The sequence below is a fragment of the Adiantum capillus-veneris genome, chromosome 25 (genome assembly GCF_014529385.1).
Source record: "Adiantum capillus-veneris isolate H3 chromosome 25, ASM1452938v2, whole genome shotgun sequence".
Classification (NCBI taxonomy): Eukaryota; Viridiplantae; Streptophyta; class Polypodiopsida; order Polypodiales; family Pteridaceae; genus Adiantum; species Adiantum capillus-veneris.
Genome location: NC_140955.1, coordinates 141,093,832 through 141,165,920, shown reverse-complemented (window position 1 = coordinate 141,165,920; position 72,089 = coordinate 141,093,832). Strand labels below are relative to the sequence as shown.

General features: G+C 44.1%; 1 protein-coding gene across 1 annotated transcript; it reads left to right on the top strand.

The window, feature by feature from the left end:
- Positions 1-13,623: 13,623 nt before the first annotated feature.
- Positions 13,624-65,085, top strand: LOC147425765 (threonine dehydratase 1 biosynthetic, chloroplastic-like). The gene is made up of 9 exons (XM_086500192.1): positions 13,624-14,329; positions 14,412-14,591; positions 14,701-14,970; positions 62,351-62,557; positions 62,629-62,877; positions 62,947-63,020; positions 63,986-64,103; positions 64,221-64,355; positions 64,645-65,085. Exons 1-9 carry the CDS (start codon positions 13,817-13,819, stop codon positions 64,783-64,785), a joined length of 1,887 nt encoding a protein of 628 aa, XP_086356318.1. The 5' UTR covers positions 13,624-13,816; the 3' UTR covers positions 64,786-65,085.
- Positions 65,086-72,089: the final 7,004 nt, after the last annotated feature.

Here is a 72,089-nt window from a genome sequence, read left to right as displayed (position 1 = left end):
CGAGCTTCCTATCCACAATGTTGCCTCATGGAGTGCATTAATTGTAGGATATGTCCAACCGGGTTAGGTCAAGAAGCTCTAGGCTATTTTGAGCGGATACAAAGAGAGGACATCTCTCCAAATGCAATCACATACACTTGCACCTTGAAAGCATGTGGCATTACACAAGATGCTGATATGGGCAAAAGAATCTACTATGATATTGTTATTCAGGGGTTGTTGAAAGAAAACGTTGTGCTTGACCCTTGATCAACATTTACACCAGATGTTGTGTACCTCATAAAGCAAAAAAATGCTTCGGGAGCATCTTGTTCGGGATGTCGTCTCTTGGAATGTATTGGTTGCAAGATATGCCCACTTGCGTAGAGCCAAGAAGCTTTGAGCTATTTTTGGTGGATGGGAAGTGAGGGTGTCTCTCTAGATGTAATCACATATGCTTGCATCCTGAAGGCAAGGGTCAACTGAGGTCAGCAGATGGCTGTTTTTTAGCAGATGGAGAGAGAGGGCATGTCTCCAAATGCAATCACGTACACTTGCACCTTGAAGGCATGTGGCATTACACAAGATGCTGATATTGACAAAAGAATTCATGATAATATTGTTAGCCAGGGGAAAAAGTCGTGCTTGGCACTACCTTGGTCGACATGTATGCCAAATGTGATACACCAACATGTTAGTCACTATGTGTGTCAAGTGCCATGCGGTCCTTGACGAGCTTCCTGTCTGCAATGTTGCCTCATGGAGTGCATTGATTGCATGATATGTCCAACATGATTAGGATTAGGAAGCTCTAGGTTGTTTTGAGAAAATGCAGAGAGAGGGCATCTCTCCGAATGCAATCACGTGCACTTACACCTTGAAGGCATGTGGCATTACACAAGATGCAGATGTAGGCAAAAGAATTCATGATGATATTGTTATTCAGGGTTTGTTGAAAGAAAACATCGTGGCTGGCACCCTCGTCACTATATGGCACGACCATATGGCTTAGAGGGGATCTAGGGCCCAAATTTGAGGGGGTGAGGTGGCTTTGATCTCAAACGTTGGATCATGCGCTGAACTGGGGGTGAACTATGGGTGCACTAGGGGTGGGTAAACTAGAATGTGATCATGTTCCATGACAACACGGACAACGACACACGCTAACATGATGGTAGGGCATTTGTGTGACAACCAAGAGGTCTTGGGTTTGACCCACAACCCGCGATGCGAGTGAACTCGGGTTGAACTATGCGGTGAACTATGGGTGAACTAGGGGTGGGTAAACTAGAATGTGATCATGTGCCATGCCAACACGGACAACGACACACGCCAACATGATGGTAGGGCATTCGTGTGACAACTAAGAGGTCTTGGGTTTGACCCACAACCCGCGAGGCGAGTGAAGTCGGGTTGAACTAGGGGTGAACTCGGGACGCCATTTTTGCCCCGAGCTCACCCCCCTAGTTCACCGCGTGATGGGATGGCTGAGATAAAAGCCACTCGGCTTGCCCAAATTTGGACCCTTGATCCCTCCTGGCGGGACCTCGCGTGATGGTAGGGCATTCGTGTGACAACCGAGAGGTCAGGTTCGACCCACAACCCGCGAGGCGAGTGAACTCGGGTTGAACTAGAGGTGAACTCGGGGCGCCATTTTTGCCCCGAGTTCACCCCCTAGTTCAGTGTGTGATGGGACGGCTGAGATCAAATAAATTCAGTTCGCCCAAATTTGGACCCTCGATCCCTCCTGGCTGGACCCGTGTGAGATAGTGACGAGGGGGTGCCTCTGCCTTGGTCGACATGTATGTCAAATGTGTCAATGATTATATAAGAGTTATGTTAGCATAGGCTATTCTAACATGAGGTTCTATGTGTCCCCTTGGATAGGCCATTGGTAATCAAGGCTCGGGACAAGATAGGTTCGCTTTATCCAAAGCTTGTTCAAAATGAAAAATGGCTGGCTCCAATTTGGGCAAGAAGGTTCTCAAGCCGGTTCAAATTATGGATTTTTTAGTTATAATATGAGATTTTTAGTGTGATTATCCCTCTCAAATTTAGAGTTAGCCTGCTCATATGGGTGTGAAAAGGCTCCAAAGCTAGGTCCACAAAAAATGTTTCCCAAGCCCTGTTGGTAATTCCCACATTGTGACTTACCTCAACATCATGAGCTTCTGTGAGGGAGCCATCACATACCTAGCTAGGTATGCGGTGCCTCTCGAGCAGAAGCTCATGATGTTATTCATCTATTTACTCTATTACGGAGTCCCGAATTCAGGGAATGCACATGGTTCGATTTGCGCCATCGGCACTTCCCTCGATGTGTTCTCTGAAGAGCCTCTCACTGTTTCTGAGGAATTAGGAGCTCTTGCCCGCCTGCACGGTAGTTCACGTACGGGGAGAGAGAGAGAGAGAGAGGGTGCCTGAATCAAAACACACACACACTATATATATATATATATATATATATATATATATATATATATATATATATATATATATAGCCTACGGACTGCGTAGGTAACATCTGCAATCCAGGCTCTTGGGCGATTGGTGACAGTGATCCTGTTCTTTTCTCTGCATATCTTTATAGAGGATGAGACGCGATCGCCATTGCTATGGTCTCTCTCTCTCTCTCTCTCTCTCTCTCTCTCTCTCACACACACACACACACACACACACACACACACACACACACACACACACGTGCAGACAAGTAAAAGTATGACCTATGGTGCCCGCACTGCCCGGCTTGTTCAATTTAATGCAGAACAATGTAGAATTTGAAGAGCAGAGAGAGAGAGAGAGAGAGAGAGAGAGAGAGAGAGAGCTTATCAACTGCGACTGAGACTGCGTCAAAGATATGGAGACCTATATGTAGAGACACATGGAGAAGAGAGGCTTAGAGAGCTATGAGAGAGCTTATCAACTTGCAACTCTCCAAGAGAACCTCTCTCTCCACATCCATAGGGCTCCCAGCTTTCTCTTTCTCTTAGGCATGCACTGACATTTTTGATTGCTTCGTTTCACGAACGAGTTCTGAGCTACGTGCAAGCAATTGCCAATAGCTTTTCTCAACTGGGAATTTTGTTACCTTTACTATGTGGTTATCGCTTCCATCTGCGTTAGTCTCTACGAGGCCTCTCTCTCTCTCTCTCTCTCTCTCTCTCTCTCTCTCTCTCTCTATAGCCACATGCCAAGGACTTTCATCAGACCCTGTTGGGCATATGGGAGCTACGGGCAAAGATAGAAAAATACATTTTTCCCTAACCGGTGAAAATAAGGGCACACTTGAAATTCTTCCGCTTTTAAAGTCAAAATTTGAATCTTTGGTCTTTAATTACACAAAAATTTATGTAAATTTATGGGTTTTCTTGTAACCTCAAAATATAGCCGAGATTTTACAATTGCAGCCAGTTAAAATACATTGGACCTTGGTTTTTTTCTAACACTGGCCACAAAAAGTGCCAAAGTGGGTCGGAACTTGAAAATTGAAGCCGATTCAAGGGTTCCATGTATCAAGCAGAAGTATTGCATGCATCCAACATGCTACAGACAATGCTCAGTGTAGACTACCATAGATGCCAGTGGCCATTCACTTAGGAAGTCCAATCGCCAGAGACATCACAACCGGCCTACCAATGCCCAAGATGGCAACTTGAAATGGCAAAAGAGAGAGAGAGAGAGAGAGAGAGAGAGAGAGCTTTTAGGCTCTACCAAATGTGTAAGTATCCCATTTAGTGGGGTAGTGCTACTTCCTTGCAAGTTGATGGAGCCTAGAGGTAGCCGCCACAAGGAGTTGCATTTTAATTTATTGACCCTTGGCACTTTAGCTCATCAGGAACCCACAAATGATAATCAAGGGCTTTCACTTGTATCTCTTCTTCTTCTTCTTCTTCTTATTTTGTGTGTGTGTGTGTGTGTGTGTGTGCAACCCACCAATATGTCACGGGAAAACAGCTCCTTATGTCAGCAACTCGAAGAAAAGCAAGTTTGATAGTGGGGATGCACAGAGTGAGAGGTAAGAGGATGGTTGTCAAATCAAGGTTGACTATGTTGGTGCACCAGCTGAGAGAATAGGTGATGCATGCGAGTTGCGCCTTCTATGGTGCTTCTCCTTCTCCTTGCTTTGCTCGCACATGGCGCTGATGTCTACCTCTCCCATCCTTTGCATCCCCCACCTCTCTCTCCCTCTTTCGCTGCTAGGGTAGGGCATTTTCACCAATGATAGTCTTGCTTTTCTAATCAAAGAGCGTGTGAGGAAAATCCTATAAAATTTTCCAATTTTAGCCACTGAATCCTGTTTTTTTGCGAGCACTAGGCCACAACCTGTCTATACTACTCTATTATGGAGGGCCAAATTCAGGTAGCTCCACGTGTCTAGAAATGGATACTAGCCCATGGTGAGCATGGAGGGGGGCCCAGAATCTTAGAGGGGGACGAGATGAGAACAAGCAGAAGGAGAGGCGAACAAGCAAAGGCAGTGGAAGATACATGCGCGTGCGTGAGAGAGAGAGAGAGAGAGAGAGAGAGAGAGAGAGAGAGAGAGAGAGAGAGAGCGTTGGGCTAAGTTCAGTGCAGGGCCGAGTGGAGTGCACATGAGAGTGAGAGAGAGGGCATGTGTGTGTGTGGGGGCGTGAAGACTTTGTTTGACAGTCTAGACTGTACCTAGATGGGTGAGCCCTTGGCCACCTATCCATTGTGCACCCAAAAGACAATAGTGTTTGGGAAATTTTCCGAGAGGAAAGCAATGTCCGACAAGTAGTGTTCAAGAAAAACCATTTTTCCAAACATACAAAATTTCTTTTCTTGAATTTGCCAAGAGGATTTTTTTTTTTTTGGTCTAGATTCACAGATGTGGCAACCTTGGTGGATAGCAAGGTTTGCCAAAAGAAAAGATTAAAAAATCAGGTTATTTTTTCAATTGCACCACAAGAGGTTGTGTGCTCTTGTGACGCTGTTAGCGACGGAAATACACTGGGTTTTTATAACCCCCGGCATCGCTAAAACCGTCGCTACGAGAGCGTCGCTATATGCATCGCTATGAGCGTCGCTATATAGCGACGCTCATAGCGACGCATATAGCGACGTTTACACAGAAGACTATAGCGACGCTCATAGCGACGCTACAGAGCCATAAATAGCGACGCCCGAGAGATTTTTTTTTTGGTGGCAGGGCATTGAATGCCCTGCCACCCATCAACCATATTGTACTTGATTCACTTTTCAAAAAAAGTGCAAAGGTAGATAATAGACCCAAAATAGTCACCCACAAGACGCATTGTTTGCAAAATTGACAATTGTACACATCATAGGCAAAATGAATTGATTGGCAAATGTAATAATGACAATTGTACAACATCATAGGCATAAAGAATTGATTGGCAAAAGGAACTGCGGTGACAAATGTAATAATATACATGGTTCAAAAAGACGTATAAAATCCGTCTCATGATACATAAGCTATGAGAAACCCTAAACTAATGCTATCTAGCTACGGCTAAACTGACGTCGTCTAGTCAGACGTCTCATCGCGTCCAAGCGGCGTATCTGTCGGATTCTGCAAAAAAAGACAATAAGATAGCTTTCAGTAAGTATAAACATATAACGACATTTATAAAACAATACAAAAAATAAAAAAGAGTAAACCCTAATACTAACCATGCCGCCGCGAGAACTAAGAATGTCCATCAGGGCGTTTAAGCCCTTCCTGCCTGGGTACTCATGCTCGTACGGTGTGGGATCACGTCCTGTCATCGACCACTGTCAAAACATACAAAGATTTCATTATGTTAGAACTAAAAAACTCATAAACCCTAAACTATCGAACATGCATAAAGAGCAATGTGAAAACACTTACAAAATCGGCCTCAAATGATGCCCATCCACCGCTCCCCAAGTGGTGCGAGCTCCCTGCCTCTACTCGCGCTCTGGCTGCATCCTTTTGTTGCTTCCACTTATCGGGATTCTCGCGTGCTGCTTTCTTCGCATTCTTCCAATCTTCTTTGGCCAGCCAATCTGGCCTGTTCCACCCATTCTTGATTGCTTTTTGCACTTCGGAACGCTTATGTTTGCAGTATTCGCGCATTCGAATCTTCATCAGGTCTTCATTGAAGCGCCGATCCCGTGTTGGAACGGGAAACTCATCATGAAGTATGCTGATGACTCTGTTTTTTAAATCACTTGGTACTTCACTCCATTTGTTTAGTATGTAGTGTCTAAACAGCTGAGAGCAAAGACCACGCATGCGCGAGATCACCTTCTTGCCGTCATCATCCATGATGATGCCGCCGTTGATGTCGACGGAGTAAGGCAAGCCCTCTGGCCGGTGACGCGTGAACCTGGGTGTCCCGGCAGGGGTCTCTAGCGGCGTGTCGATGGGGGTACGGACGTCAGGTGTCTCCACCGGCGTCTGGGCCCCGAAGCGAGGAGTGTCGAGTGGGGTGGCTCCTGGCGGAGTAGGTAGAGGTGTGTAGCTTCTAGGAACAGTCAGCCGTGCAAAACCTGGCGTAGATGGCGATGCTGTGGCTGGTGTGGGGGCGGGCAAAGAAGGGGAGGGTAAAGAGCCTCGTCGAACACGAGGCGGTGTGGAGGCATCGGTGGCGGAATCCCCACAACAACCGCCACCGCCACCACTAGAGCGCCGGTGTCTAGACGAGTGTGAAGCTCGTCTCGTCGACGCCAAAGCTTCAGAGCGCGCTGAATGCTCCGAAAGAGAGGGAGATGCGGATGGAGTAGGAACGCGCGATGATGCGCCAGAGCGATGACAGAGCGTCTCTTAGGTCAGTCCATTTCTTAGTAGAATCCACCTCAAGAAAACCAGACTCTCCTCTACGCACAGTAGCGTTGCGACCCTCCATGATTATCTTGAACCATTGCACGTCGAACAAGTCGACAAAAAATCCTCTGTAATCGATCCTCAAAATCTCTTGCAGCGTGCCGAAGTAAGTGAGTTCCGCCACCACAGGATCTGCATCAGAGGAACGTCGTCGACTAGACTGTTCAAATTTTGCCATGATTCCACAATCTTGAGTAAAACGCTTTTTGTCGATTCGTTCCACCCTAAAATGTCGACCTTTACACCATGCTGCTGTGTATGACTTATACTACAACGAACAAAGATTATGAGTGGCCGTTCAAACGTTTATAAATAAAGTCACTTGCTAGTCGTACATTGCAAACTTACCTTGGTCGCGCAACCCCGAGAGTACTCCCACTCTTCTTCAGTCACTTCGTCACCGCATTGTTGTGCGCTTTTCAATTGGTTGTGCAACCATCTTAAGCTCATGAAGGTTGGTAGGCTCTCCAGAACCGCTGGATAGTGCATCGGTGGTCGTCTTCCCCGTCTCCACTCGATTCGTGCCCTTTGTCGCTCTTGCTTTGCATCCTCATATTGTGAAATCCACTTTTGCATCACTGGATTGTGAAGCATGCAAAATCGGTTGATTTTAGCCTCTAGATCTTCCGTCATCTTCTTCTCAACACCGAGATTGCACATGACAATCCCAGATATGCGCTCATCATCTATGGTTCGCCATAGCGTGTCCCGGGATTTATCAAATCCGTCTAGCCACTCTCCAATGTACACTAGGGACTCTGATACCAACCAACCTTCTGCCATGCTACCCTCCGGACGTGCCTTTTGACGCACATATCCCTTAAGCGTTTTCATGAAACGCTCTAAGAAGAACATCCATCTGGAATGAACTGTGCCAGCTATTTCCACCTCATCAACTATGTGAACAAGAAGATGCACCTGAATGGTTAGCATTGTAGTAGGAAAATGTTTCTCAAACATGCACACAAGCTCCGCAGCATTTAGTTTGGCGAATGGTATGGAGTCTACGTTGATCTTCTTTTGTGAGATCCATTGCACCAGCTTTGCAAGTTTGTAGATTGTGTTACGGATGTCGAGAGACAAACATCTCTCAATGGCAACCGGTAAAATAAACTGTAAAGTATGTGTAGCAATGATATTAAAGTCCACATTTTATGCAATGATATTAAAGTCCACTATGAACGTACCTGACACATTTTATGCCAATCGTGTGACTTCAAACAGGTAAGCTTTCCTTCTTTAATAAAACACGTTCGGAGCGAGTGCATTACGCCAGTGGGGGTCTGCAAAGATCGAATGGTCTCTTTTACTTTGCGTTCTTGGGCTCCTGTGAAAATCCATGGTGCTTTAGGGAGTTTTATCGATCCATCAGACGCTGTTTGCGGCCAATATTGCTCCATACGATCCACGTTTCTAAGGTCAACTCTGGCTCCCAAAGTATCTTTCTTGCCGGTCAAATGGTCCCATAGTAGATTACCCGCATTCTTGAATATGTGCATTGGATCGAGCAAGTGATTGATCATGAGTCGGGGCCAGTATGGTAACTCGTACCATAGAGATAGTCTCTTCATCCCTGGAGGCAATCCGTCATCGCACATCTCCTTCTGCTCTAACCATGCTTGTGCAGACATCCTTGGTGGCTCTCTTCCCAAAAAGCCGTCGCGTAACACATGATTCTCTGGAAGATACGCTTGATGACCTTCGTAGATTTGCTTCTTCAGTGAGGGTGCCCTACGTGCATTCAGTCTAGGTCCACATGTGACACATGCTCTGTATCCGCTTGTTTGAAGCCCTGCATGTATACACATGATAATAGATCAACTATGGGAAAAAACAAGATTTACAGTGTCTGAGTGAGGAGTGTCAATAGATCACCTGAGCATTCTGTTAGCCCGGGATAGTCATGCATGGTCCACATTAGAATGTCTCTGATCAAAGCATTCCGTCGTCTTGTGTGTCGGCTCATATCCACCACCTCTATGCCAATCCACAATTGTTGTAGCTCTTCCAATAGTGGACGAAGATACACATCCATATTCCCCACTTTATATCGCCCTGGCACAATCAAGCTTAGCCATAGGTGCCCTTTCTTCGTAGTCAACCACGGGGGAATGTTGTAGATGATGATGACAACGGGCCATACACTGTAAGATGTTGATCTTTGACCAAATGGATTTACGCCATCCATAGCCAGGCCTAAGCGCAAATTTCGAGCTTCCCTGGCAAAATCCGACCATGTTCCATCTATATGTTTCCACGCTACGCAATCTGCAGGAATTCGTAGCACACCATCCGAAGATTTATTCTCCTCATGCCATGATGCTAGGGCGGCCATGGACTTACATTCGAAGAAATGCTTGATGCGAGGAAGCAGAGGGAAATGTCGCAAAACCTTTTGTGGAATTTTTGTCCCGTGGAGATCTACTCGATATCTTTCGGAATCACATTTCGGACACTTCTCCATGTCTATGTATTCCCCTCTGAAAAGAATGCAGTCATTAGGACAAGCGTGGATAGAATTGTAATCCATCCCCAAGTTTCGCAAAATCTTTCTTGCTTCATCTCGGGAATCTGGCATCACATTGTCAGCTGGTAGTATGTGCTCTTTCAGCAATCTACACAACATAAAAATATGATACAGTCGTGTAAAAATCTATCAGATCATTATACATTTAGAGTTCTATTAAAGTAAACTAATTGTAATAGATCACCTGAAAAGCGCTGTGACGCTAGTGTCACTCCATCCAAACTTTGCCTGCATGTTGAGAAGAACCAGGAGTGCTTTCAATCTAGACATACGTGCTCCATTATACAATGGCGTATCGGCTTCACTTTTCATATCATCATAGATAAGCCTTTCTGAATCCATGATCGTCTCGATCATTTCATCAATCTCGGGCTCAAACATTGCCTCGTTGGGAATGTGCTCTGCATGATCATCCCCCGAGCTGTCAGAGGCTACATCTTGTGGCCTCACATATGCTGCTTGACCAAAGCGCCTGCGAACACGTCTATTGGGTTGCAAGATTGCTGCTTGTTGGCCAGCGTCAGAGTCCGACGAGTTATAATTGGCAACAAATCGATCTATAATAGATGGATCGAACTCGCCAAATTCGCGAACGTGCTGCAAAGAAACACGTCTTGTCCGTCGCACATCATGCTTGCATTGATTACAAGGACATAAGACCCTCGTTGAGAGATAGGTGTTTCGGTTGGACGGTCCCACATCCTCGTCACTACTCATAATGAGGATAAAAAACTTATAACCTGGACAACAAATTTAATATTCTATTGGCATTCTTCGTCTTCTCTCTCTCTCTCTCTCTCTCTCTCTCTCTCTCTCTTTACCTCACATTCTCTAGTCATGTCCAATCCCCGCACACCTCGGTCTAGAGGTGCACGGAGATCAGAACCACCGGGTTATAATCTCGTCTTTATTGGTCAATACCTATATTTGTGGGTACAAGAAATCTACACACCCACGTCTACATGATACTGCATGTAGTGGACAAAACCCCTTTGCCTCTTCTCTAGCTGTAGCACTTCACTTCATCTTAACATCTTTTCACAGTAGATCTTTTCACTGTTCGTCTAACTCTAAACCCTAAACCGTAAGTAATTCTTGCGTGGACTCGATCTAACGTAAATAAGCGTAAATCTAAATAAACGTAAATCTAACTAAAAATAAAGCTAAATCTAATTTAACGTAAGTCTAATGACTAGAGGTTGTCTAGATGGTCATTGTGTCGGGGATGTAGTGACTCTTGCCGCCCTGAAGATCCACCTTCTTCCCTATCTTCTGAAGACATTTCACCAGTACTTTTGGATCGACGGAGCCCACCATGAGTGAAGGCAGCAATACCCTATATTCCATTGAGGGCTTTCTTCACCCGCTTCATGCAGGCATCGCAGTCTATGGAGACCTAAATCTAATCTAATATAACGTAAATCTAAATCTAACTTAAATAAACGTAAATCTAGTTAAAAATAAACCTAAATCTAATTTAATGTAAGTCTACATATAACCTAATCTTTAACGTCTTTTAAGATAGTTTCCTACGACGTTATAACTCTCTTCTTCTTGTGTGTGTGCGCGTGTGTGGATGTGTGTGCCAATAAAAAGAGATAAATGGTATAACCTTTCTATCACCCATGCCAAGTATGATAGATTGATTATGCCATTTCCCTCTTGAATAATAGGTCTTGAGTTCAACTCCTCGTCGGCTAGATCTTTAGGTCTTTTAATTTTAATTAGTTTCTTACGACGTTAAATTAGTTTCTCTCTCTTTCTCTCTCAATGTGTGTGCGTTTTTTTGGATCGTATGCATGTTTTCTCTCTCTTTTCCTCTCTCAATGTGCGCGTTTTTTGTTTATGCATGTTCTCTCTCTCTTTTCCTCTCTCAATGCGTGCGTTTTTTGTTTATGCATGCTCTCTCTCTCTTTTTCTCTCTCAATGTGTGTGTGCATTCTTTGTTTATGTATGTGTGTGTGCGTTTTTGTTTTTGTTTGTACTCTCTCTCTCTCTCTCTCTCTCTCTCTCTCTCTCTCAAAAACACTATGTGTGTGTGTATGTGTGTGTGTGAGAGAGAGAGAGAGAGGGAGAGAGAAAGAGGGGAAGGGAACATGAGAATGAGGAGAGGAAGGAGCATACCTGGCTCTCCTTCCTCTCCTCGTGTGTGTGTGTGTGTGTGTGTGTGTGTGGAGAAGAAAAAGAGAGAGAGAGAGAGAGAGAGAGAGAGAGAGAGGGAGAGCGTTACCTGCTCCTTGCTTGAGGGCGCCGAAAAACTCAGATCTGAGATCTGAGTTTTTGGGCGCGCTCGGTTATTTTTTTACCCCAGCCGGCGTCGCTAATATGAAGAGCCTCTTGTAGTGTTGTTTACACTTCTCCTTTTGCGCTTGCCCTCAGTCAACATTTTTTGGAATTGAAAACGACACGGTATTAAGCCGAGACACATTTTTCCTGAACACTGGCCACAAGACCACGCCTTTGCTTTTCATCCACTCCAAGCACAATGACCGGCATTGCAGGCTGCCGCTACCCACATCATTCATTTAGTGTTCTCTTTCCACGTTAGATGGCAAGCCATCAAGCTTGACAGACAACCGTCAAGCTTTAACTATATTTTATTCTAGGAAAAATTACCAAAATAAATATGCAATTTGTGGAAATCCTCAAAATACCCCTCAAATTTCAAAATTCCCAATTTACCCCTCATATTTGACCAAAATTTCCCAAAATGCCCTTCATTATCTTCGATCAAAATTCCCAAAATGAGCCGGGTCGGGGGATAGGAGATGCCACGGAAATTGGTGATCAGAAGACCGCTCTGCAGGAGTTGAATAGCCGGGGAAAAGCTGAAGCGACATCCTGAATAAGCATGGCTAGAGAGAGATCACAGGTTGAGAGAGAGAGAGAGAGAGAGAGAGAGAGAGAGAGAGAGAGAGAGAGAGAGAGAGAGAGAGAGATGGATCCTCTGGGGTTTCTTGGTTCCATAGACCCCGCAAATTGTGTGAGGGAGGTTGTTTAGACTACAACCCACTCCAAGTTTGAAATTTGAAGAGATGTTGTATGCAGAAAGGAACCTCTCTCTCTCTCTCTCTCTGATCTCGCTTCTTGAGAGTTCTCCTTCTAATTATCTCGCTCTTTCTTATAAGCTGCTGCACACTGCACACCGTGGTGAAGTGACATACATTGTAAGTCTTCCCTAGAGCGTAGAGGACTCAAGAGTAGTCTCTGGTGATACCAATGGAGGAGAACCGGATTTCTCTCACTTCCTCTACTTGATAGCTAGACCCAGTTGCATGAAGGTCACCTATTTCATTGTAAGTCTCCTCTTTGAGGAAACTAAAAGGACATTAACACTTAAAGTTTAACAGACTGAAACAGATGGTAGCCACAATGATCGATGATAAGAGTCCGAGCACCTAGGTGTGATAAAACTTGAAAGGTGTAGTGAGAGAAAGTAATGGTGATGTCCAATATTGAAGCTAACAGAGCACCAATGTATGACACCTCGTGCAAGAGAGAGAGAGAGAGAGAGAGAGAGAGAGAGAGAGAGAGAGAGAGAGAGGTAGAGAGGTATATTGTATTTTCCCAATGTTGGCAAGTAAGGGAAATGATGAACCTCCCTCTCTCTCTCTCTCACACACACACACACACACACACACACACACGCATGCTCATGTTCAAGGACACGATTGAACTGCAAAGATGACGAGTGCATATTGGAAACCACTCCACGAGGAATGAGCAATGCTATAAGAGTGTTTGGAGTTCTGTTCATTTTTTATATTGCCAATTTGCTATAGTTTTGATAATTTGATAGCTTCAACGTTAGTGAGAAAAGTGCAACTCATGACAACTATCATGTTAACTTTGGAAGATGTAGACTTTTTGCCACAGAGAGAGAGAGAGAGAGAGAGAGAGAGAGAGAGAGAGAGAGAGTGTACAGAAGAAAGTGTCAAAGTTAGGAAGCTTTGGGATGTTTTGAGCGGATACAGAGAGAGGACATCTCTCCAAATGCAATCACATACACTTGCACCTTGAAGGCATGTGGGATTACACAAGATGCCGATATGGGCAAAATAATTCATGATGATATTGTTATTTAGGGGTTGTTGAAAGACATTCCCTTGGTCGACATGTATGCCAAATGTGGTGATGGTTATATAAAAGTTATGTTAACATGGGTCTGTTAACATGGATAGTTAGTCTCATGACCAGATCAGTGAGTTTGAGAAAAAGTATACCATTCGCCATTCAAAACCATTGGTAAGAGCGAGCGAGATCTACGGCGGGTCGCGCTAGCTCGTTGTATGAAAAACACTGCAAAAGACTCCGTTTTCCTACGTGAGAAAATTTCTAAATCTTCTATATAAGAAGGAGCTAGACCCGTCGTAGGCAGCAGATCGCGAGAGCTCGTGACAAGAAATGTGGAGACGTTGTCCGCTGCGGAAGGACTCTACGTTTCTGTCATGATTGTAGCTTCGTGAAGAATACCAATGGCTGCTGCTACTGTTACTCCGAGCGTCGACGCCAGGGCGCTTGTTAGAGGAAGCGACTCGAAGGATTCCCATGTGTCGGCCAAGTTTCTTCATTCTTCAGTCTATGAGGGACTCTCCTTTTCCTGCCGATCTTCTTCTTCGTCAGGACGCTTGAGGATCATGTGTGCTGCTGACTTTGCAGCAGTTGAAACGTCTAGCTCATCTACTTCTTCTCTCGAGAGAAGATTTAATGGAGTTCCCCTGAACGGACAGCATTCGCAAGCCAGTGAGACCACCATGCGAAGAGTTTCCCCAGGGTCGTTGCAATATGAGCCTGGTTTTTTGGGGAGAAACCCTCATGCAGCACCCATAGCCTCAACTAGATTCGGCACGTCTGCCTTGTCCTATCTCACCTCCATCCTTTCCTCCAAGGTTTACGATGTTGCCATCGAATCCCCATTGGAGTTAGCCCCAAATCTCAGCGAGCGCACTGGTTCAAATATATACCTCAAGAGGGAGGATTTACAATCGGTTTGACATTAATCTCCAATTTTAGAATTGTCTTGGATGGTCTGTGCATCATATGTGAATCACGCCTACGTGCTTGTCATAGGTCTTTTCTTTCAAGTTGCGTGGTGCCTACAATATGATGGCGAACCTCTCTCAAGAACAGCTAAAGCAGGGAGTCATTTGCTCTTCCGCTGGAAATCATGCTCAGGGAGTTGCCCTGTCAGCCCGTAAGTTGAACTGCAATGCAGTCATTGCAATGCCTGTCACAACACCAGAGATTAAGGTAGCAATCTGTGGCGATCACATAAAATCCTTTGTGCAGAAATTGCTTACCAGCCCAAGTGGTCGCCTGGTAAAGCAGTTACACTAATATTGTGTTTCTACAATTACAGTGGCGGTCTGTTGAAAGGTTAGGTGCAACTGTAGTTTTGTATGGTGACTCCTATGATGAAACCCAAGCATATGCAAAGGAGAGATGCCTTGAAGAGGGCAGAATATTTGTTCCTCCTTTTGATCATCCTGATGTAATAGCAGGACAGGGGACTATTGGGATGGAGTTGGTCAGGCAATTCTCAAGACCTTTACATGCTGTGTTCGTTCCAGTGGGTGGCGGGGGCCTTATTGCTGGCATTGCAGCTTATTTGAAGCAAGTTCGACCAGAGGTACGTCTATTCACCCTGAAATTTTGTAGCTTGCATTGTGAGTTTACCCAGTGATGATTGATTGGTATAGTAAACAATTGTTACATGGTGCATTTCCTCCTGTGTGCCAATTTTTGATTGGCTAGCCAGTTCATTGTACTTTTATGATCAAACACTTTTGCCTTTTGAAGTAAGCTAAACAAGTTCCTTTAATCAGCTGTGTATCTTACATGTCATGAATTTAAGCCAATAGTTTATTGCAGTTGTCATGAGCATGACGCTTTGGGCACAATGGCTCGCGTAATCAGGACGGTATGTGCATATTCAGGGCATTCGACAATGGGCATTTCCTGACATTGCTGAATGCTGTGGTAGAGGGTCCGTAGAAGGTTATGTTGCGTGAAGATGAACTGCTGTCCCATTTTAAAACCATCCGAAGAACATGTTAAACATCTTAGAAATACCAGCATCTCCAAACTGCCCTACCCTATGGCTTTAAGAAACTTCTATGATGAGGCACCTCCTCGGGCTGATGTGGGAAGGTCTACGAGGGCTACATCTAACCGCTACTTGGCTGAAAATGGGGTTCTATGGGACTGCTAAAGATGCTCGAGGTGGAAAAAGAAGAAACTCTCGGCATGTGTGTGCACTGTTTATCTTGGAGAATTAACTTTGTCCCCTATACTCTACTCATAACCTTAGGTGTCTTGTTGACCTTCTCATGCAAGTGATCTTGACTTCCTTATGGCTTATGCCCTCTTAGACAGAGCGATGAAGACGGGAGTGCGCTCGATGCGCGATGTAGTAAGGGTGGGAGTGACTAATAAGTCCGGGGTCGGGACACAAAGATTTCTTGGTAAAGTAAACTTTAGAAGCGCCACCTTGCTGCGTCTGCTCTTTGGTAGGATCGGTATGCTTTCAGGAAAGCACATGCTTGAAGCTTTGATACCACTGTCACGGGGACGGGCACCACATGCCAATGGAAAAGAGCAGACTAAACAACTTTAAGCTCTTCAAATAACAATTGAACAGAGCGAAATGCATGACATGAGATGGGAGTGGGGGACTTTTCAACCCAAGAGAGCACTAGCCCCAAACCTTGGTGCCTCTTTCGATATTTCTTTATATTGCTTCAACTGAGTACAACGCCGATACTCCATCCTCTGCACCTTCACACAGAAGCACGCCAAAGAATGAGCCCTTGGCTCTATATTTAAAGGCACCTACTCTTGGGTACTGACGACGTGAGTAGGAATGTCATAGCTGTTATCCAAGCTATGCATGATAAAGGTGATAATCTTATTTTTCTTGTTTGGACAAGCAGCGAAGTTGAGATCACATATTGTCAAGTTTGGTTCTTTGCTCTTCGTAGGTTTGTAGTAGTATTCATTTTTCGATTTTGTATTTAGCTTACCTGAGGACTTAAGAATGTGTTCCGTTAGAAGTTGTTGTGTGAAGTTTGATTTTTAGGATTAAGTTTTTAAGATGTCTCATCCTTTTTTGCTTAAAGTTGAGTACCTGTTTTAAGCCAAGTAAGTTGCGTCAACTTATTTTACACATACCTTTTCTAAAAACATTTTTAAGTTAATAATGTTTTGTTTAAATAGTTTTGTTTCATAGCAAACAAAGTGATTTAGTTTGTTCTGTTTGTTTGTTTTTGCTCTTTTTGGTTCCTTGCTTTTATAGTTTTATGAGTGCTTTATTCCCTCTTATAATTCGTGAGTTCAGACTATTCTGAACTTATGAAGGTATATTTTTCAGTCATCTTGCGGACATGCAAATCTTTTTGATTTTCGTCCGAGTGGTGACCAACTGTTGAGCTTTATGAAGATATATTGGGAGGGTGTGCATACCTCAACAGCTACCGATCGTATACTCATGTATCGATGTGATTTTATGTGTGTATTACTTTTATTTCTTGTTTTAAATAAACTTTTTTTAATAAAATAATAACAATAATAAGAAATGGGTCTTTTTGTAATTTTGGTTGTATCTTGATTTATTGTGTAGAGCTTCTTTTCGTCTTGATTTTTGGTATGTTTGAGTGTCATGTCTTTTATTTTTTAATTTGTCTTGATTTATGTATTTGTTGTTTTTTGCGTTTGATTGTGTGTATGTGGGTTTGGTTATTGTTGTGAGAAAGTTATAAATCTAACTTTGTAGATTGCATGTTTTTAATAAATAATTCTTTTCTCTTAAAACTCTTAAAAAATAAAAATAACATCTTAATTTGGTCCCTTGGATCAAGGGTTTCTTTTGTGGTTTCATGAAATATCTCTTGTGAGAGGAGAGGTTGAGTAGTGTTCTAGCAAGGGAGCACGGGCACTCGATTGCACGCTATTGTCGATGATCTTTTGAGTGTAGCAAGCAGCCTTATTTAAGGACCTCACTGCTTGGCAGCAGCCCTACTATACAAATGAGGGGTGTGGCTAGCATCAATCTAGCCTTAGGATCTTTAGCCTTGAGACGGGCGTTGATCTGAAACACTGACCTTACTATAAAAATGAAAAACACTTTTACTTCTTCTTCAGCTTCAACGAGCAATGTTGATGACTCTCAGGTACGTCTTTTCGAACCTTCTTTCTTTTCAGTAGCTAGAAGTAGTCATAATCTGTATCAAGAAAGATTTAAGTTTTTAGCTAAGTTTAATTTGAAGAATTTGCATGTTTTTGGTGATGGTCCTATTCGTTGGGCTTCTTTTAAGAATGTCTTAGTTAGTACTCATTACACAAGTTCTTCCATAAAAGCCCTCAATCGTTTGAGGCGTTTTAAGGAAAAAACATCTTGTGGTAGATCGTCCTCTAAGTCCGGTTCATACCTCTCAAGTTATTTATGTTATTTATAGTATTCACGAAAATTCTATGATGTATGTTGGCCAAACCTTTCGAACAGCTTTTGTCCGTTTTCAGGAACATGTAAGAGAAGCCAGAAAAGTTCAAAGTAAGAGCACCGTACGTGAAAGTGTGAAACCCTTATATGCGGCAATAGCAAAACATGGCTTTGAGTCTTTCCGTTGTTTTCCCATTGAGCACATAGAGGGTAATTTTAGAAACTCTAAAGAGTTCTATAAATCAGCATGGCCTCGAGAGTTGTTTTGGATGAGAACTTTGCATACTTTTTTCCCTAAAGGTTTCAACTTGGAAGGAAAGTCTTCTTTACGTAAAAATAAGACAATTTACCATAAGAAACCTATGCTTTGGCGAAGGCATCCGAAACCCGAGTTAGTTCTCTCTTCAAGTCAGTTTAAAAGAACTTGGATTCCTAAAGGTTCTTCTTCAGATCCGCCTTCTATCCCTGAAATCAATCTAGTTGTCTTGCACAACACTATTTCTAGTAGAGTACAAGGTCTCCCTAGGGCTTCAATCTCTAGAATTGAGAGTGATGACCCTTCAAACCATAGAATTTTTGCCTATAGAGATTTCAAACGGAGATTGATTTACCTATCTAGAGCCATGGAATTGGGTTCTTTTTCTTATAAATTATTTGAAAGGTATAATATAAGGATCCTATTTAAGCTCTTGTATACCCTTGAGAACTACTCTTATGAAGATTTGGAGTTAAGAGAGTCTCATAGTACTCAACTTCGAGTACTGTTAGACAAATTTCTGAAGTCCAAATGTCCTAGTATGAAAAATCCCTTGGTTGGAAAGAAAGATTTGTTGATAACTCCCCTGACTTAGACAAGATTGGATTAAGCTCTATTTTGAGATCTCAAGAAGCTTTGGATGCTTTCCCTCCTTGTGAGAGAAAGGTATGGAACCATCCTGTCGTAGCTTTCAAATATGTGAAAACTTTAGGACAAAAAGCTTTCAACTATAGTGACATAGGACGTAATCTTAAAAAGCAACAAAGGCTAGCAATCTCAAGTATTGATTGCCCTTGTAGTAAAATTGCCTTTTCTTCTTACGTAAATGGAGCTTTGGGTCATGTAGTTACTGTCGATTGTTCTATCCTTCCTTCGGATTCCTTGAAAGACCTTTTCTCAAGAGGTACTAAATATAGGCTCCCTTCCTCAAACGACTCTTGCCTTCTCAAAGTCATAGAAAAAGGAATTTCTAGTTTCGTAGTAAAGTTTGAGGAGTCTTTAGGAGTTCAAGGTATTTTTACCCATTGGAAGTCTGCAGTCCTCAAGAAAGCTTCTTTGAAATTAGCATCTTGCTCTCGGAATGTTTCTTTAGGAAGGAATAGCTTATCTTCTTCTGATCGTGATGCTCTTAGGAAATTTCATCGTGATTTTGTAATCTCTTATGTAGATAAGTGCCCTAATAACTTCGTTGTTACGTGCAAAAAGTTCTATTTAGAATGCTTGTTAGGTGAAGTAAACTCTCAGACTTACATTGATTGTGATCTTTCAATGCAAGAGGTTATCTTGAAACATCAAGACTTTTGTAAGTCTTTTGGTTTCAAGTGTCAGCCTAAATTACCTTTTTTATATACCGTTTGGAAGTTCCACAAGAACCCTATAAAGCTTAGATTTATAGCTGCTTCTTGTAACACCTCTTTGACCGAGGTTTCCAAATGGCTTAGTTATTGTTTCAAAGCCATTTTACCTAGCGTAAATGAATCGTGGAAAAATATGCTAAAGGAAGTAGACGTACCTACCGATTCAAGTTGGATTTTAAATGATTCAGTAGGTGTGATTCCTGTTTTAAAGTTTTTGAACTCTTCAAGAAGCCTTAAGGAGAAATCTTCTCCTTTATGTCTCCAAACTTTTGACTTTACAACGCTATACACGAAGCTAAATTTGGAGGACCTTAAATTTAGAGTCAAGTCTCTTATTTCAAAAGTTTTTGCGTACAAGCTTGAGAAGGATAGGTACAAGGCATTGCTAGTAGAAAAGTCAGCCTTAAACTTTGACTTCTTATGGCTGAAAAGTAAGAATGTAGATGTAGACAAAGCAAGAAAGAGATTTACCAGGATTGTAGATGACATTGACATCTTATCTTGGTTAGATTTTCTTTTGGACAATTTATATATAACCATCGGCGACTCTCTTTTCAAGCAAACAATTGGTATCCCTATGGGCACCAATTGTGCTGTTTTTCTTGCTAATTTCTATCTTTTTACTTATGAGTTTGATTTTATGGAGCGTCTTGTCCTCGCTAACACTTGCCCAATATTTTTGCACAAGTTATGCAATGTAAGACGCTTTGTAGATGATCTTTTTGTCCCCGACGTTCCTTCTTTTCAAGATTTTATGTACTTGAATTCGAGTTTTGTATGCGGAGGAATTTATCCCAAGGAGTTTTGTGAACTTAACTGTACCACAAATAGTGATTGTTGTGCCTTTTTAGACCTGAAGATTTTTCAGACTCCCTTGGGATTAGAAGTAGATATCTATGATAAGCGCCTTGAACCAGAATATGCCAACCTAAAAATCATCCGTATACCTCACATTTCTTCGAACATTTCTCTTTTAGTTAAGTATGGTGTCATTTGCTCTCAACTATTTAGATTTTCTCGTCTTTGTTCTAGTAAATCTACTTTTGTTGTTCAATCTTGCCATCTTATTTCTTTACTAGTTGAAAAAGGATACTCATTCAAAAGAATCATGAAAAATGTTCGTTCATTTTTGCAGTTTATTTTTAATGTTTCTTCCTTTGGACTGTTCAAGATAATTAGTAGTAAATTCAATAGAAGTGGGGAGCTAAAAAGCCCACTTATTGTTTGACTTAATAACACCTTATGTTGTTGTTTTGATCTTTAGCGCTTCTAGTATTTTTACTATAGCTTGACAAATTGCTAGCCTTTATCATAGCTGAGTATGCCCATCACCTCCGAAGGGTGATAGAAACTCAGCTCGTTGGTTTTGTAGAGTACGTTCAAAGCATGAATGACCTCTATATAAACCTGCACCTACTCTTGGGCACTGACGACGTGAATAGGGATGTCATAGCTGTTGTCCAAGCTATGCATGATAAAGGTGATAATCTTAATTTTCTTGTTTGGACAAACAGCGAAGTTGAGATCACATATTGTCAAGTTTGGTTCTTTGCTCTTCGTAGGTTTGTAGTAGTATTCATTTTTCGATTTTGTATTTAGCTTACCTGAGGACTTAAGAATGTGTTCCGTTAGAAGTTGTTGTGTGAAGTTTGATTTTTAGGATTAAGTTTTTAAGATGTCTCATCCTTTTTTGCTTAAAGTTGAGTACCTATTTTAAGCCAAGTAAGTTGCGTCAACTTATTTTACACATACCTTTTCTAAAAACATTTTTAAGTTAATAATGTTTTGTTTTATCTAGTTTTGTTTCGTAGCAAACAAAGTGATTTAGTTTGTTCTGTTTGTTTGTTTTTGTTTTTCTTTTCTTTTCTTGGTTCCTTGCTTTTATAGTTTTATGAGTGCTTTATTCCCTCTTCTAATTCGTGAGTTCAGACTATTCTGAACTTATGAAGGTATATATATATATATATATATATATATATATATATATATATATATATATATATTTTTAAAGGCCCTTGTCCTATGAAAAGCAATTACATGAAAAGCTTCAAACTCAAAACTCAAAAGCTGCTAGCGTAAACTCTGGAAATCCGTACAATTTGCCACGTCAACAGTCATCGCATTTTGTGGACGTCCGTTGTCACAAAAACGGGCACCATGGGCCAATGGGAAAGAACAGATTGAACATACTTTTAGCACTTCAATAATAATTGAACTGGAAGAGATGCACGACACGAGATGTGGAGTGACGGAGTTCCACCCCAAGAGAGCACTGGCCCCAAACCTTGGCGTCCCTTTCGGTATTTCTTTATATTACTTGTACAACTCCGATACTCCATCCTCTGCACCTCTCGCGGAGCATGCAAGAGTATGAGCCCTTAGCTCATATTTAAAGCCCCTTGGCTATAAAAAGCAGTTACATGAAAAGCTACAAACTCAAAAGTAACCGGTTTAAAAGAAGTTAGCGCAAAAGTAAGAAATTTGTACAATTGCCACGTCAGCAGTGCAATTCGTGGAAGTCTGTACCGATTGCCACGTCAACAGAGCAACGCAAATTTCGAGTTGTCCGTACAGGCTTGCCACGTTATCATTGGCTGCGCATGTGGTTCTGCTTTATTTTCTCTCTTTGTCCCATAAGTTGGTGGGAACTCTTCTTTAAACATAGGGCGACTTGGCAAGACTTTGCAAGTTGGTCATACTTCCTATGCTGCTTTTGCTTCTTCACTTAGGGTTTAGACCCCTCGATTGGGATTTGCAGGTTGGCTTCGTTCTTCAATGGCTTGACACATCAGCAGTCTGTGACATCTCCTCTTCTTTGAAAGAAATTAATCGTCCGCGATTACATCATACTTGCAAAACAACTCAAGTTAGCTCAAAAATTTCCGAGGGTCATTTCGAGGGACATTCTGAGGGACAATCAGTTTTCTCATTCCAAATCGGAGCTCTTGATTTCCTGGGTTGTTGGCTTCCCAGAAGAATCTCATCCAATAAGGAGTCTCATTCCAGATCGGAACTCTTGATATCCGGGGTCGTTGGCTTCCTAGAAGTATCTCATCGAATAAGGAATATTTAGTGGTTGGCAACACAAATGCTCACATATGCATGTTACAAGACACAACGAACAGCGCCGTTGATCACTTCCCCGAGACAAACGGTCGTCGGTCTACGGTATAAAGCTACTCAATGAATATCTCGTCACTCCCCCCGCAAATAATCTAAAAAGGTTCGGGCCATGAGCTCAAAGGACTGGTACAACCAAACGCTCCTCAGACCGCAGATTGCGTCGCTTGGAGGGTCAAGCATACATCCCCAGACATCCCGTTTGCGTTGTTCCGAGGTTTTCAAGCATACAACGAAACACTCCCCAGACATCCCGTATGCGTCGTTCCGGGTTCAGACGATACCAAAACAACATCTCTCACTACTCCACCTGGGAGTAAATCACCAAGCATTGAAACTAGTATTCAAACCAGAGCCAAACAGTTCGAATCGGCACCAAGACAGGTTCAAAACAGATACCATCCATTTAAAAAAAATTCCAAACAGGATCACCAAACAAGTTCTCAAATAGATTTAAACTTAAAAAGCAATCTCGACATCAAACGAGCTCGAAAAGTCGACAGACTTTCCATCCTGTAACCTGCACCAAAAATTAGGGTTAGATTCCTTCCATAAGGTCGTAGCTGACCACAGCATGGTCCATCAGCTCTTGGACAAACATTGTTCCTCGGGCGGTGATGGTAGATTTCAAGTTATAATCTGCTAGGGTTTCCATGGCAAGCATTTCAGGATACACCGCTCTGTGAGAAGCTGGCAAAAACATATAACTTCGGGCAAAAATTTTCTTGAAAGCTTGTTAAGTCCTTGGAGTGTGCGGCGTGGTAGCTATAGACATCCACCACTGCATGGCACTGCCTCAGAGAGAAAACGACAGCTCGGAAAAAAAAAAAGTTTTGATCCCTCTCTGCAAGTGATCTTTATGGCTTACGCCTTGTAAGACAGAGCGATGAAGACGGGAGCGTGCTCGATGCGCGATGAAGTAAGGGTGGGAGTGCCTAATAAGTCCGGGGTCTGAACACGAAGCTTCTCTGAATCAAATTCCAATAGACTCTGGAAGCCCCGATTTTCTCTGTCTTCTCTTTGGTGGGACGGATATGCTTTCAGAAAAGCACACGCCTAAAGCTCTGATACCAGTGTCATAGAAACGAGCACCATGTGCCAACGGGAAAGATAGACTAAACAGACTTTTAGCACTTCAATTGTCACGTGACACATCGAACCCTATGTGTCCGTGGACAAGCTACAGCATGACCAGGGTTCAGTCAGTCAAGTCACTCAAGAATAGGAAGTGATCTGGCACTTTTGTGAGTTTGTTCGCAGACAGTGCATGACCAGTCACTTAGATTAGATGCACATCCTTCGGTTGCACACAGCATGATCTTAATCATTCCTTTCAGAATCCATCAGAATCCATCAAGGGGATTTTCCAGTGCATTAAACCTATTTTTCCTATTTTTGATTTTTCACTTATTTATTAAGTGACTTTTGTTGGGAACTAGGTATGGCAATTTTGCTAATGAAATATATAAGCAAACCAGAGCTAGCACTTTCTGGCAGAAGAGGCAGTAGGAACACACGCTCAACAGGCAACTTCTTAGCAGAACCCCCAAGAGGCCTAGCGTTTTTGCTCCACAGCATAAACCTAGCGTTTTTGGACCAGATCAGTCAGCGTTTTTAGATCTTGCAGATTCCTGGCGACAGCAAGAAGCAGAAGCCCCGGCGTTAGCAGATTCACCGCAGCAAGACCATTTTCAGCCTAGCGTTTTTGCCTCAACCTGAAGAACCTGAAGCCATCAGCGTTTTTGCAAACCTTCGCGACAGAACCTCCATTAGACTCGGCGTTTTCAGTTTTCAGCAATCAGTACCCGCAGTAGAATCCCCGAACCTCGCAAATCTCACCTTCCGGCTGCAGATCCTTGCCGCACGGTCAGATCCCGCAAAGTTCGTAGTTTCAGCCCGGAAAACGCAGATTTCAGCATCTGCATTTTCAGTGCGTCGTCGTCGCATCATCGTCATAGACATGGTCACCGACATAGAGTCAAAATTCAGCAGATAAAGACTTGCAGATTTCAGCCATTAGCGTTTTCAGATTTCAGTCCGTCTCGTCGTCGACATCGTCAGCAAGTCCAAGCATTGTAGAGATTTGTGCAATCATAAGTAGACCGCTCTCGCCATAGAGAGTGGGGCCTTCAGAGGAGGGTTTGACAACATTTTGGTGTCGTATTCTTCTCTCTCTATCTCTCAGTCTCAGCACCTTCATTCACAGTGTTCACCCACTTTGTTTGTGTCCATTGCACTCTCTCACTAAAGGAACGGAAGGCTCTCCCTTCCGTAAGTAAAAGGAACCTTGAGCACAGTTCGGAGCACTCATCTTGAGCAAAGTTCAACATTCACTTCTGCTACACCTTACATCAATAACAACTGAACTGAAAGAGATGCACGACACGAGATGGGGAGTGGCGGAGTTCCACCCCAAGAGAGCACTGGCCCCAAACCTTGGCGTCCCTTTTGGTATTTCTTTATATTACTTTAACTCTGTACAATGGCGGTTCTCCATCCTCTACACCTCTCGTGGAGCATGCCAGAGTGTGAGCCCTTAGCTCATTTTTAAAGGCCCTTGGCCATAAAAAGCAATTACATGAAAAGCTACAAACTCAAAAGCAACTGGTCCAAGAGCTACCAGCGCAAAAGCAGAAAGTTTGTACAACTGCCACGTCAGCAGCGCAATTCGCTCAATTCGCCGAAGTCCTTACAGGCTGCCACGTTAGCATGTCAATGTAAATTTCAGGCCGTCCGTACACTGAATTGGTTTCGCGCAAGTTTTGGGGTTGTTATGCTGCCAAAATTTGGCCAAATCAGGTAGTATCTAGCGGGATACAGGTAAAGGATTCCCAAGACTCTACTTTGTAATTTACCCTCTCAAAGAATAAAGAAATACCGAAAGGTTGGCTGCGCATGTGCTTCTGCTTTATTTTTTCTCTTTGTGCGATCACTTGGGCCCCATCGAACGGGGTCCCATAAGTTGGTGGGAACTCTTCTTTAAAAATAGGCGACTCGGCAAGACTTTGCAAGTTGGTAGTTGAAACCGGCCCGTGGGGTGGTAGGCTTTGGCTTTCACCCAAAATTCTTTACTTTAGACACACACAGAGAGAACGTGCAAAGAAAACCCGCGACTGGAATTAACACTTGAATACACACACGGCTCGGAAGCTAGAATGCCCCGAGCAGACGCCGACAACCTGTAGGCCCCAAAAATGGCGCCCCTTTCGGTATTTCTTTATTCTTTGAGAGGGTAAATTACAAAGTAGAGTCTTGGGAATCCTTTACCTGTATCCCGCTAGATACTACCTGATTTGGCCAAATTTTGGCAGGATAACAGCCCCAAAACTTGCGCGAAACCAATTCCCCTGCTGGATCTCACTTCCACTGGCGTATACCCTCTGATTCCTGCCCAAAAACAGTAAATTCAGCTCGCTGTATTTACTGGTTTTTGCCTTGTTTTCAGCCCCAAACAGTCCCCTAGCTGTCCTCTGCCAGTGGGGCACGATTCCCAAGAGTTTTGGCGTCCGTATGGCTGAAAAACAGTCAATTTTCTGCGCATACACAACGCTGAATTTGCACCTGTACGGTGAGGTTATGACCCTCATCGGTGCCTGCTTCGGAGTAGCAGCTAGCTATCCCTGTTCCTGCTCAAGGAGGCTCTTGCCTCAGCACAAAAGCATGAAACCACACAGTTGTACATCAGTCAAATGAAGAGCCCTTTTGTGGGGCATGATATAACTGCACGTAGGGGGGAGAGAGAGAGCAGTGTGTAGCGTGCAGGGCATCACTCCTAGCACCACACTGTACATGAGAGGGAAAGAAAGCACTCCATAGCTCTTAACCTGTGACAGGAAACTAAAAAATGAGCCTCCCAGCTATAAATTCAGCGCCACTTCTTGATGCATGAGGCAAGTGCACAGAAATGTGCCACTTGGCGCATTTACAAGCATTTTCCGTTTCGGGTTTGCCACCTAAAAATCTCCCGACTGGTTGCTCAGTTGACTTCGCGGCAGAGTTGTAAAATGTTCCCCTAGTCATACCGGAGGTAATGACGCGAACACATTTCACAGCCCAAAATAGCAGTTCTCTAAATTTTAGGAAATGATTCCGTTGGGCTCCCACTCGTCATCTGACCATCTATCCTCATTGGGACCGCATCCAAAAGTGCAATGTGACCCAACTGTCGGATACTTTCTGTTGGTAGTCCCAACTTGACTTTATGCCTTTATTGAGTTCACTTCCTAGTATCCACCAACTTGCTACGTGCGACGGGGGGACCTACATGATCTTGCTCTGAGCCTAGACATGCTCTTACTATACGAATTCTAGTGCCCACCACTTCTCGTTTGCGGGTGAAACTACCGTTCGCATTGACCATACAATGTCTGACCGTTTGCTACTTCAAAAAGAGGGTCTCAAAAATAAAACAAAAATCATTGGAAAGAAACCAACAACTAAGGTTAGCAGTTGCCACGTCCTCGTGACATAGTTAACAGTTGCCACGTCCTCGTGACAGTAATACTTCTTATGCTGCTTTTGCTTCTTCACTTAGGGTTTATGCTCCTCGGCCTAGATCTGTAGGTTGGCTTCGTTCTTCAGTGGCTTGACACGTCAGCAGTTTGTGACATCTGTACAGTGCCACGTCAGCATGTCAGTGCAAAATCCGGGGCATCCATACTGTCTTGCCATGTCATCAGTTGGTTGCGCATCTTTTGTGTGTGTGTGTAGGTTGGTCCTGCTCTAGTCACTTGGGCCCCATCGAACAAGGTCCCATAAGTTGGTGAGAACTCCTCTTAAAAAAAGGCCACTCGTCACGACTTTGCCTGTTGGTTAAACTTTTTTTGTTGCTCCTGCTTCTTTTGCTGCTGCTTCTAGCGTTTCGGCCCCTCGGCCGGGATCTGCAAATCGGCTCTGTTCTTCAATGGCTTGACACGTCAGCAGTTTGTGACATCAAGTGTAGCAAAATTCAGAGAATAGATAGAATCCAACAACTACACTTTCATAATCCTTAATTCCTCCTTGTATTATTGAATGCAACTTTGCATTATTGATGGTTCCTTTTACTAGAGAGAGAGAGAGAGAGAGAGAGAGAGAGAGAGAGAGAGAGAGAGAGAGAGAGAGAGAGAGAGAGAGAGAGAGAATGTCTTTGCACACTTCTAAGAACGTCCCACGGGGACTTCCGTTGAGTCTTACACGATTCTGCAGAAAGGTTATATACGGATCTTGTCAGGTCCTTGACATAGCTTCAGATTATTTTGAGCATTTGTTTAGTGCTGATGAGATTATTGATGATATTTTGTGTGCCAGAGAAGAGGTTTGGTCTCATGTGCAGCCAGTGATTACAGTATGTGCCATAAGTTACTAGCCCCCTTTTCTATGCAGGAGATGCATAGACACTGTGCTTGGCCTCGATGGTGCCTCTTGTCCTAGAGAGGATGGGTTGATTTTTTTTTGCAGTTATGTCAGGTGCAGCGGAAGTGTTTAAAGGGTTTAGCTCGGATCTAGTACTCCGCACAAACACAAGGGACACTTTACTTCACTTGAAAGAACTGAGTTGAACTGAATGAAAGAGAGAGAGAAAAGAGATGACATCGAATATCGGGTCCCAAATCCTCACGGCCCCCTTGCTCTGTTGCCAGAGCAAGTACTTTCTTTATTCTTGTACAATGCTGATACAATGACTAAATGTTGAGATGCCGATGCTAATGTGTACTGATGCTGGGTACTACTGGGGTGCTACAGGTACTAGGGTACTGAGAGGTGCTGAGGTACTGTAACAAACTTGGATACTCCAAGTCAAGATTCTACCCTGACACAACAGAGATTCGGTTCAAAACAGTTCACAATTCACAATTGATTCGACACGGCCCGGCGGAGTTCCGTGCCTAGAGATGTTGGCCCCAAAGATTGGCGTCCCTTTCGGTATTTCTTTTATATTAATCTGTGTTCAAAGTACAAGAGAGTAGGCAAGCGCTCACTCTCAGACTCTGCGTCCAGATGCTCCGAGTTGTGAGAGCCCTGCCCACATATTTAAAGGTTACAAAGGATGCCCAAAAGCAGAGCCCCAAAAGCTTTCAACTTAAAAGCTTATTAAAATAAAGTAACTATTCCAAAAGATTTCCCAAAAACAGCCAGCGTAGAATTCAGCTTGCTCAAAAGCTAGAATTCCGTACAGCCTGCTTTATTTCCGTACGCACTGTCACGTCAGCAAGTCAGCGGACTTTGCGTTGTAGTGCACGGAATCTGCCACGTGTCCTGTTTGCGGAATGTCCGGGACCGTCTCCCTGCTGGAAATGTGTCCAGTGAATCTGGGCATGCCACGTCATTGATTTGTGACAGGTACTGATGGGTTCTGCGTCGGCGACGATAACGACGACGACGAGGTATTGATGGGTACTAAGGGGTGTGATGGGTTCTATGTCGATGACGACGAGGTATTGATGGGTTCTATGTCGACGACGACGAGGTACTGAGGGGTTCTGTGGGGTATTGCGGGTACTGGTAAGGTGTAGCGGAAGTGAATATTGAACTTTGCTCAAGATGAGTGCTTTGGACTGTGCTCAAGGGTTCCTTTTACCTACGGAAGGGAGAGCCTTCCGTTTCCTTAATGAGAGAGTGCAAGTGATCACAAACAAAGTGAATAGACACTCAGCGTGAAGGTGCTGAGACTGAGAGATAGAGAGAGAAGAATACAACACCAGAATGTTGTCAAACTGTTATGTCCCGCTCACAGGAGAGGGGATCTAGCCCAGATGCCGTCGGGATGGGCGTCCAGTGTCCGGGCGGACGTAGTGTGAACCCAGCCAATGTGGCCGGCCATTATTATAAAAGGGAGGCCGAGGCCTCATTTACAGTTATTGACCCCACTGGCAGAGTGCCAGTGGTTAGCCCGCAAGGTTAGGAGTGCTAGAGGTCACCTCGAGGAGGTGAGGCTGGGTGGTATGGGACGCTCGGTCTTACAGGTGCACGCCTACGTCCTCGGACGCTGGCCCCAGCACGGGGGAGCTGCCGGATGGTGGCTATGGTCGGGTGGTTCGTCCGACGCGCATCTGTAGGCGGTCTGTGTGGCCGGGAGATCTTATCTTCTCGTTCGTTTCATGGTATCAGAGCCGGCTTGGCCGCACGAAGGACCATGTGCACACCTAGGGAACGGTTCGGGTCGGAAAACCTCGTGTTCGCGTAATTTTTTTAGTGATTAAATTGCTGAAATTATTTACTTTTCTTCTCGAAAGCATGTTTGCAGGTAAATAATGAAGTTCGGTTGCTGATTTTTGATAAAAATCAGCAAGGAGTGCTGAAAATCGGAGGCTTTTTCTTGAGTTTACTGGTTTTTCGATGAAAATCAGCATGTTACTCATTAATTTGCTGTCCTTGATTAAATTTCAGCATATGGTGTATTTTTCCATCTCTCTGTCAATTCCTCTCTCTGTAACTCTCACTGTGCAAAGCGCAGAGAGAGAGAGAGAGAGAGAGAGAGAGAGAGAGAGAGAGAGAGAGAGAGAGAGAGAGAGAGAGAGAGAGAGAATTACCTCTCTCCGTGTAAGCCCTGCAGAGAACCTTGCGCATGGGGTTTTTCCTTGCCAACGTGGGCGCCAGCCTTGAAGATAGGCGTGTGTATGGCACGAGTATGCGCAAGGATACCCCCTCCCAGGAACGTGCCTATGCCGCCCTTCTTTCCCTCCACGCGGCACCCGTACAGGGGAGGGCGTTTGTTTTTTTTTGCTGGGTAGCGCTGGGAGTTTTTCTACGCTGGGAGTTTTTTTACACTGGGACTTCATTTAAATGAAGTGACCTTATTTTAAATAGGGACCCGACTTTTTTAATGTGGACACCTTGTTCTTTTTAAGAATTGAGTGTGAAACCTGTTGGTTTATAAAAACCACTTACAGAGACTAAGTTTTACAGAGAATTCACTTTTCAAGTTCTCTGCTCCTCTCTCGAGTCCCCCCCTCTCTCACCCGCTCGCGCTCCCGCCATCACCTGCTCACCTTCGGGTGCTCACGCAGACGCGTGAAGCTCTTCGCAACTTCAACTTTTCGCGACCGAAAGTGCAGAAAAGGCTTAGTTTCGCATGAATTTTCCAGTTTTTCACGCACTTCGCCATGGATTCCTCCAGCTCGGATGTGCAACGTGACGACGCGCCAGGTAACATCCAAATTCCATTCACACATGCTCTCTACACATGGATTATGAGCACTTTCCAGAGCTTCGACCAACGTGTTACCGCTCTGGAAAACGCGAATGTTCAGACGAACCTTCGCTTAGCCTCTCTCGAAGGGGTCTTACAGGGGCTTAGTTCCCGACTTTCTACTCTCAAAAATATGGCTCAGTCGACGATTGCGCGTATTTCCGAGGGCGAAACCCATCTCCAGTATTTGCGGACGCAGATTGCTGCTTTTGGGCGTTCGCCAGGTGGTTTGACTGCCACAATTCCGTATAAACTACAAATTTCTCAGGTGAAGAGAAAGAGTGTACGGAATTGGCTATAAATAACTGGCTGCACCAGTGGACCACATACTTTGATCTCCATGGGGAGCGTGATGAACGGAGGATTCAGACGATTCCTCTTTATCTGCGCAGTAAGGCGCTTACCTGGTGGCGTGATATGATAGAAAAGCCTAGGACGTGGGCAGGTTTGTGTGAAATTCAAGAAGGATTTTGCTAAAATGGACCCTTTGAAAGCGTATGCCAAATTGCAGAGTCTTTCGATGAAAACTCTGTCTTTTGATAAATATACGACAGCTTTCAAAGAGGCGCTCACCTTCTGTAAGGTGGATTCCACGCACGCCGTGCATATGTACTTACTTGGGTTACATGAAGATTACCGTTGGGCCTTGATTAAGGATAAAGCCCCGACTGACGTCGAGGATGCAGTGGCAAAGGCCAGGACGTTCCATTTGATAAATGGAGCCAATTATGAGAAGAAAAGAATTGCATACCATCAATCCGGTGAGGGTGCTTCGAGGAAGCGACCCCGATTCCAGCATAAGTCCAAATCACCGCCGAGATCTTCTCAGGAAAAGAAGAAAGCCAGGAATGCTTCAGTTGCTGATGCAGTGAAGAAGGGGGACTTGCTTCGGATGTGGCCAGATGGGTCACCAAATCAAGGATTGCCCTAAGAAGAAAAAGACGCAGAAACCGCAAGGCCGTCCTTCGGTTCAAATTCACAAGATCTCAAGTAACTTTGATGTTGTTCAAGTTGAAATCCATCATTTAGCGCACAGTTCATGCACAAATTGTACTTTCAGCACCAAAGTGTTTGGTAAGCACGATCTTCTCCGTTTCCCCGGGAAGATCAATGGTCACGACGTGACCGTACTCCTTGATAATGGAAGCTCACACAATTTTGTGGATGCAAAATTGGTGCAGAAACTGAACCTGTGGACGCAGGACAATGACCATGAGTATCGCGTGAAGATGGCTCGTGGCGTGGATACGGATGTACGGAATCGGATGGTTCCAGACTTGTCGCTCGAGTTGGCTGATTACAAAGAGAACCTGGATTTCCACATCATGCGCCTGGACAGAGCAGATGTTATTTTAGGAATTCCATGGTTTTATGATAAACAAGACTCATTGTATATAGACTATGTACATCACTCTCTTGTTTTTGTTACACAGAACATGCCTCATGTATCTATGTCGCTTTGTAATCAGAAGTCCGTAAATAATAGTTTTGCAATACCAGTTGTTACTGCTTTGGAAATGTATAAAGAAATAAAGTCTTCTGATGTTGACTTTTATCAATGCGTATCATCTGCTTGGTTTGATTCATTAGTGCTTGGTACTTCTGTCACTGAATTTCGTAAAAATGTTTCATGTTCTTCTGTTGAACTTGGGGATTCCGACGAATCCAACCTTATCCGAGAAATCATGACTGATTTCAAGGATGTTTTTCTTGATGATCTACCTCCTGGCTTGCCGCCTTCGAGAGGAGTAGATCATGGCATTGAGTTGGTGGCTGGTAGTCAGCCCTTCTCAAAGCAACCCTATCGGTTTAGTAAAACCGAGGAGGACGAGATTTAGCGACAGTTGAAGGATTATCTCGACAGGGGTTTTGTTCGGCCTAGCAAATCCCCGTGGGGAGCGCCAGTGCTACTTTCTCGTAAGAAGGATAACACTATGCGCTTCTGCGTGGATTACAAGGGGTTGAATAAACTCACTGTCAAGAACAAGTACCCGCTCCCACGTATGGATGATCTGATAGATCGGCTCCATGGAGCGTTGTATTTTACGAAGATAGACCTGCGATCAGGCTATCATCAGATACGGATCAAATTGGAAGATATTCCTAAGACAGGCTTCCATACGCGTTATGGTCACTACGAGTTTTTGGTCTTGCCTTTTGGTTTGACCAATGCTCCAGCTACGTTCCAGCAGATGATGAATGATCTGCTGAGACCATTTTTGGGCAACTTCGTTGTTGTATTTCTCGATGATATCTTGATCTACAGCCAAAGTTTGTCTGAGCACCTAGTGCATATACGCACTGTTCTCGAAGTACTGAGAACTGAGAAGCTTTACGCTAAGGCTTCTAAATGTGAATTTTTAAAGAAAGAGCTTCTGGACTTTGGGTCACATCATTACTCGCGATGGAATTTGCGTCGACTCTGAAAAGTTGGATAAAGTGCGAAATTGGCCCATTCTAAAGAATGTGCGCCAAGTAAAGTCCTTTTTAGGCTTTACTGGATTCTATCGCAAGTTCATCAAGGATTACTCTAAAGTTGCTGCTCCGCTTATGCAACTTTTAAAAGGAGGGGTGAAAGGGCCGAAGACTTCGGGTCCTCGTCGTAAAGACAATCCCCCTGTTGTCTGGAATGAGCGTCTCGACGAGAGCTTTCGGACACTAAGGCACTTGGTGACTACTGCACCAATATTACACATTGTGGATCCTAGCAAACCATTTGTGGTTGAAACGGATGCTAGTGGTGCGGCATTATACCAGGATGGACGTCCTGTCGTGTTTGAAAGTAAGAAGCTTTGTGATGGTGAAATGCGTTATCCAACATATGAAAAGGAGCTTTATGCTGTAGTCCACGCCCTGAGGAAATGGCGGCACTACTTGTATGGCTCTAAGTTTGTTGCATGGACAGATCATCATTCCTTGTGCTATATCTGTGATCAGGGTGATCTTAGAGGCCGGAAGGCTAGATGGGTTGAGCTTATGCAAGAGTTTGACTTTGAGATCCGCTATAGAAAAGGATCCAGCAATCGAGTTGCCGATGCGCTCAGCAGGATTCCTGAGGTCAATGCCTTGTCTATGGCTGAAATCTCGACGGATTTTTATCTCTCTTCGAGGGCTATGTCGTTCTGATGGCCATTTTGGCAAGATATGGAACGAGGTCGAAGCGGGGCATGACTCGCATACAGGCTTGGGTGGTCTAGAGACCCAAGTGAGTCGTGCTGGAGAGACGAGACAGCGACAATATTCCATTAGAGGTGGACTATTGTTTAGAAATAGTAAAGTCTGCGTGCCGGAAATCGATGAGATTCAACAAAAGATTTTGTGCGAATGCCACGATGTTCCTAGCGCTGGGCACCCAGGCATCCAGAGAACTTTGGCTTTGGTCAAGCGATATTTCTATTGGCCAAGAATGCGCTCTTACATAGAGAGCTATGTGAAGAGAAGCGCTCAGTGTCAGGTCAATAAGGCAGAGCGCCTTAGGAAAGCTGGCCTGTTACATCCATTGGAAATTCCAGATGCCAAGTGGCAGAGTATTTCCATGGACTTCATCGTTGGTTTGCCAAATACTAGTCGGGGCAATGAGCTATTTGGGTTGTGATCGATAGACTCACAAAAATGGCGAAGTTTATACCAACGAAGTCGACAGTAAAAAGCCATGAGTTGGCGGTTTTATTTGTCGATCAGCTTTATAAGCTGTATGGTCTCCCAAAAGATATCGTCAGTGATCGAGATACTAAGTTCACTGGCTGATTTTGGCGAGATGTCTTTGCTCACCTTCAGACGAAGTTGAGTATGTCGTCTTCTGACCATCCTGAGTCCGACGGAACTGAGAGGATGAATCAAACGTTAGAGGACATGTTGAGAGCCTATGTCTCTCATAGGCAGTTTGACTGGGAAAGGTATCTTCCACAGTTAGAGTTTCCTATAATAGTAGCAAGCATTCTGCTATTGGATTTAGCCCGTTCATGCTACTGGATTGAGTATGTCGTCTTCTGCTACTGGATTGAGTATGTTGTCTTTTGACCATCCTGAGTCCGACGGAACTGAGAGTTTGCCTATAATAGTAGCAAGCATTCTGCTACTGGATTGAGTATGTCGTCTTCTGACCATCCTGAGTCCGACGGAACTGAGAGGATGAATCAAACGTTAGAGGACATGTTGAGAGCCTATGTCTCTCATAGGCAGTCTGACTGGGAAAGGTATCTTCCACAGTTAGAGTTTGCCTATAATAGTAGCAAGCATTCTGCTACTGGATTTAGCCCGTTCATGCTGATGTATGGATTTGAGCCTAAATTCCCAATTGCTATTGGCTTAGAGAAAGTCAAGGACCGCCAAGCTCGTGATTTCCTGTATGACATGCAGGAAATGCTCGAATTGGCTAAGGATAGTATAAGAACGGCTCGGGACCGAGTCACTACTTATGCTAATCAAAAGAGGTCTCCAAGGACTCTAGATGTGGGACAATGGGTTTATCTGAAGATACCCAAGGATTCCAAGACTATGCGAACAGGAAAGCATTATAAGCTTTCAGCTAGATATTGTGGTCCGTTCCAGATCACAAAGAAAATAGGCCAAGTTGCCTACAAACTAGCTCTTCCTTCGGATGTTAGTGTACATCCAGTGTTTCATGTCAGCAGCCTTAGAGTGAAATTGGGCGAAGCTGATGTTGTCGTGCCTATCGAGGAAAATGTATGGCAAGATATGCAAACTGAGTATATTTCTCGAGAACTTGAAGCAGTTTTAGATCATCGTACCTGTCATTCTCGCCAAAAGGCTTATGACGAGTACTTAATTAAATGGAAGGGTCAATCTGAACGGTTTGCTACTTGGGAACCTGTTCGAGCTTTGAAGGCTCAGTATCCCCACTTCATTGATGAGGACATAAATGGTTCTTAAGGGGGGAAGTATGTTATGTCCCGCTCACAGGAGAGGGGATCTAGCCCAGATGCCGTCGGGATGTGTCACAATGTGATGACGTGGCGGACAGCAGAAACCCTAATTTCTGCCAGAAACCCTAATTTCTGCCAGAAACCCTAAAATTCCTGCAAACCCTATTTTTTGCCAAAAACCCTAAATTCTGGAAATCGCGAAGGCGGATTATTAATTTTTTTTTTGTTTTTTTTTTGGAAAATGATGAGCGACGCGAATTTTGCTTTTGCTTTTTTTTTATAAAAAAAAAAGAAAAGACTCTCTAAGAGAGAGAGAGAACTGATGCTTTTGATTTTAAAAGCTTTTGGGGCTCTGCTTTTGGGCATCCCTTGTAACCTTTAAATTAGTGGTGAGGGCCTCACTTCTCAGAGCATCTGGACGCAGAGTCTGAGAGTGAAACCCTAACCGCTCTCTTGTGCTTTGATGATTGATTAATATAAAAAGAAATACCGAAAGGGGCGCCAGTCTTTGGGGCCAATATCTCTAGGCACGGAACTCCGCCGGGCCAGTGCAAATCTATTGTGATCTGTGAATTGTTTTGAAGTGGTTATTTGGTGCTGTCACGGTTGATTCTTGACTTGGAGTGTCCAAGTTTGTTAGAGTGGTATCAGAGCACGGCCGATTTCTCTTTTACGGGAAATCCGATCCCCGAATTTTTTTTTCCGTGGCACCTATGGCTTCAGGCAATGATCAGTCGACTCCCTCTACATCTGGAGATGCGGGCTGGGATCACAACGAAGATTCAGACAGAGAGTATGGCCCGCCTCGGCCTACTCAGGCGGAGCAAAGAGAGATGGAGCGTCGTCAATTGATTGGTGATGCAACAAAGATGATGCTCAATTTTGCCAAGGACCCGAAGATGGCAAAATATATGAACCAGGCCTCTTTGAAAGAGGTACAGATGGAGTGGCAGAGAACCACAACACCACTCCCGAAACCCGCTCTCAAGAAACCTTCTGCCTCCAAGAAATATACGGAGAAGGAACTGGAGAACGTGGTTGATGCACGGATTGCTCAGCTTTTCGACATGCAAAAGAAAGGCAAAAAGCACGGCAAAAAGCAGAACAAAGGTACTGACTTCCCGGGATATTTGGGTCGTCAGTCGACATTCGACAAAGCAAAGAAACGGAAGAAGCGTGTTCGATTTGAAGGAGTACCCAGTTCTTCTTCTTCTTCTTCTGACAGTTCTTCTAGCTCCTCGGATTAGAGCGAAGAAGACAGAAAAAAGCAAAAAGCGAAGCAAGACACAAAGCTTCGGAACGGGCAAGAAAAAGGCAAAGAAGGCTACATCTCGCCCAGAGACTGACAGTTCTACTGAGGACTCGTCTACAGAAAGCTCAGATTCCGATGACGGAAAGTTTTATGCGAACAAGAAGAATTTTTACAAAGCCAACCAGTATGACTTTCTCGAAGATAAAAGCAAGAAAGTCCGAGAGTTTAAGGAAGGTGGCCACTCGATCATGTTTGATACTTTTTCAGGATACTCAGATGCTTCGAAGGCTTTGTCTTTTATACAGCAGTTTGACATCGCTTTCGCGGGAGGACGCTATTCAGAGCACTCCAAGATTCGGAGAGCTGCCTCTTACTCTAAGGGGAATGCTCGTACTTGGTGGTCCACGCTTCTATTAAGCAAGACTGTGCCAATTACATGGCTGAAATTCAAGAGGCTTTTTATTTCTTCTTGGTTGACTCAAGAGTTTGAGCGAGATATACGAGCTGCTTGGAACCATCTCCGGATGACCAAGAGCGATACAGTGAATTCTTATTGTGAAAGATTCTGGAGCTCTTTTCTACCCGCCTCTTCATTCAAGAAGATCTCGTTCAGAGAACAGATTGAGCGGTTTACCTTGGGTCTACCTACAGAGATCCGAGATCACTGCTTGGAACAGAAGTCGGCTTCTATTCAGGAGTTGATGAGTCATGCGAAGCGGGGCTTTGCCATTCACTCTGGTAGTCTGACCTACCCCACAGATGAGGCCATGACACAACGAGCCGAACAGACTTCTGGGAATGAAAGTAGAATGAAAAAGAGCAACCCAGAGAAAAAAAAGGATGCACGACCCAAGCTTACTCCTGAGGAGAGAGCTCGCTTCATCAGAGAGGGGAAGTGCTTTGGATGCGGGGAACATGGACATATTTCCGCGAAGTGCCCTGATAAGGCACAGAAAGAACAGAATGATAAAGACGACGACAGGTCTGAGAGTTCGAGAGCAGCTGAGGAATGTGGCAGAAAAGGCAGATAGAAAAGCAGAACTGGTACCATATGGCGTGGGACTTGCACCGAATCAAATAAATGAAAGTACAAACTTTGCCGTTTTTTTTTGGGGCAAAGTGAAGGATCAGGAAGCTCTTTTGAAGGAGCCAAGGCCAACTTCTTTTCACTTGGAATTGGCGGCTCGATTTGGAACTGCGCCCGACAGACTGACGCCACAGGCGGAGGTAGTTCGATTGGCACCCGGATGGGATGTTGCCATTACACCGAGCATTGGCAAACTTCGTTTGCAATGACAGGGGTGTTCAGGGCACGTGAGTGACGTTCTACTCGGGATCCCTTGGTACCACAAGAACTACGCCGTGGTTGACTACCGGGATGAGAAAGCGACTTTGATAAATGAAGGGTTTAGAGATTGTACTTGATGAACTTCAGTTTTCTTACTCATTCTTTTGGGAGAACTGAACGATGGATAAAGGTTGAATATGTTTTGACCTGAAGAAAAGAACGCCAAGATTTTTTTTTCTCCACGCTCATGCCGATTGCTTTTGAGAGCGCCTGAGATCATACCATTGATTTGATATCTGGAAGCACGCCACCGAATCGGCCACCTTATCGTGTGAGCCGAGTACAGAATGAAGAGATTATGAACCAAGTGAAAGACCTCTTGGAAAAGGGTCTTGTCCAGCCTAGTACTTCATCGTATTGCTCTCCAATATTGTTGGTTTTGAAGAAAGACGGATCTTGGAGAATGTGCATCGATTATAGCACTCTCAACGAAATCACCATCAAGAACAGATTTCCGATTCCTAGGATCGATGATATACTTGACAGGTTACAAGGATCCTCGTGCTTTAGCAGGATTGACTTGAAGAGTGGATATCATCAGATCAGGATAGCACCAGGAGATGTCTACAAGACAGCTTTTCGGACAGCTTTTGGGTTATTTGAGTTTTTGGTGATGCCTTTTGGCTTAACCAATGCTCCTGCGACATTTCACCGGATGATGGACAGGATTTTTCGAGAGTACAGGCTATTTGTTGGCACTTTCTTTGACGACATCATTGTTTTCTCCAAGAATGAGGCAGAACACAGAGATCATCTGCTTCAAGTCTTTCAGGCATTACGAGATCACACGTTAGTGATTAATGCAAAGAAAAGTGAATTTTTCCTACTAGAGATACACTTTTTGGGACACATTGTGTCAGCAGCAGGAGTGCGAATGGACCCGGCCAAGATAGAGACTATCCGCGATTGGCCCGATTTGAGGAATGTCCAGGAAGTTAGAAGCTTCTTGGGACTGTGTTCGTACTACAGGCGGTTCATACGAAAGTTTGCAGAGGTTGCTTCCCCTTTGCATATCTTGACACAGAAAGGAGTACCTTTTTCGTGGGGACCCACAGAGGTGACTGCCTTTCAGACATTGAAAGAGAAATTGACTACGGGACCTATTTTGACTTTGCCGGACTTGCAGAAGTCATTTGAAGTATTTTGTGATGCTTGTGGTCGTAGTCTGGGTGCGGTCTTGATGCAAGAAGGCCATGTCATAGCTTACGAGAGCCGTTTGTTCTCTAGGCCGGAGATGACAGCACAGATCTATGAGAAAGAGCTTTTGGCGGTTATCCATGCTCTTACTCAGTGGCGGCATTACCTACTCAGAGCGGATTTTACTGTCTTTACAGACCATCAGAGTTTGCGCTACTTCTTGTCACAGAAGCAGCTTTCGGAAAAACAGATGCGGTGGGTGAACATCTTGTCATAGTTCCACTTCCAGATTGTCCATGTGCAGGGACAGAAGAATGTGGTGGCAGATGCTTTGTCTCGGAAACCGTTGGTTCTGGCTATTTCCGCGATACATCATAGGAGCTTCGAGGATATGGTCGATCAGTATGCCACAGATACAGATTTTGCAGATATTTCCACAGAGATACGGGATGGGGAGACAACAGCGGGATACTCCCTTCCCTTCAGGAAGGCTACTTGATGAAAAAGACTATGTTGTGCGTTACACAGCCGTTGAGGGAAAAGGTTATGACTGATTGCCACTGTCCACCTTTTACGGGTCACCACGGCATTGCTACCACCATGAAAGGGGTAGAGAGAGATTTCTTTTGGCAGAGACTGAAGAAGGATATCGAAGAGTTTGTGCGCAGTTGCTCAGTATGTCAGAAGGTCAAGTTTGATAGGCATAAGGCACAGGGATTGTTACAGCCTTTACCCATATCCACCCACCCCTGGGAAAGTATTGCAATGGATTTCATTTTTGATCTCCCGAGAACATAGAATGATCACGATGATTTTTCGATTACATGGCACGTCTGAGACGATTGTCTTCGACAGAGACCCCAGATTTATGAGTTTGTTTTGGAAAGCAATTTGGGAGAACATTGGCACGCAGTTGCAGTTCTCGTCATCGTTCCACTTGCAGACTGACGGGCAATTTGAGATTGCCAATTCAGTGATGTTAGATTTATTGAAGTCTTGTATCTCGGATCAGAAGACTCAATGGGAAAAGAACTTACCTTTGGTGGAATTTGCCTACAATAACACGATACACTCTTCGACGGGGAAGACGCCATGTGAGATTGTTGAAACTGCTGCGAAGGTTCCATCCTTCCTGAGCACGAAAGATTAGAAATTTGAAGCGGATGAATATTCGCGAGATTTGGATACGGCATTTGCCAAGGTTCGCGAGACTTTGCAGGAGTCTCAAGAACGACAGAAAAAGGCAGCGGATCGCCATCGTCGCGACTGGAAACTGAAGGAGGATGATTGGGTGCTCTTACTTTTGAGAAGGCACGCCTAAGAAAGAAACAGGGAAAGGAGAGGCTTTTTCCAAAGCTTAGTATGTGATACTACGGACCTTTCCAGATTACTAATAAGATAAATGATGTCTCCTTCCGATTGAAACTGCCAGATACTTGGAGGATTCATAATGCATTGCATGTGAGTCTTTTGAACCCTGTTAAGGGTGACGTGCCTGATGATGGGGAGCCCGATGAGCAACCCGAAGTGGAAGAAAACGAGGAGATCCTTGTTTCTGAACAGATTTTGGCACATAATGATACGAAGAAAGGTAAAGTCCGAAGGCGGTTCTTGGTTAAGTTCAAGAACTTTCTTGCATTTGATGCGAAGTGGATGGAGGAGGAGAACCTAGCAGATACTCCTCGGATTGTGAAACTTTACCTCGATGTTTTGGTTTAGCGTAGTCTACTCCAAACGGAACCCAGAAACTCAGCTTGGCCGAAGATCTGGTGCAGTGGGATGCACAAGAGGGGAGTTACTCCGCTCCTTTGTCAACAGATGCCTCGATTTTGATACTGAAGTCACTGATGTCTCTTTGAGCTTCAGGGATACTGAGAGCTAACAGTATTCTGCTGGATGACTTTATGAAATGGAATTCCTGATTATGATACTGATTTGTTCTTGACTTCTTGTGAGTGCAGGAACTGATAGACGAAATGACTGCAGCATTTTGGTCTGATTGATCTCGAATAGACATGGTTGCAATAGGGGTTAGTCAATCGGACATCGATGAGGTCCCGATTGGACCTAGATGTGATTGCTAGCTACATTGCCGATAAATCATGGTCTAAGATCCGAATGAATGTTGAATGTCATGTGATGTCCTGTGATGTCTGGTGATGTCCTGTGATGTCGTGTGATGTGACTGTCGATTTTGTACATGTGCTAGATGTGCGTTCCTAGTACGTAGGTACTAACAGTCAAGTGTCTGCTAAGACGGTTTATGGCTTTTGTCGGTTTTGCATGCGTAATCGCGGTCGATTACAATGCTTTCAAGAGGGGGGTATGTCACAAAGTGATGACATGGCGGACAGCAGAAACCCTAATTTCTGCCAGAAACCCTAAAATTCCTGCAAACCCTATTTTTTGCCAAAACCCTAAATTCCGGAAATCGCGGAGGCGGATTATTAATTTTTTTTTTTTTAATTTTTGGAAAATGATGAGCGACGCGAATTTTGCTTTTGCTTTTTAAAAAAAAAAAAAAGAAGAAAAGACTCTCTAAGAGAGAGAACTGATGCTTTTGATTTTAAAAGCTTTTGGGGCTCTGCTTTTGGGCATCCCTTGTAACCTTTAAATTAGTGGTGAGGGCCTCACTTCTCAGAGCATCTGGACGCAGAGTCTGAGAGTGAAACCCTAACCGCTCTCTTGTGCTTTGATGATTGATTAATATAAAAAGAAATACCGAAAGGGGTGCCAGTCTTTGGGGCCAATATCTCTAGGCACGGAACTCCGCCGGGCCAATGCAAATCTATTGTGATCTGTGAATTGTTTTGAAGTGGTTATTTGGTGCTGTCACGGTTGATTCTTGACTTGGAGTGTCCAAGTTTGTTACAGGATGGGCGTCCAGTGTCCGGGCGGACGTAGTGTGAACCCGGCTAGTGTGGCCAGCCATTATTATAAAAGGGAGGCCGAGGCCTCATTTACAGTTATCGACCCCATTGGCAGAGTGCCAGTGGTTAGCCCGCGAGGCTTGGAGTGCGCGAGGTCACCTCGAGGAGGTGAGGCCGGGTGGTATGGGACGCTCGGTCTTACAGGTGTACGCCTACATCCTCGGATGCTGGCCCCAGCACGGGGGAGCTGCCGGATGGTGGCTATGGTCGGGTGGTTCGTCCGACGCGCATCTGTAGGCGGTTTGTGTGGCCGGGAGGTCTTATCTCCTCGTTCGTTTCACAAACCCTCCTCCAAAGGCCCCACTCTCTATGGTGAGAGTGGTCTACTATTGATTGCACAAATCTCTACAATGCTTGGACTTGCCGACGATGTCGACGACGATGAGGAGGATGACGAGACGGCTGAAATCTGAAAATGCTAAGGGCTGAAATCTGCAAATCTTTATCTGCTGAATTCTGACTCTATGTCCGTGACGAGATCGATGATAATGGTACAATGACGACGCGCTGAAAACGCAGATGCTGAAATCTGTGTTTTCCGGGCTGAATTGCCAAACTTCGCGGGATCTGATCGTGCGGTGAGGATCTGCTGCGGGAAGGTGAGATCTGCGAGGTTTGGGGGTTCTTCTGCTGTAACTGACCGCTGAAAACTGAAAACGCTGGTTCTAGGGCTGAATCTATCACTATGGAATTGCAAAACGCCAAGGCTGATGTGCAAACCAAAAACGCTAGGGCTGATTTTGGGTTCCTGCGGTGGAAATCTGCTAACACTGGGAATCTGCTGTCTACTGTGGTCGCCGGGGCTGATCTGCTGTACAAAACGCCAGGGCTGATCTATCTTGCAAAAACGCTAGCTTCTCAGTTGGGCTGAAAACGCTAGGTCAGTTGCGGGGGTTGGTCTTATTGAGATGTTGCCTGTTGAGCAAGTGCTCCTGTTGCCTCTTCTGCGAGAAAGTGCTAGCGCTCATCTAATCTAAGTGTCTGGACATGCACGGTCTACGAACATACTCACAAAAGTGCCAGATCACTTCCTATTCTAGACTGACTTGACTGAACTGAACCCTGGTCATGCTGGAGCTTGTCCACGGACACATAGGGTTGGATGTGTCACGTGACATCCCCTCCTTTTCAAAGTGAGGTACTGGTACCGAACTGTATATCGTCGAGGGAGATCGCCAATAACATCCAAAATCCTGGAAAGGACTCTTTGCCAGCCCACTCTGATGTGTGGGTCGTGCGATACTTGAAACTTCATAAAGGTCTGCAAAGTTTTCTTCTTTGGGCCGTGCCGAAAGCGACACAAAGTCTTCTGTGGCTTCTTCCATGCTTCAACTTCCTTTGTAGTCATGCGTCTACCTTCTTCAAGAATCTCCGAGAAAGAAAATTCCTGAAACCACTTCCAACACAAAAACATGAACATACCCATTCCATGTAAAGTGATTGGAAAAGCTCGTCTTCTCTAAAGATTGTGCATGCAATGTAGATGAACATAGAGATGTAGTGCCAAACCGTTCATCAAACACATGCAACCAATGAGATCAAATATTTTCTTTCTGATCTAAATCAATCAATTGTGGCAAATCATAATGGAAATGCCGATGCTTGATGCTCAATCCTTCTTGTGCTCTTTCTACGACTGTGTCGGTTCCTACGGTGGAAATCTGATAACGCTAGGAATCTACTGTCTACTGTGGTCGCCGGGGTTGATCTGCTGTACAAAACGCCAGGGCTGATCTGTCTTGCAAAAACGTTAGCTTCTCAGTTGGGCTGAAAACCCTAGGTCAGTTGCGGGGGTTGGTCTTACTGAGAAGTTGCCTGTTGAGCAAGTGCTCCTGCTACCTCTTCTGCCAGAAAGTGCTAGCGCTATGTTTCTATATATACAAACTTAGCAAAATTGCCTTACCTAGTTTCCAACAAAAATCACTTAAAAATAATAAGTGAAAAATGTCAAAAAATGTCACGTGACACATCCAACCCTATGTGTCCGTAGACAAGCTACACCATAACAGGGTTTCCGTCAAGTCCAGTCAGTTTAGATTAGAAGTGATCTGGCACTTTTTGTGAGTCTATTCGTAGACCGTGCATGCCCAGTCACTTAGTGTAGATGCATATCCTCTGGTTGCACACAACATGATCATCAGTATTCCCACCAGAATCCATCAGATTCCATCAAGGGAATTTTCCAGTGCATTTAGCCTATTTTCTTTATTTTTGACATTTTTCACTTATTAATTTAAGTGACTTCCCAACAAAAGTAGGTAGGGCAATTTTGAAAGAAAATATATAAGCAAACCAAAGTTAGCACAAAATGGCCTAACAAAAATAGGGAAAATAGGTCTATGCATTGTAAAAGTGCTCCTGATGGGAATCTGACGATCATGCTATGTGCAACCAGAGGATATGCATCTAATCTAAGTGTCTGGACATGCATGGTCTGCGAATAGACTCACAAAAGTGCCATATCACTTCCTATTCTAGACTGACTTGATTGAACTAAACCTTGGTCATGCTGTAGCTTGTCCACGGACACATAGGGTTGGATGTGTCACGTGACATATGGGTACTGAAAGTCCTTATGCTGAGCTAGGTAGGAGCCAAGCCGAACACAAGGGGATGCTAGATGCTCGGTAACTATGTTGACGACGACGACGACGACGAGGTACTGAGGGGTTCTGTGGGGTATTGCAGGTATTGATGGGTACTAAAAGTCCTTATAATGAGCTAGGCAGAAGCCAAGCCGAATACAAGGGGGTGCTAGATGCCGGGTATTGTGTCGACGACGACAAGGCTATGGCTGAATGCCAAAACTGTTAGTGATGTCGATGGATCGAATTGTAACCATGACGAGGCTAGGTGCTGAATGCTATCACCGAGGACGACGACGGGCTGAAATCGGGGATCGCCGAGGAAGGGGATGGGCTGAAAACTGAGCACGCTAGTGGTGCTGATGCTACAATCTGAAAACGCTGTTTTGCTGATGCTGGATCGCTGGCAAGCTAATGATGAAAAAACGCTACTGCTTGGTTTGATGCAAAACGTTGGGGAGATGGGCTGATGGTGCTGAAAACGCTAGGGAGACTGTGAGAAAAACGCTGGTGATCTGGCTGGAAAATGCCAATGAGGCTGAGAGGACATGCGGTACTTCTCCTCCTCCTGCTTTCTGCTTTCCAAGCGCTGGGTTGAGCAGACACAAGGGAGACCCATGCTACTGTGCAAGAGAGGGTATGCAACTATGACCGGCCTAGACATGCACGTCCTACTAGAGGCTCACAAAGGTGCCAGGCTAGGTCCTAAGCTAAGACTCATGCTAGACTGTAGCAGAAGCATGTCCACGTAGAGCAAGTGAAGTGCGCACGTGTATCTTTCTTGATGACATTAAAATATTCTCTGCATCGTGGGAACAACATGAAAAGGAGCCCATTTTGATGCATGCCAGTTGTACATTGCAACTAAGAAGTATGAATTTTTTCTCATTGAAGGTACTTATTTGGGTTATATCATTTCTGTAGAAGGTGTCAAGCTTGATCTCACAAAGATACAATAGGTTCATAATTGGGATTTGCCCAAAACTGCATATGACGTGCGTTCTTTTCTTAGTTTATGTCAAGCATATAGTTCACACATAGAGAATTTTGCACGAGATTGTGCAGTCAATAGTAGACCAATCTCGCCATCAAGAGTGGGACCCTTGGAGGAGGGTTTGACAACTTTTCGGTGTCGTATTCTCTTCTCTCTCTATCTCTCAGTCTCATGCACTTCCATTCACAGTGTCCATTCACTTTGTTTGTGTCCATTGCACTCTCTCACTAAAGGAACGGAAGGCTCTCCCTTCCGTAAGTAAAAGGAACCCTTGAGCACAGTTCGAAGCACTCATCTTGAGCAAAGTTCAACATTCATTCTGCTGCACCTTACAGAATGAAGGTGCTGAAATCTGCAAATCTTTATCTGTTGAATTCTGACTCTATGTCGGTGACAATGTGATGGCGACGATGCGACGACGACGCGTTGAAAACGCAGATGCTGAAATCTGCGTTCTCCGGGCTGAAACTGCAAACTTCGATGGACCGGCGGTGAGGAACTGTTGCGGGAAGGTGAGATCTGCGAGGTTCGGGACTTGTTCTGCTGTGTCTAAAGGCTGAAACTGAAAATGCTGATCCTATGGCTGATTCTGTCGTGATGATTTGCAAAAACGCTGAAGTGCCTTGCAGATGCAAAAACGCTAGGGCTGATCTTTGTCCTTGCGGTGAAAATCTGCTAACGCTGGAGAGTCTGTTGCTTCTTGTTGTCGCTAGGTTGTTGTCAAAGCAAAAACGTTGGCTGATCTGGGGTTCCGTCTAAAAACGCTAGCCCATCTACCACGGAGCAAAACGGCTAGGGTTCTTGGGGGTTCTGCTGAGAAGTTGCCTGTCGAGCGAGTGCTCCTGCTGCCTCTTCTGCCAGAAAGTGCTAGCTCTGGTTTGCTTATATATTTCATTAGCAAAATTGCCCTACCTAGTCTTCAACAAAAGTCACTTACAAATAATAAGTGAAAAATGTTAAAATAGGGAAAATAGGTCTACGCACTGTAAAAATGCTATTGATGGGATCTGACTGGAATATGATGGTCATGCTGTGTGCAACCAGAGGATATGCATCTAATCTAAGTGTCTGGATATGCACGGTCTGCGGGCAAACTCACAAAAGTGCCAGATCACTTCTTATTCTAAACTAACTTGACTGAACTGAACCCTGGTCATGCTGTAGCTTGTCCACGGACACATAGGGTTGGATGTGTCATGTGACATCCCCTCCTTTTCAAAGTGAGGTACTGGTACCGAACTGTATGGCGTCGAGGGAGATCGCCAATAACATCCGGAATCTTGGAAAGGACTCTTCGCCGGCCCACTCTGAGGTGTGGGTCATGCGATACTTGAACTTCATAAAGGTTTGCAATGCTTGCTTCTTTAGGCCGCGCCGAAAGCGACACAAAGTCTTCTGTGTCTCCTTCAATACTTCAACTTCGTCGATTGTCATGCTTCTTCCTTCTTCACGAATCTCAGAGGCTGAAAATTCCTGAACCCACTTCCAACACAAAAACATGAACATACCCATTCCATGTAAAGTGAATGTAAAAATTCTAATCTTTCGATATGACTGTGCATGCAATGGAGATGAACAAAGAGACAGAGTGCCAAACCGTTCATCAAACACATGCAAAACATGGAATCAAAACTCGTCTTTCTGATCTAAATCAATCAAGTGTGGCAAATCACAATGGACATGCCTAGGCTTGATGCTCAATTCTTCGTGTGATCTTTCTACGACTGTGTCATGCCAAAAAAGAGACATAGAATGTGAGTTCCTTGGATGCAAACATTTCATCTTTTCATGAGTAATCCGCATACATCTGTGCTCATTCATGAGTGAATTGTGCTCAACGTACAATATGGTATGCCTTTGGAAAGGGATCACATAAAGAGGCTGACTAAAATACAGGAAACAATCACGAATGAAACACTTGATCAATGCGTGCTGACTAATCATGCGAACACATAGTACTTCCTGTGAGGGGTCTTTGGACCTAGGCTCAAGAGCCAAGACCGGTTCTTCTTGATTGGTCGAATCGTCCTGTGCGGGTTCTTTGGACCTCGACTCGAGAGCCAAAATCGGTTCTTCGTGATTGATCGAATCTGTAATGAGGCTAGCTTCACTAGAGAAAGTATCAACTAAACGTCATCCTTGTGAACAATCACATCATCTTCATGCAAATCATCGTGCTTGTGAGATCACATCTTGATCATGCAAATCATCATACTCATCATTATGCTTATCATCATGCTTGTCATTATCATCCAAATCATGTGTGTCTTGCTGTGGAAAAGACGAGACTGAAAGAGTCTCCTTCTCATGATCCTTTAAAATCTGTGCCTGCACACTAGAAAAGAGTCGGAACAACTCTTGCATCTGTTGGGCTTTCCGTTCGGCCGCCAAGCGCGCTCGCTCGCGCTCGCGATCCAATTCGGCTCTTCTTTCTTTGTGTTTCACGATCCAATTCGGCCATTCTTTTTGCTTTTCTTGCTTCGCGTTCTAACTTCATGTCCATCATCATCTTGTCGAAAGCTGCCATAGGATTTGGTGCAATCTTTGGTGTAGATGAGGAAGGGTAGGAAAAACCTCGAAAACTATTCTTCGCCACTCCCATGCTCACCACCTTCATGCAAAGTATCCATTCCGCTTCGGGTGATGACCATCCACTGAAGTTGTGGGTTCTTGTGGGTCTTGGGTTCTTAAGTTCACGAGGAACTTGGGTTCTTGGGGGTCTTGAGTCTTGAGGTTCTTGAGGGTCTTGAGGTTTTTGCGGTTCTTCTTTCGCTTGCAATCTGTGTTAGAGAAGGATCTTCTCTTCACCCGAGTTTTGCTCTTTTCTGCGGGCGCACCCCTTGGCGGCCTTGTGTTTGTTAGGTGCAGGGGAATGATTGTTTGCGCTTTGCTCAAGATGAGTGCTCCGAACTGTGCTCAAGGTTCCTTTTGTTCTTATGGAAGGGAGAGCCTTCCGTTCTTAATGAGAGAATGCTATGATCACAAACAAAGTGAATGGACATTGTGCGTGCAAGTGTATGAGACTGAGAGATAGAGAGAGAAGAGAGATACGACACTAGAGACGTTGTAAAACCCTCCTCCGAAGGCCCCACTCTTGTCGGCGAGAGTGGTCTACTATTGATTGCACAATCTGGTACAAATGGAATGCATGACTGATGCAAGTCTAGGCTATGTCGGCGATGACGACGGGGATGACGAAGTCGACCTAAGGGCTGAAATCTGCAATCTTTCTACTGCTGTCCAAAAACGCTATGGGCTGAAATCTGCGGCTAGTCCAAAAACACTGATTTGGGGGCTGTTTTTTGTGGATCTTTGTCGCTGAAAATCTGCAGGTTTAGGGCTGAAAACTGAGGTTCTTAAAGGCTGAATCTGATGGTCTATCTGGGCTGAATCTGCTACTTATTTTAGGGCTGAATCTGCAAGTTGTTCATCGCTGAAAAACGTTGCACGCTGAGGTCCTAAATGCTGCAAATCTGCAATCGTTGGGACATGCAAAAACGCTAGGCTGAGGTGTTTCCAAAAACGCTAGGCATGGGAGAAAACGCCAGGCATGAGAGGATCTTGCGATGACGATCTGATGCAAAAACGCCAAGGGCTTGGGCTTGCTGGCGATGGTGCAGATGCTGAAAATGCTAGGATGTGGGCGAGGGTGCTTGACGGAGAAAACGCTAGGGGAGGTTCTTGCTTGGAGGGAAGTACCGCCAAGTTCTTGTTGGAGAAGTTGCCTGCTGAGCTTGCCTCTTGTTGCCTCTTCTGCCAATTAGTGCTAGTCTAGGTTTGCTTATATACAAACTTACTCAATTTGCCCTACCTACTTTCCAACAAAAGTCGCTTAAAAATAATAAGTGAAAAATGTCAAAAAGAGGGAAAATAGGCTAAATGCACCGGAAAATTCCCCTGAAGGATTCTGATGGATTCTGATGGGAGTGCTTATGATCATGCTGTGTGCAACCAGAGGATATGCATCTACACTAAGTGTTTGGACATGCACGGTCTGCGAACAGACTCACAAACGTGCCAGATCACTTCTAAATCTAGACTGATTGGACTGACTGAACCTTGATTGTCACAAAGTGATGACGCGGCGGACAACAGAAACCCTAATTTTCGGAAATCGCGAAGGCTAATTTTTTTTTTAAAATTTTTAATGGAAGAAATGATGAGCGACGCGAATTTTGCTTTTTCTTTTTTATAAAAAGAAAAGACTCTCTAAGAGAGAGAGAGAACTGATGCTTTTTATTTTAAAAGCTTTTGGGGCTTTGCTTTTGGGCATCCCTTGTATCTTTAAATAAGTGGTGAGGACTTCACTTCTCAGGGCATCTGGACGCAGAGTCTGAGAGTAAAACCCTAACCGCTCTCTTGTACTGTGATGATTGATTAATACAAAAAGAAATACCAAAAGGGGCGCCAGTCTTTGGGGCCAATATCTCTAGGCACGGAACTCCGCCGGGCCAGTGCAAATCTATTGTGATCTGTGAATTGTTTTGAAGTGGTTATTTGGTGCTGTCGCGGTTGATTCTTGACTTGGAGTGTCCAAGTCTGTTACAGTGGTATCAGAGCACGGCCGATTTCTCTTCTACGGGAAATCCGATCCCCGAATTTTTTTCCGCGGCACCTATGGCTTCAGGCAATGATCAATCGACTCCCTCTGCATCTGGAGATGCGGGCAGGGATCACAACGAAGATTCCGGCAGAGAGTGTGGCCCGCCTTGGCCGACTTAGGCGGAGCGGCGAGAGATGGGGCGTCGCCAGCTGATCGGCGATGCAACAAAGATGATTCAATTTTGCCAAGGACCCGAAGATGGCAAAATATATGAACCAGACCTCTTTGGAAGAGGTACAGATGGAGTGTCAAAGAACCACAACACCACTCCCGAAACCCGCTCTCAAGAAACCTTCTGCCTCCAAGAAATATACGGAGAAGAAATTGGAGAACGTGGTTGATGCACGGATTGCTCAGCTTTTTGACGCGCAAAAGAAAGCCAAAAAGCACGGCAAAAAGCAGAAGAAAAGCACCGACTTCCCGGGATATTTGGGTCGTCAATCGACTTTTGACAAGGCAAAGAAACGGAAGAAGCGTGTTCGATTTGAAGGAGTATCCGGTTCTTCTTCTTCTTCTTCTTCTGATAGTTCTTCTAGCTCCTCGGATTCGAGCGAAGAAGACAGAAAAGGTAGAAAGCGAAGCAAGAAACAAAGCTTCGGAAAGGGCAAGAAAAAAGGCAAAGAAGGCTACATCTCGCCCAGAGACTGACAGTTCTACAAGGACTCGTCTACAGACAGCTCAGATTCCGATGACGGAAAGTTTTATGCGAACAAGAAGAATTTTTACAAAGCCAACCAGTATGACTTTCTCGAAGATAAAAGCAAGAAAGTCCGAGAGTTTAAGGAAGGTGGCCACTCGATCAAGTTTGATACTTTTTAGGATACTCAGATGCTTCGAAGGCTTTGTCTTTTATACAGCAGTTTGACAGCTTTCGCGGGAGGACGCTATTCAGAGCACTCCAAGATTCGGAGAGCTACCTCTTACTTTAAGAGGAATGCTCGTACTTGGTGGTCCACGCTTCTTTTAAACAAGACTGCGCCAGTTAAATGGCTGAAATTTAAAAAGCTTTTTATTTCTTCTTGGTTGACGCAAGAATATGAACGAGATATACGAGTTGCTTGGAACCATCTGCGGATGACCAAGAAAGATACAATCAATGCTTATTGTGAACGATTATGGAGCTCTTTTCTACCCGCCTCTTCATTCAAGAAGATCTCCTTCAGAGAACAGATTGAGTGGTTTACCTTGGGTCTACTACCTACAGAGATCCGAGATCACTGCTTGGAACAAAAGTCAGCTTCTATTCAGGAGTTGATGAGTCATGTGAAGCAGGGCTTTGCCATTCACTCTGGCAATCTGACCTACCCCACAGATGAGGCCATGACACAACGAGCCGAACAGACTTCTGGGAATGAAAGTAGAAAGAAAAAGAGCAACCCAGAGAAAAAGGATGCACGACCCAAGCTTACTCCTGAGGAGAGAGCTCGCTTCATCAGAGAGGGGAAGTGCTTTGGATGCGGGGAACATGGACATATCTCCGCGACGTGCCCTAAAAAGGCACAGAAAGAACAGAATGATAAAGACGACGACATGCCTGAGAGTTCGAGAGCAGCTGAGGAATGCGGCAGAAAAGGCAGATAGAAAAGCAGAACTCGTACCACATGGCGTGGGACCTGCACCGAATGTAATGAATGAAAGTACAAACTTTGCCGCTTTTGGGGCAAAGTGAAGTATCAAGAAGCTCTTTTGAAGGAGCCAAGGCCAACTTCTTTTCACTTGGAATTGGCGGCTCGATTTGGAATTACGCCCGACAGACTGACGCCATAGGTAGAGGTAGTTCGACTGGCACCCGGATGGGATGTTGCCATTACACCGAGCATTGGCAAACTTCGTTTGCAATGACAGGGGTGTTCAAGGCACGCGAGTGACGTTCTACTCAGGATCCCTTGGTACCACAAGAACTACGCCGTGGTTTGACTACTGGGTCGAGAAAGCGACTTTGATAAATGAAGGGCTTAGAGATTGTACTTGATGAACTTCAGTTTCTTACTCATTCTTTTGGGAGAGAACTGAACGATGGATAAAGGTTGTATATGTTTTGACCTGATCAAAAGAACGCTAGGATTTTTCTCCACACTCATGCCGATTGCTTTTCAGAGGGCCTGAAGATCAAACCATTGATCTGATACCTGGAAGCACGTCACCGAACCGGCTACCCTACCTTGTGAGCCGAGCACAGAATGAAGAGATTATGAACCAAGTGAAAGACCTCTTGGAAAAGGGTCTTGTCCAGCCTAGTACTTCATCGTATTGCTCTTCAGTGTTGTTGGTTTTGAAGAAAGACGGATCTTGGAGAATGTGCATCGATTATAGCACTCTCAACAAAATCACCATCAAGAACAGATTTTCGATTCCTAGGATCGATGATATACTTGACAAGTTACATGGATCCTCGTGCTTTAGCAGGATTGACTTGAAGAGTGGATATCATCAGATCAGGATAGCGCCAGGAGATGTCTACAAGACAGCTTTTCGGACGACTTTTGGGTTATTTGAGTTTTTGGTGATGCCTTTTGGCTTAACCAATGCTCCTGTGACATTTAACCGGATGATGGACAGGATTTTTCGAGAGTACAGGCTATTTGTTGGCACTTTCTTTGACGACATCATTGTTTTCTCCAAGAATGAGGCAGAACACAGAGATCATCTGCTTCAAGTCTTTCAGGCATTACGAGATCACACGTTAGTGATTAATGCAAAGAAAAGTGAATTTTTCCTACCAGAGATACACTTTCTGGGACACATTGTGTCAGCAACAGGAGTGCAAATGGACCCGGTCAAGATAGAGACTATCCGTGATTGGCCTGATTTGAGGAATGTCCAGGAAGTTAGAAGCTTCTTGGGACTGTGTTCGTACTACAGGCGGTTCATACGAAAGTTTGCAGAGGTTGCTTCCCCTTTGCATACCTTGACACAGAAAGGAGTACCTTTTTCGTGGGGACCCACAGAGGTGATTGCCTTTCGTACATTGAAAGAGAAATTGACCACGGGACCTATTTTTTTGCCGGACTTGCAGAAGTCATTTGAAGTATATTGTGATGCTTGTGGTCGTAGTCTGGGTACGGTCTTGATGCAAGAAGGCCATGTTATAGCTTACAAGAGCCGTTTGTTCTCTAGGCCGGAGATGACAACACAGATTTATGAGAAAGAGCTTTTGGTGGTTATCCATGCTCTTACTCAGTGGTGGCACTACCTACTCGGAGCGGATTTTACTGTCTTTACAGACCATCAGAGTTTGCGCTACTTCTTGTCACAGAAGCAGCTTTCGGAAAAGCAGATGTGGTGGGCGAACATCTTGTCACAGTTCCACTTCCAGATTGTCCATGTGCAGGGACAGAAGAATGTGGTGGCAAATGTTGTCTCGGAAACCGTTGGTTCTGGCTATTTCCGCGATACATCATAGGAGCTTCGAGGATATGGTCGATCAGTATGCCACAGATACAGATTTTGCAGATATTTCCACAGAGATACGGGATGGGGAGACAACAGCGGGATACTCCCTTCCCTTCGGGAAGGCTACTTGATGAGAAAGACTATGTTGTGCGTTACACAGCCGTTGAGGGATAAGGTTATGACTGAATGCCACTGTCCACCTTTTGACGGGTCACCGCGGCATTGCTACCACCATGAAAGGGGTAGAGAGATATTTCTTTTGGTCGAGACTCAAGAAAGATGTGGAAGAGTTTGTGCGTAGTTGCTTGGTATGCCAGAAGGTCAAGTTTGACAGGCATAAAGCACAGGGATTGTTACAGCCTTTACCCATACCCACCCGCCCCTGGGAAAGTATTGAAATGGATTTCATTTTTGATCTCCCGATTACACAGAATGATCACGATGATTTTCCGATTACATGGCACGTTTGAGACGATTGTCTCCGACAGAGACCCCAGATTTATGAGTTTGTTTTGGAAGGCAATTTGGGAGAACATTGGCACGCGGTTGCAGTTCTCGTCATCGTTCCACTTGCAGACTGACGGGCAATCTGAGATTGCCAATTCAGTGGTTTTAGATTTATTGAAGTTGTATCTCGGATCAGAAGACTCAATGGGAAAAGAACTTACCTTTGGTGGAATTTGCCTACAATAACACGATACACTCTTCGACGGGGAAGACACCATGTGAGATTGTTGAAAGTGTTGCGAAGGTTCCATCCTTCCTGAGCACGAAAGATTAGATATTTGAAGCGGATGAATATTCGCGAGATTTGGATACGGCTTTTGCCAAGGTTCGCGAGACTTTGCAGGAGTCTCAAGAACGACAGAAAAAGGCAGCGGATCGCCATCGTCGCGACTTGAAATTGAAGGAGGATGATTGGGTGCTCTTACTGTTGAGAAGGCACGCCTAAGAAAGAAAAGGGAAAGGAGAGGCTTTTTCCAAAGCTTAGTATGCGATACTACGGACCTTTCCAGATCACTGACAAGATAAATGATGTCTCCTTCCGATTGAAACTGCCAGATACTTGGAGGATTCATAATGCATTGCACGTGAGTCTCTTGAACCCTGTTAAGGGTGATGTGCCTGATGATGGGGAGCCTGATGAGCAACCCGAAGTGGAAGAAAACGAGGAGATCCTTGTTCCTGAACAGATTTTGGCACATAACGATACGAAGAAAGGTAAAGTCCGAAGGCGGTTCTTGGTTAAGTTCAAGAACTTTCCTGCATTTGATGCGAAGTGGATGGAGGAGGAGGACCTAGCAGATACTCCTCGGATTGTGAAACTTTACCTCGATGTTTTGGTTTAGCATAGTCTACTCCAAACGGAACCCAGAAAATTAGCTTGGCCGAAGATCTGGTGCAGTGGGATGCACAATAGGGGAGTTACTCCGCTTCTTTGTCAACAGATGCCTTGATTTGGATACTAAAGTCACTGATGTCTCTTTGAGCTTCAGGGATACTGAGAGCTGACAGTATTCTGCTGGATGACTTTATGAAATGGAATTCGTGATAATGATACTGATTTGTTCTTGACTTCTTGTGAGTGCAGGAACTGATAGACGAAATGACTGCAGCATTTTGGTCTGATTGATCTCGAATAGACATGGTTGTAGTAGGGGTTAGTCAATCGGACATCGATGAGGTCCCGATTGGACCTAGATGTGATTGCTAGCTACATTGCCGATAAATCATGGTCTAAGAGCCGAATAAATGTTGAATGTCATGTGATGTCCTGTGATGTCTGATGATGTCCTGTGATGTCGTGTGATGTGACTGTCGATTTTGTACATGTGCTAGATGTGTGTTCCTAGTACGTAGGTACTAACAGTTAGGGTTTGCTAAGACGGTTTATGGCTTCTGTCGGTTTTGCAGGCGTAATCGCGATCGATTACAATGCTTTCAAGAGGGGGGTATGTCACAAAGTGATGATGTGGCGGACAGAAGAAACCCTAATTTTTGCCAGAAACCCTAAAATTCCTGCAAACCCTAATTTCTGCAAGAAACCCTAATTTCCGGAAATCGCGGAGGTTTTTTTAATGGGAAAAATGATGAGCGACGCGAATTTTGCTTTTTTTTTTATAAAAAGAAAAGACTCTCTAAGAGAGAGAGAGAACTGATGGTTTTTATTTTAAAAGCTTTTGGGGCTCTGCTTTTGGGCATCCCTTGTATCTTTAAATAAGTGGTGAGGGCTTCACTTCTCAGGGCATCTGGACGCAGAGTCTGAGAGTGAAACCCTAACCGCTCTCTTGTACTTTGATGATTGATTAATACAAAAAGAAATACCGAAAGTGGCTCCAGTCTTTGGGGCCAATATCTCTAGGCACGGAACTCCGCCGGGCCTGTGCAAATGTATTGTGATCTGTGAATTGTTTTGAAGTGGTTATTTGGTGCTGTCGCGGTTGATTCTTGACTTGGAGTGTCCAAGTCTGTTACACTGATCATGCTGTAGCTTGTCCACGGACACATAGGGTTGGATGTGTCACGTGATATCCCCTCCTTTTCAAAGTGAGGTACTGATACCGAACTGTATGGCGTCGAGGGAGATCGCCAATAGCATCCGGAATCCTGGAAGGGACTCTTCGCCGGCCCACTCTGATGTGTGGGTCGTGCGGTACTTGAACTTCAGAAAGGTTTGCAACGCTTGCTTCTTTGGGCCGCGCCGAAAGCGATACAAAGTCTTCCGAGTCTCCTTCAATGCTTCAACTTTGTCTATGGACGTAGGTCCATCTTCTTCAAGAATCTCCGAGGTTGAAAATTCTTGAAACCACTTCCAACACAAAACCATGAACATACCTATTCCATGTAAAGTGAGTGGACAAAATCTTGTCTTCCTCAAAGACTGTGCATGCAATGTAGACGAACAAAGAGACGGAGTGCCAAACTGTTCACTACACACACGCAAACAATGAGATCGAATCTTTCTCTTATGATCTAAAGAAATGCCCAAGTTTGGTGCTCATTCTTTCATGTGCTCTTTCTACAACTGTGTCATGCCAAGGAAGAGACATGGAACGTGACTTCCGTGAATGCATACTTTTCAGCTTTTCATGAAAAATCCGCATACATTTGTGCTCATTCATGAGTGAAACGTGCTCAACGTACAATATGTCATGCCTAGGAAAAGGGATCACATAAAGACGCTGACTAAAATACAGGAAACGATCACGAATGAAACACTCGTACAATGCATGCGTATCAATCATGCGAACACATAATACTTCTTGTGAGGTTTCTTTGGACCTAGGCTCGAGAGCCAAGATCGGTTTTTCCCGAATGATCGAATCGTCCTATGGGGGTTCTTTGGACCTCGACTCGAAAGCCAAGATCGGTTCTTCGTGATGGATCGAATCTACAACGAGGTTAGCTTCGCTAGAAAAAGCATCCACTAACACATCATCCTTGTGAACAATCACATCATCTTCATGCAACTCATCATGCTTGTGAGAAATCACATCTTGATCATGCAAATCATCATGCTTGTGAGAAATCACATCTTGATCATGCTCATCATTAACATCCAAATCATCATGCAAATCATTGTGATTCAAATCATCATGCTTATCATTGTCATTCAAATCATCATGCTTCTTACAATCATGCAAATCCTGTGTGTCATGCTTAGGAGAAGTAGAGACGGAGAGAGTCTTCTTTTCCTGATTCTGTGCAAAGTGCGCTTGCATTTGAGAAAAGAGTCGCAACATCTCTTTCATGTGTCGAGCGCTCTGTTCGACTGCCAAGCGCGCTTGCTCACGCTCACGCTCACGCTCACGCTCACGCTCACGCTCACGCTCACGCTCACGCTCACGCTCACGCTCACGCTCACGCTCACGCTCACGCTCCAAGTCGGCCTTTCTTTCTGCTTTTCTTACTTTGGCTTCCAAGCGGGCTTGCTCGCTCGCACGGGCGATGACTGCCATTCTTTCTTGGTACTTACGCTCGATGGCTGCGATTCTTTCTTCGCTTTCTAACTTCCTGTCCATCATCCTCTTGTCGAAAGTCTCCATAGGAGTTAGTGCAATCCTTGTCGTAGATGGGGAAGGGGGAGGGTCGGAAAAACCTCCTGGTGGGGAAAATTCTTCTTCGCCTCTCTCATGCTCATCACCTGCAAGCGAAGTATCCATTCCGCTTCGAGTGATGACCATTCTGAAGTCGTGGGTTCTTGTGGTCTTGGATTCTTAAGTTCATGAGGAACTTGGGTTCTTGGGGGTCTTGGTTCTTGGGGTTCTTGAGTTCTTGAGGTTCTTGAGGTTCTTCTTTAGCTTGCAATCTGTGTTAGAGAAGGATCTTCTCTTCACCCGAGTTTTGCTCTTTTCTGCGGGCGCACCCCTTGGCGGCCTTGTGTTTGTTAGGTGCAGCGGAATGATTGTTTGCGCTTTGCTCAAGATGAGTGCTCCGAACTGTGCTCAAGGTTCCTTTTGTTCTTATGGAAGGGAGAGCCTTCCGTTCTTAATGAGAGAATGCTATGATCACAAACAAAGTGAATGGACATTGTGCGTGCAAGTGTATGAGACTGAGAGATAGAGAGAGAAGAGAGATACGACACTAGAGACGTTGTAAAACCCTCCTCCGAAGGCCCCACTCTTGTCGGCGAGAGTGGTCTACTATTGATTGCACAATCTGGTACAAATGGAATGCATGACTGATGCAAGTCTAGGCTATGTCGGCGATGACGACGGGGATGACGAAGTCGACCTAAGGGCTGAAATCTGCAATCTTTCTACTGCTGTCCAAAAATGCTATGGGCTGAAATCTGCGGCTAGTCCAAAAACACTGATTTGGGGGCTGTTTTTTGTGGATCTTTGTCGCTGAAAATCTGCAGGTTTAGGGCTGAAAACTGAGGTTCTTAAAGGCTGAATCTGATGGTCTATCTGGGCTGAATCTGCTACTTATTTTAGGGCTGAATCTGCAAGTTGTTCATCGCTGAAAAACGTTGCACGCTGAGGTCCTAAATGCTGCAAATCTGCAATCGTTGGGACATGCAAAAACGCTAGGCTGAGGTGTTTCCAAAAACGCTAGGCATGGGAGAAAACGCCAGGCATGAGAGGATCTTGCGATGACGATCTGATGCAAAAACGCCAAGGGCTTGGGCTTGCTGGCGATGGTGCAGATGCTGAAAATGCTAGGATGTGGGCGAGGGTGCTTGACGGAGAAAACGCTAGGGGAGGTTCTTGCTTGGAGGGAAGTACCGCCAAGTTCTTGTTGGAGAAGTTGCCTGCTGAGCTTGCCTCTTGTTGCCTCTTCTGCCAATTAGTGCTAGTCTAGGTTTGCTTATATACAAACTTACTCAATTTGCCCTACCTACTTTCCAACAAACGTCACTTAAAAATAATAAGTGAAAAATGTCAAAAATAGGCTAAATGCATTGGAAAATTTCCTTGAAGGATTCTGATGGGAGTACTTATGATCATGTTGTGTGCAACCAGAGGATATGCATCTACACTAAGTGTCTGGACATGTACGGTCTACGAACAGACTCACAAACGTGCCAGATCACTTCTAAATCTAGACTGATTGGACTGACTGAACCCTGATCATGCTGTAGCTTGTCCACGGACACATAGGGTTTGATGTGTCACGTGACACGCTCACACCAAGGTTGCTTTTCCCTACCTCACGTCGATTGGCCGGTTGCTAAGTGCACGGTCTGCTCTCAATGAGTGAAAAGAGGCACAAGGGGAGGCTGGACAAGCCCTTCTTTCTTGGGTTTCCTGTCACTCTTCAAAAACACGATTAGGAATCGACATGCCCAAGAGGACTTGGGTTACGTGCGACCGCAACAAGCAAAAAAAATAAATAAATCTTGTGGTTCTTTCCTTGAGTGATAGAACACTGCCAAAGCTCTGATACCAATGTAAGGTGCGGTGGAAGTGAATGTTGAACTTTGCTCAAGATGAGTGCTCCAAACTGTGCTCAAGGTTCCTTTTACTTGGGAAGGGAGAGGCTTCCGTTCTGAGTGCAAGTGATCACAAACAAGTGGATAAACACTGTGAATGAAGGTGCTGAAATTTGCAAATCTTTATCTGCTGAATTCTGACTCTATGTCGGTGACGATGTCGATGGCGACAATGTGACGACGACGCGCTGAAAACGCAGATGCTGAAATCTGCGTTTTCCGGGCTGAAACTGCAAACTTTGATGGATCCCACCGTGCGGCAAGGAACTGTTGTGGGAAGGTGGGATCTGCGAGGTTTGGGACTCGTTCTGCTATGTCTAAAGGCTGAAAACTGAAAACGCTGGTCCTATTGCTGATTCTGTCGCGATGATATGCAAAAACGCTGAAGTGTCTTGTAGATGCAAAAACGCCAGGGCTGATCTTTGTCCTTGTGGTGGAAATCTGCTAACGCTGGAGAGTCTGCTGCTTCTTGCTGTCGCCAGGCTGTTGTCAAAGCAAAAACGTTGGTTGATCCGGGGTTCTGTCCAAAAATGCTAGCCCATCTGCCATGGAGTAAAAACGCTAGGGTTCTTGGGGGTTCTGTTGAGAAGTTGCCTGTTGAGCGAGTGCTCCTACTGCCTCTTCTGCCAGAAAGTGCTAGCTCTGGTTTGCTTATATATTTCATTAGCAAAATTGCCCTACCTAGTTTCCAACAAAAGTCACTTAAAAATAATAAGTGAAAAATGTAAAAAATAGGAAAAATAGGTCTATGCACTGTAAAAATGCTATTAATGGGATTTGACTGGAATCTGATGGTCATGCTGTGTGCAACCAAAGGATATGCATCTAATCTAAGTGTCTGGACATGCACGGTCTCACAAAAGTGCCAGATCACTTCCTATTCTAGATTGACTTGATTGAACTGAACCTTGGTCATGCTGTAGCTTGTCCACGAACACATAGGGTTGGATGTGTCACGTGACACCATAAGTGGCTCCAGTCTATGCCTAGTGCACATTGGAGTGATCGCCAAGCACGGTGGTCAGAGTTTTTTGAGCAATTTGGTGGTTTGATTGAGTATGTGCCTGGTAAAGCTAACCCTGTTACAGATGCGTTAAGTCGCAAAGGACAAATCCTGGCTCTTGAGTCAAGATCCATAGTTTCTATTCAGGGTGTCTCTTTCGATAGCATGAAGAATCAGTATGCATATTCCGATTTTCGTCACCGTCTGTGTGTTGCCCAACCATATTGCACGATGCTCATGACTCTCTCACGGGTGGGCACAGGGGAATGAAGACCACTTTAGAAAAAATAGAAAGATTCTTTTATTGGCCTAAAATGCGAAAAGATGTGTTTCGTTATGTCACATAGTGCACCATTTGTCAAAAAGTAAAAGCCCCTAGGGGTAGGCAGCAGGGTCTCTTGATGCCGTTGCCTATTCCTGAAGGACCTTTTGAAGATATCTCTATGGATTTTGTGACTAATATTCCACCTAGTTTGCATGCAAGTAACACACAATGCTTGACAATCGTTGATTGTTTCAACAGATTTTGCATGTTAATTCCTTGTAAGGCCACAGTCACTGCACAAGATGTAGCACGGTTGTTCATTAAGCATTGGTACCCCCTCTGTGGTTTGTCAAAGTCAATCGTTTTAGATAGGGATGTTGAGTTCACGTCAAATTTTTGACGATCTCTCTTTGAAAATTTTGACGCAAAGTTAAATTTTTCATCTGCTTTTCATCCACAGTCAGATGGTCAAACATAAATTTACAATCAGTTGGCTTTTGATGTTTTAAAGTCTTGTGTGCATGATCAACAGTCTCATAGGGAGCTCCATCTCCCATGGGTCCAAGCAATTTTGAATGACTCTTATGATTCTGCCATTGGTAGAACTCTGTATAAGGTAGTATTTGGCCGTCCGTTCCAATCTCTTTTGACTCGTTCGGTTAATCAATTGCCTGATGCCAATGCTGAAAGTCAGTCATTGGATGAGGATTAGTCATTGGATGAGAATCTTGAGAGTGTGAAGTTCCAGCTAAGCAAGGCTCAAGAGTCTTATTCATTGCAGGCTAACGAGCATCGCCAAGATGTTACTATCAAGGAAGGGGATTGGGTCTATTTGAGAATCATGAAGCAACGTCTTAAGCAAGTTGGGAAGAAGTGTGCGGTCTTGCTATACCCTTGGTTGGGTCCCTTGATTTGTTGGACCAAGAGTATGTAGATGATGCCTTGTTGTTCACTTGGTATGATCCACATATTTTGGACAATCTTACGGGCTGCTCTTGCTACCTTTTGCGTGGCTAGTGGTGCTCTTATCAACTGGCACAAGTCATTTGGTTTTCACGGTGGAGTAGATAAACGGATGTTGCTAGAGGTTCGCCCCCACTTGAGGAGGCATTTTGTAAGAGAGTGCAGGCTGTCTCCTTCCCTGTAATGTCCCTTCCAGAATCTGCTCAACACGTCTCTACTGAGGGGTGTAGGGGAGAAAATTTTTCCTTTGAATGCCTTAAGAAGAGAGAGAGGAATGAAATGTATAAACTCACTTTCATTCTCTCTCCCACACACACACATGCATGCACACACCTGCTCATCCTGAATTTTATCTGAGAGAGTGCATTTATCAGGTGCGCGTGATTGGTGTTGAGCCTTCAGATGCAAATGCTATGGCTTTATCACTCAAGCATGGTGAGCGTATTATGCTGGAGCATGTTGGAGCATTTGCAGATGGAGTGGCGGTCAAATGTGTTGGAGAGCAGACTTTTGGCATTTGCAAAGATCTGATTGATGGTGTGGTTCTTGTGAGTCGAGATGCAATCTGTGCGTCTATCAAAGTATGTACCAAATTTTGTTCTGTCCACAGCCATCACTTGATAGAAATATGAATTCATTATTCATGTTTCAGGATATGTTTGAAGAGAAGAGGAGCATCCTTGAGCCAGCAGGCGCCCTTGCTTTAGCTGGAGCTTTGTCTTATTGTAAACGTTACAGATTGTCCGGCCAAAACATTGTGGCAATAACCAGTGGGGCCAACATGAATTTTGAACGTCTCAGGCTTGTCACACAGCTCGCGGATGTTGGTGCCAAGAAAGAGGCTGTTTTCGCTACATTTATACCCGAAGAAGTTGGATCATTCACACGTTTCATGGAGCTGGTATGTGTACCTCAGAACTTATCTTTCCTGACACCCAGATTTCTGTGATAACAGTTTTTTCTTTGATAGGTTGGTCCAATGAATGTAACGGAGTTTAAGTATCGGTACGATGATACCAAAGACAAAGCACTTGTACTTTGCAGGTATTAATCGACTTGCTGAGCTTCCATCACATGTGTGTCCATTTTTTCTTGCTGCTTGTTTTCATGCCAAATGTCATCGTTCTAGCTGGGTGTTTTATTTTGATTCATGTTTGTGTTTTTGTCCTCATCAAAAGCATATCCAAAATGTTGACCAGTTGGTTTGTAGACAGAGAATCACTAATTTAGGCCCCAGGGTGAATCATTTTGACATCCTGAATGCTCAGTGTTTCCTTTGAAAATTGCAAGACCTTCGTTGTCTCTGCATTCAGTCAAATTGTCAATCTATGCAGAGTGAATGACTCACTTAGCCGATCGCCACTCAAGTGTACAAATCTGTTTCGTTCGCTAAACAATCATTCTACAACTGCATCACCTCATTCGATCACAATGCAAATTTTGTAGTGAGATTTTGCTGTGCAGTCGCAAATGGCATTGGATTTGGAGTTTCAACTTGTAGTTTCAGATGAGTCGCTTTTTGGTAGATAGCACTCGTCTGTGTCTATGAAATAGTTATTGTACTTGTCCATCTGTGAGAGAAGGGCAGGACAAGATTCTATACAAGGCTGGCTAGCATGCTAAGTATAAGAATAGCTCAAGGAGTCTATATGAGGAGGTGGTTGGGTGGAGAAAGGAATGCATTAGTCCCCTCTGTCCTCTCAGTAACTTTGCTCTTTCTCATGTGAAAAGTGGGAATGTGGTGGCTTCAAGCCATGAAAATGAAGTGCTGTAGGTAATTGATTATGCTGTGATAGTCTTCTTCTTTATTTTGAGATGTGAAAGGATGAGGTGTTTGTTGAGTCATTGTTAGTTTTTTCTTTGTGTGTGTAAAAAGACTCACATATGACATGTTATAGAAATGTTACTACATCTGTGGCTCATTTTTGCGGAGGGATTATGTGTCACGTCACATAATTTTAGCGGAGGGATTTGAAATATGTGGCTTTGAGGTTCCATTTTTTGAGCAGTGTAGGACTCCACAAGGAAGAGGAGCTTGAGGCTATGAAACTTAGGCTGGAAGATGCTGATCTAAGCACAGCGGATCTAACCGACAATGACTTGGTAAAAGACCATCTTCGTCATCTGGTAAGTGCTTACTGCTTGTCGGTGCTACAGTGTGAAGCTCCCATTCTCGATTTCTGCGATGCTAGATTGTTTTCTATTGTGCGTGCTGATGCTTACATGGCCTTGGGTATTTGGAAGATGGGTGGTCGGACGAGTGTGAAGCATGAACGATTATGCAGATTTGTATTTCCGGAGAGGCCTGGAGCTCTTATGAAATTCTTGAACGCTTTCAGTTCTCGTTGGAATATTACGCTCTTCCACTATCGAAGCCAGGTGAGCAAATCAAATTGGAAACCAAAAGGAGGGGGATAAGCATGTCGGCATAAAAGCTAGGCACAATGATGCGCACGGTGCTATGTGCTGTCATTTTTACGGTGTTGGATGCATTGTAGCTCATGCTCGATTATCACTAATTTGTAAGCTGTTCAGGGTGAGATGGGTGCCTATGTGGCCATGTGCTGTCGTTTTTATGATGTCAATGTATTGTAGCTTATGCCCGGTTATTACTGGTTTTTTGTGTTGTAGCTTACGCTCGATTATCACTAATTTTTAAGCTGTTCAGGGTGAGATGGGTGCCAATGTTCTAGTTGGCATGCAAGTTCCAAAGCAAGATGAGGAGGAGTTCATCGCTTGTGCCAATCGTCTTGGCTATGACTATGAAGACGAAGGCACAAATGTTGCGTTTCAGCTGTTGATGAGGTGAACTGCGAGCTCGTTTTGTCAACTTATGCTAATCTCTCTGTGCTTATCACCTCAAGCTTCTAAAGCTTAAGAAGAGGTCAAGATTTACACATCTGAAGCATAAGGTTCTGTATTGCCAGAGGGTGACTTAACACCCTGGACACTGAAAGCTTAGAAGGTCAAGGTTACAAAATGCAATTGGTTCCTGGTTTCTTGCAATTTTATATTTTTTGATCTTAGGCAATCAGACTGTGTTTAATTGGCTTTTGTAAGGTACTTCTTAATGAGGGGATTAATTGATTCAAAATATGTTCACACGTTTCATACAGAACATTAGAGGACTTTTAAGGTATCAACTCCAAGGACACGCAGTATAATGTGTGTAACATCAAGGGAAAGAAGAATGCGTTGTTGATGAGCACAAGAATGAGATATTTACTGTTAGTGGTTAATCAATCACGGAATAATGTTTGCTGCTGAAAAAGCTTAAATGCTTGTGAAAATGTGTATTTATAAAAGTATTTAGCAAGATGAACACATAAAATGCAAATATTTTTAAAAATAAAATCAACTACTTTGTTACTACAATCTTGGAAAATAACCTTTACAAGCTCTTAGAAAATCACTTTTTTGTGTGTGGAAGAAGTTATGTTGAGGCGGTCTGAGAGTTGAGTTAAATTCAAATGGGCAAAATGGGAAGCTTTTGCCACGTGGCCGCCGAAGGGTGCAAGTGTCTCCTTGGACTCTAGGTTGAAGGTAAGGGTCCTTCACAGTTGCTTTTGTTGTCTTCAAGTGGTTCTGTCCATGACAACCTTGATGTCTTCAAAGTTATTTTTATCCATGACAACCTTGATGTCTTCAAAGTGCCAATGGTAGCTTGTCGGGTTGGACTTCTGGTCAAATGTGAAATTTGTAAATAGATAAGAGTTCACATTGATGTGCCTCAATCTTTTGTCGTGCCATGCTTGTTAACACAAGCTCACTTCAAGATCCAAGTGTTATCCTTTGATGCACCCTTTTAACCTCCACTATTGAAAGACTCTTTTCATTATAGGAAGGAAGTGGATTTCCGAAGGAAAAAGTTGAAGCATAGAGAGCAACGTGTTATGATAACTTGGTTGTCACACAAGCCACTCTGTCACTCACCAAAATGGGGTGTATCCACATTGTTGGTTTTTGCTTTCATGTGCGGATTTATTGAAAAAAGAACTTATCAGTGCCAACTTCTACGACATGAAGTTGGTGTTACTTTTTTTGTTTGTCTGAAAAAGATCCTTCTATTGGTTTTTAAATTGCCCAAAGGGCTACATCTCTTCTAGCAAGAGGGTACAATGTACAACAGAAACATGGAGACTCTCGCAGTTGTAAAAATAAATATACAATGGTTAAATCACAAAGTGAGGGAGAAAAAGCCTCTTAGGTGGTCGATAGTGCCATTGAATACCTTGGCCGTAACCACCATATGAAAGCTAGGTGCTATCTCTGTTTTCTTGTAGCTACCTTGTATCCTCTTGCGGAGAGTATAAGATCCAATGAGTAGGCATGTATTGTCATGGCTTGAGACTACACTTAAAGATAGTATTGGTCGAGCCTAATGGCTCGTCCGAAGCTCAATTTAACGCTGGGGTTCACATCTTTGGGAAGAAAACTAAGTTGGAGCTTCTTCTAGTTGGAATGCAATGAAAGCTATTCCTTCTACCCTGCTAGTGTTCACATAGGTGGAGGAAAAAGCTTGCGTGGAGTGTGCGGCAGGGATGATAGAGGAATTAGATTGGATGCTTTTTGCCATGTTAGGGGTGGAAGAAGACGACTTGGGCAAGGGAGAGGGGATCGGAATAGTTTCAGCAAGGAGTGGAAGAGAAAAAGAGTTTCTCTGCCTTGACACGGTTGCCCTGTCACCTACTTCCACCACGCAGTGTGAACAGTAGAGAGAGTGATGGCATTTGGTTGGATGAAGACAACAGAAAGTTCCTTCCGTCGTGCAACATGCCCTAAATCTCTACCTAGAAGTCATTCATGATTCTTTGGTGTCAATGTTGTAATGCTGTTGGAATGACATGGCCTCAATATATGCTTGCCAAGTTGGGCTGTATATCCAAGAATCTTGGGGTGGTTGGGAGGGTCTTGCCACAACTACTCAGCAGGGTCTCATTGGAGCTGAGGTAGAGGTTGAACTCCATAAGTGCATAACTACCAATACCCTTTGATTGCCTTCTCTAGATTTGTGTCAAGACAACCAATGTCGTCTAGATGCAGCGGGCACTCTAATCCTCTGATATGTGCACCCAAAGACCACATCTGCCAAACGCAGATTGTCCATCTTGTCACATAGTGAAGCCTCCCCCTCCCTTGTATGAGACTCAATCTATTTGTTGTCCATAGCTTCTGAGGCATGTTACTAGATTGCATTCAATCTCCAAAGCTATGCTGCCATAGGACCCCAGGCTACATGTACCCAGCATATGCCCATGCTCCATGCAAAGCAAGGGGTGCGACTGTCGAAGACGCTACCCCTTGCAAGACGATTGACCCTGAGTCAGGCATGAGCGCGACTCCTATCCATCCAAATACAATGCCGTGTGGTCACTAAACTTTGCATCCAACAACCTCTCCTCGCAAAAAGGCATTTGTAATCCCATGAGCCCAAGGTTCTGAGTCGTGAGATTACGGCTCAAAGCATGTGCAAAGAATAAGAACAAGGAGGGTGTAAGTGGGCAACATTATTCGACACATCTTGTCTATGCAAATCTTGGCCCTCTCGCCCAACAAGCAATATCGGGCTGTAAGGAATCGAGTATAGAGCTGCAGTGCCTTTGATCCACACTTGAGAGAAAAATCATACCATCCTTAGCATGATACCCTCAAGAATGCTCCAATCTACACAATCAAGCTTTCGCAAATTGAAATAGCAAAAGCATGAGCTAAGGCTTGTGCCTCTTAGAAAGTGAAGATGTTGTCAAGGATGCTATGTTTCACGACAAACCTCATATGTGTGTCATGAATCAAATCCTCAACGAGTGGTTGGACCCTCAAACTTGAGCCCTTTGGTGGAATTTTGTGGTTGGTGTGTATGCTCTATCAACGATCTACTTTTCCCATGCAATGCTCCAGGCTTCATCATGCCTAAGTCTGCCTTGCATCTCTAGAGTTATGACATATAAACTCAGCATGCAAAGTTTTCTATTGATGTATGCGGGGGTGTGTGCGGTGTGGGAGCATATATTAGTACCTAGTTCTACATGACACTCACAACATTAGTAACGACCTTGTAGTATTTAGTCAATATTATGCATGATGGATGTGATGGTTATATTATCTTGTGGATGACTACCATGAGCCTCTACCATGCACTTTTCATTAAAGGTGAATCTAGGCTTATTGTGGATTCATCTAGGTCTATATTTTACTTGTATAGCGGACATGGAGACTTTACACATGAAGTTTTTATCCAAGTTATGACATTCTTTCCATTTTTTTGTGGTGCAAATGCCCTATCAGCTATCTCATTTTTGTGCTCCATTTAGTGCTCTTTTAATGCTAGGATTCATTATGGCTGAGTCCTCAGACTGTATCCCGAACCTGCATTCATGGAGAGGCTTGCATATGGAAGGTGAAACCATGCCTCCTCTTGTCAAGCTCCCTAAGCTCTCGCATGGCTCGAAAAAGCTTAGTCTTCACTTAGGCATTGTCTGACTATCTCTGCATCCTTTGAAGGGAAGTCAAGCCCACCTCAATCAACATTCTTACCGTGCATGGGCAGAATCATCAAACGCCCTACTCAGCTTTTCTCTCCCTATTGCTTCCCTTTGAGCTACATTTTGATCCTTGCTAGTAGCTGTTTGCCAAATCTCCTCCACATTCCTCGACAAACTCTCATCCAAAAGAACACTCTCAAGGATCTCCCCCCCCTCCCAACCCCCCTTTTTTCACATCCTAGAATCACTGGTAAATGGTTCAAGAACGAGAAGCCTGTCAGAATAATCATGGAGCCTGTTCTAGTCCCCCAAAAGGCTGCCAAGGTAAAATCAATCAATTTACGAGAGCTTGGCACTTCCTAGGTCCTTATGCGGGCGGGAGTAATCCAATCTCCCATGCTGCTGTGTAAAGGTGCCATGCTGTCATACACCAAACAACCTCAAAGTCATCCATAGTCTCTCCGATGCTGCAAGATCGCGGCCTCCCACTCTCTCAGCTGGGCCCTCAAAGCATGTGGAAGTCCCTATCAGATGGGTTCTCAAGCATGGTGAAGTCCCTCTCAATGCTTCGCAATTGGTAAGGCAGCATTGTGGCCCAAAACTTTGTATAATCACTTGCATGAGCATAAACATTCAATGAGCTAATCAACTACCTTGAAAGCACCCTATTAGGCACAATAACACTCATCTCCACTATGGCATGCATGAAGGAATCCACAATAGAAATACATACATACACCTCCATGAGAGCCCATAGTGTTAAAGCAAGTAGACCAAAATGTCACATCGTTTGCCAAGTAACTCACCACAACGGCAAAAACCACTCTCACATAAGTGATGCTCCTAAAGCATGAAGATGTCAATGCAACAACCCACTAGGAATCACTACAGCTCTTGTTTGAATCAACCTTGATTCAGTCCATGAGTGTCCTCATGAGAAAACTACAAATACCGAGGCTCAATAGCAGCAAATCGGGCAATCTTCAATAGGGGTCTGGATGGGGAGAAGTCCATGTTTGGACACTTGTCTATGAGGTTTCAAGAGACCAATGTGGTCAAAAAGCCATTGAAACATAGACCAATATCCTTTCGCTACACACCATGCCTCTGCCTCAAGCCAAGAATCCCCATAGATAAATACATAGCAAGGGGCACTTTGCAAATCAACAATCAATCACATAACCAAATGTCTCTAGCATGAACCATCTGGTGATGACAAACCATAGTGCACTTAAGGCCAAAAGGCCTTCAACAAGCTAGTCACTCCCATGTCATTCAGGCTGTGAGAAAACTGTGTCCTAATATGGCTAGAGAGACTTTCCATCAACCAGTCCTCTCCTACACAAAGGAAAGATGAATCATTCACTAAATCTATTGCCTCCTCTCGTCTAGCTGGCACCAAAAAAATGTGAATGCTAACAAGGATGGGGTGACTTCTGCTTTTGTATAGTTAACACTAGTCCTGTAATTGGACACTTAATGTCTTGAGACACTAAAGTGTCCTGTTTTCCTAACGAAGTATCGATCCCTACTCAATTTTGCAATGAGGATGGCTATGACATAATTCCCATCCAAATGATTTCAATCCTCAACATTGAAGACAAAAATGAGGAACCCAAAAACGTGATGAAAGCTCAACAAGTCTTTTCAGCTCTATTACGATGCAACTGATGAGTTAGATAAACACTTAGCTACCTCAGAAGGTTCGGGGTCAGAAAAAGAACATATGGGAGCTAAGCTACTCTTAAAAGGAGTGGAGGAAAAGTTTTTTGACTTTCCAAACCAAAAATCAAGAAGACAAAAATGGTATAGACAAAAGAGAGACACCAGAAACGTGAAAACACAACCTAGGCCATCAGTCTCCAGTAGAATACAGTTCTTGATGCAGATAGATGCAAATGATTGTATCAAGGACAAAACCACTCGCAGATATGCTTCAAACAGAAATTCAGAAATGTCTCAAACATTGAGAAAAACAAGGAAGGGTACTCAAGCAAACCCACAGGGTAAGAAACCACTCATAACCCGACTCGAGCGGAAAAAGAAATATCAAGATTTGAAAAAAGCTCTAAACAAGATATACATGACCAAAATGGAAACCACGGAAGAGGATGGTAAGGATGTAATGAGTGTACCATCCCATTACAAAAAGTATACTCTCCAAGATCAAAAAATCATAGTCGAACAACCTGTTAGGGAACTACGGAAACATGGCGAGTCTTACGAAGGGACTGAAAACGCTAAAAAAATAGACTTGGCTGAACCAGGAGAAGAGCTTAGACCTGCTTACATTGTGAATGACCTAACTGAAGAAGAAGAAGAGGTCTTGCTGAGCTTGTTAAAGGAATACCGAGATATCTTCCCTTGGTCTTACAAGGATCTCAAGGGTGTTGATCTAGAAATCTATCAATATACCATACCCATGAGAGATGATGCGAAAGCAAGTAGACAAAGGCCATACATGTATAATGAAATATTTGCTAGGAAGATAAAATAAGAGATTGAAAAACTAAAGGAAGCTGAATTCATTTACAAAATTGAACACACAGATTGGGTGTCTCCAATTGTGGTAGTACCCAAGAAGAATGGAAAATTACGAGTGTGTTTTAATCTCAAAAAATTGAATGCCGCTACCATTAGAGACAATTTTCCTCTTCCAGTCACTGAGCATGTTTTAGAACGAGTTGCAAGAAAAGAAGCTTACAGCTTTTTAGATGGCTTTTCGGGATACAATCAACTTTTGGTTGACCCAAAGTATCAGCATAAAACTGCTTTTGCAACAGAATGGGGTATTTTTGCCTATGGGGTTATGCCATTTGGGTTAACTAATGCTCCAACCACGTTTCAAAGGTTGATGAGTCATGATTTTAAAGAATATCTTAGGAAATTCTTAGAAGTATATATGGATGATCTATATGTACATTCATCAATCCGGGCTGATCATTTTGAACACCTCAAAAAGGTATTCGAAAAATGTAGACTTTATAGGATTTGCTTAAATCCTGAAAAGTACACATTCATGGGTAGACAAGGAAACATTCTTGGACATATAGTGTCTAAGAATGGCATAGCTAGTGATATTGAGAAGATTTATGTCATTGCTGATTTTCCTAGACCAACAACAGTCAAGGGGATACAAGCCTTCATGGGGCATTGTGGATATTACCGACGGTTCATCTAAATGTATGCTATTATTGCAAAACCCATGTATAACTTGATTACACACTTTGAGTGGACCGAAACATGTGAAGAATCCTTCATGAAGCTTAAGCAAGCTCTCATCTCAGCTCCAATATTGAAAGCACTAGATTGGAATAAGATATTCCACATGTAGATATATCCAATTTTGCTATCGGTTGTATACTAGCTCTCAACCAGGAGACGAGAAAATTGACTTTCCTATTTCTTATGCTAGCCAACAATTGAACATGGCGGAAAATAATTACACCACCACCAAAAGGGAAGGATTAGGAATGATCTATGCCGTTAAAAAGTATAGACATTACCTATTAGCCAACAAGTTTGTATTCTTTGTGGACCACCAAGCTTGGTTGTATTTGGTCAACATGCCATGTAGCACAAGAAGAATAGTGAGATGGTTCATCACTCTTCTGGAATTTGATTTCAGTGT

Excerpts from the sequence above, each read along its gene's own strand:
- LOC147425765 (XM_086500192.1), top strand. The coding sequence starts at position 13,817 with ATGGCTGCTGCTACTGTTACTCCGAGCGTCGACGCCAGGGCGCTTGTT. Across the intron at positions 63,021-63,985 it reads AAAGCACTTGTACTTTGCAG|TGTAGGACTCCACAAGGAAG; the intron begins GTATTAATCGAC and ends TTTTTTGAGCAG. Across the intron at positions 64,104-64,220 it reads AAGACCATCTTCGTCATCTG|ATGGGTGGTCGGACGAGTGT; the intron begins GTAAGTGCTTAC and ends GGTATTTGGAAG.